Source organism: Triturus cristatus, chromosome 6 (genome assembly GCF_964204655.1).
Source record: "Triturus cristatus chromosome 6, aTriCri1.1, whole genome shotgun sequence".
Classification (NCBI taxonomy): domain Eukaryota; kingdom Metazoa; phylum Chordata; class Amphibia; order Caudata; family Salamandridae; genus Triturus; species Triturus cristatus.
The window spans coordinates 1800402103-1800474191 of record NC_140589.1 but is presented as its reverse complement, the minus strand read 5'-3'; the positions used below and the strand labels follow the sequence as shown (position 1 = coordinate 1800474191).

At 46.0% G+C, this 72089-nt stretch overlaps 1 protein-coding gene across 1 annotated transcript; it reads left to right on the top strand.

Annotated features, from left to right (window-relative positions):
• The first annotated feature begins 16399 nt into the window (after window positions 1-16399).
• Window positions 16400-34257, top strand: LOC146822035 (olfactory receptor 1f45-like). The gene is made up of 2 exons (XM_085609416.1): window positions 16400-16527; window positions 33295-34257. Exon 2 carries the CDS (start codon window positions 33310-33312, stop codon window positions 34255-34257), a length of 948 nt encoding a protein of 315 aa, XP_085465542.1. The 5' UTR covers window positions 16400-16527; window positions 33295-33309.
• Window positions 34258-72089: the final 37832 nt, after the last annotated feature.

Sequence of the window (72089 nt, the reverse complement as noted above, 5' to 3'; positions counted from 1 at the left end):
CTACATGCATACTGCATAGACATTTGAAGCAATCTATTTGGTACTTAGAAACTGACTAAATAATCAGACTACTTCTAGGACAGTGCTTAGGTAAAACTTTTACATTTTCAGTTCTTCCACAGTGAAGAGAATAGTACATGGTACTGCACCTTAGTGTCAAATCCTGACTCATTTTATCAATGCATAAGCAAAGACTAGCTTCTAATGCTGCTTTAACTTGACAACATGACAGGTTTTAAAACAGTTATCTGCTAAAAAATACACGATGTTACCAAATGCTACTCTCACAGTGGTTTCCAAATGCACACAGACTCACAGTGTGATTCTAGACAACACCACTATACCTAGGAGTTTACTAAAAATCATTCACTACTGTGGAAGTGGTAAGGGAACTGCACACAATCTTCATATTTCAGGACTGCACTTTTGTGTCAAAGCCTGACTCATTTAATCAAAGCATAAACAAAGACTGGCTTCTAATGCTAGTAAAACTTGACAACATGACCGGTTTTAAAACAGTTATCTGTCAGCAAATACACAATATTACCAAATGCTTCTCTCACAATCCTTACCCAAATGCACACAGACTCACAGTGTGATTTTAGACAATCAACACTATCCTAGGAGTTTACCAAAACTCATTCACTAGTCTAGAAGAGTTAATGGTACTGCACACAATCTACATATTTAAGTACAGCACATCAATGTCAAAGCATGACTCATTTAATCAACGCATAAGCAAAGACTGGATTCTAATGCTACTAAAACTTCACAACATGACAGGTTTTAAAAAAGTTATCTATCAGCAAATACATGATGTCACCAAATGCTTCTCTCACAGTGATCCCAAATACACACTAACTCACACTGTGATTCTAGACAAGCACCACTATCCCTAGGAGTTTACCAAAACTCATTCACTACAGTGCAAGTGATAAGGGAACCGCACACAATCTACATATTTCAGGACTGCACTTTTCTGTCAAAGCCTGACTCATTTAATCAAATCATAAGCCATAACTGTCTTCTAATGCTACTAAAACTTCACAACATGACAGGTTAAAACAGTTATCTGTCAGCAAATACACGATGTTACCAAATGCTTCTCTCACAGTGGTTCCCAAATGCACACATACTCACTGTGTGATTCTAGACAAACAACACTATCTCTTGCACTGTACCAAAACACATTTCTTCATCTAGAAGAAGTACTACATTTTAGTATAGAAACGTAACATAACTCATTTCACAAATTCATAAACAATGACTGGTTTCTAATTCTACCAAAATATAAAAACAGCACAGTTATCTGTCTGCAAACACATGAAAAACACAAATGCTTATCATAGAATGGTTTCTACATGCACACACACTGTCAATAAGATTGTAGAGAAAAAAAGTACTCCCTACACTTTAGCAGGAGAAATACATTAGTCTGATTAAAATCAAAATAGTCTAAATACATCCCCTCACAATTAAATAACTCATCTTTCAAGTTCTCTTGTAGATTAAGAAGTATATCAGTCACTCATCATATTTTCTTTTACAGAATCTCTGCACTGTGCACCTCTCAGCAAAAACAAAGAATGGAAAAGTTTCCCTTTCATTTTCCACACATATACATGTAAACATCAAATCACAATCCTTCACACATAAACTCAAAAGCAAACACACATTTCTATTGGTTAAACATTTCAACCCTTTCCAACTGAAAGACATTTCAACCCTTCCCCCAATCTGCCTTCTGCTTGTTACCATAGAAACAGGTCATGGAACACTGCACTAAGCACACAGGTCAGAAGTTCAACACACAATGTTCCTACACAAAAGAGGAAGTGTGTTTCACTTTTCAACATATCAGCTAATCATATATAATGTTCCTTACAATCTGTTTTTGTTAACCAATAAGAATCATACCTTTATAAAACAGAAATATACACCCTACCTTTCAGTGTACAAAGTAGTCATACAACCAATGATTTCTTGTCTTTTTAAAAAAAATTCCGTGGATCCGCGTACCCAACGCGATAGGATGCGCGCACTGTGCGCGCATTTCGCCGTTTTTTTTTTAAAAAGGGGGCCCCAGGGGGTCCTTCTGGGACCCTCTAAGCACCTCCAGAGGGTCAGAGTATTTCCGCTCTGCCCCCTTTATATGTTTTACACACTTATTCCCCTTGCTTCTTCAGCCTCGCTTCTACCCAGGCAGAAAATGGCCGCCAACAGTTCCTGGTTTAGAATGTAGAGAGACACACGACAGCCAATTAGCATTCAGCGCGCGATCGGGAGGGTGCGCGCTCGGTTCGGGGAGGGTGCGCGTACGGTGGGTGTACGGTCCGCGGATCCTCCGCGGCCATAGATATTTATGTACTTTTAACTCTAATTTTCTCAGGAACTACTGAATGGATTCACACCATTTATGCAAAAGGCACGAGTCTGAACTGAGGACTACTTCTTTGCAAAATTTGGTGTCATTCCGTTTAGCGGTTCGGGCTGTAGCTGCGACAACAGATCCTATGGGAAATTGCATGTGGAAAATGCGTTTTGGGACCCCCCTTTTATCTCGGCCCCCACTTGACGAATCACCACAAAACTTTCAGGGTCGGAGCGGAGCGGAGCTGGGCAAAAGATTGGAAAATTTCGCGAGGATTCGTCAACCGGCGCCAGACTTATTGGGAATAGAATGTTGCGGATTTCCTATGGTAAATAGGTGCTAACTATAACTACCTACTGGCAACCGCCAGTAGGTAATATATATATATATATTCACTGAAAAAACCATAGGTTTCACACATGTTATAGTTAGCGGAAATTTTACTGATAAAAAACCAGTGAAATTCCCCCGTTATAGTTAGTGCAGGCAACTATAACTCACGCGACCGCAATCCTCTGCTGATGCTAATACTGTATTTAGACACTTATATGCCCATGTCTTCTTCCATACATTTTTAGCTATACATATATTACAAATATTTTTTTTTCATAAAGACACATATGTCATCAGCAGAAGATTGCGGTCGCGTGAGTTATAGTTGCCTGCACTAACTATAACGGGGGAATTTCACTGGTTTTTTATCAGTAAAATTTCCGCTAACTATAACATGTGTGAAACCTATGGTTTTTTCAGTGAATTTGCAAGGTTTTTTAAATGCTAATTCCTAACTATAACGTGTGTGAAACCTATGGTTTTTTCAGTGAATTTGTACGGTTTTTTAAATGCTAAGTTACTTTACGCCATTCGAGGCGTGCGCGCCCACTTAACGCAGTTCGTTCCGTGCACGGTTTTTATCAACTTTAATAAGCCCTGTACATTTGGTGGCCTTCGGCCACCAAAAGCACAGGGGGTGGGGTCAATGTGGATAGTGTTTTTTTATTTCAATTTTATAATTTCATGTTGCCAAAATTTAGTTTTTTTTACCTATTAATAAGCCCTGTACATTTGGTGGCCTTCGGCCACCAAAAGCACAGGGGGTGGGGTAAGTGTGGATAGTGTTTTTTTTATTTTTATTTTTTTACCGTACGCTTACGGTAAGCGTACGGTAAGCGTACCCCGCGAAATTGCCGAAAAAAAAATACAACCGTTTTTGCTCTTGGGGGATGTTTGTGGACTCCCTCAACATGACTATGTGGGAGGGAGTTGTCAAAACAGCCCCGTAACATGTTTTTGGCCATCATGTTTGATAAACAACACTCAGTGCGAGAGACAAAATGGCGGCCGCCGCTTCCTGGTTTCGGCCGATTCGAATGTTTACTAAGATCTAAGAGCCAATCAGAATCGCGCTCGCGCACGCCACCGTACGCTTACCGTAAGCGTACGGTAAGCGTACCGTAAGCGGGCTCAGATATATATATTGATTTAAAGGCTATTTTCTCAGAATCTACTGAACAGATTTACACCAAACCTACAAAAGGCACTTCCTTGACCTAGGGACTACCTCTCTGCCAAATTTTGAGTAATTCTGTTCAGCCGTTCGGGCTGTAGCTCGTTCTAAAGGTCCTATGGAAAAATGCATGGGAAAAACGCGTTTTGGGACCCCCCTTTTATCTCAGCCCCCGCTTGACGGATCCCCCCGAGACTTTCAGGGTAGGAGCGGAGCGTAGCGCCCCACCTATTTTGAGAAATTCGCGAGGATTCGTCGACCGGCGCCAAAGTTATTCAAAATAGAATGTTGAGGTTTTCCTATGGAAACGTGGTCCTAACTATAACTACCTACTGGCGACCGCCAGTAGGTAATATATATATATATATATATATCAATCCGCAAAGTTTCACCCAAACGAAGGATCCCACACACGGGATAAGTACAGCAAAAGCATTTATTCATGTTCAAGGCTGCAGCGTGGGGGGTGGAACTCAGCAAAACATTGTCCATTCAGCCGACGCGTTTCGGGCTCCTGCCCTTTGTCACAGGCTATGTTCGTAATGGGCTTCCAGCGTTGAGTGCATCTGTCTTCAATACTAGTACCCCGCCTCAGTGGGCGTTGCCGTTTGCACAGCCTTATGGTACTTGAAGTGTTACCAGTGTTGCTCCAGTGAGCCGCTTCGAAGTCCATCACTTTTCTACAAATAAAACCACAGTGGGTCGCCTTGCCGGCCCCTGCCCTCACGTCTGCATCTCAGTGCCTCGAACCAGCAGCTCCCGTCCTGAACGGTGTCCGCTTGATGGCGCACCCAGGTCTGCTACGCAGCGAGGATCCTTCACGGCTAGGCAACAGCCGTTAAACATCAATCCGCAAAGTTTCACCCAAACGAAGGATCCCACACACGGGGTAAGTACAGCAAAAGCATTTATTCATGTTCAAGGCTGCAGCGTGGGGGGGAACTCAGCAAAACATTGTCCATTCAGCCGACGCGTTTCGGGCTCCTGCCCTTTGTCACAGGCTATGTTCGTAATGGGCTTCCAGCGTTGAGTGCATCTGTCTTCAATACTAGTACCCCGCCTCAGTGGGCGTTGCCGTTTGCACAGCCTTATGGTACTTGAAGTGTTACCAGTGTTGCTCCAGTGAGCCGCTTCGAAGTCCATCCCTTTTCTACAAATAAAACCACAGGGGGTCACCTTGCCAGCCCCTGCCCTCACGTCTGCATCTCAGTGCCTCGAACCAGCAGCTCCCGTCCTGAACGGTGTCCGCTTGATGGCGCACCCAGGTCTGCTACGCAGCAAGGATCCTTCACGGCTAGGCAACAGCCGTTAAACATCAATCCGCAAAGTTTCACCCATACGAAGGATCCCACACACAGGGTAAGTACAGCAAAAGCACTTATTCATGTTCAAGGCTGCAGCGTGGGAACTCAGCAAAACATTGTCCATTCAGCCGACGCGTTTCGGGCTCCTGCCCTTTGTCACAGGCTATGTTCGTAATGGGCTTCCAGCGTTGAGTGCATCTGTCTTCAATACTAGTACCCCGCCTCAGTGGGCGTTGCCGTTTGCACAGCCTTATGGTACTTGAAGTGTTACCAGTGTTGCTCCAGTGAGCCGCTTCGAAGTCCATCACTTTTCTACAAATAAAACCACAGTGGGTCGCCTTTCCGGCCCCTGCCCTCACGTCTGCATCTCAGTGCCTCGAACCTGCAGCTCCCGTCCTGAACGGTGTCCACTTGATGGCGCACCCAGGTCTGCTACGCAGCGAGGATCCTTCACGGCTAGGCAACAGCCGTTAAACATCAATCCGCAAAGTTTCACCCAAACGAAGGATCCCACACACAGGGTAAGTACAGCAAAAGCATTTATTCATGTTCAAGGCTGCAGTGTGGGGGGGGGAACTCAGCAAAACATTGTCCATTCAGCCGACGCGTTTCGGGCTCCTGCCCTTTGTCACAGGCTATGTTCGTAATGGGCTTCCAGCGTTGAGTGCATCAACGGCTGTTGCCTAGCCGTGAAGGATCCTCGCTGCGTAGCAGACCTGGGTGCGCCATCAAGCGGACACCGTTCAGGACGGGAGCTGCTGGTTCGAGTCACTGAGGTGCAGACGTGAGGGCAGGGGCCGGCAAGGCGACCCACTGTGATTTTATTTGTAGAAAAGTGATGGACTTCGAAGCAGCTCACTGGAGCAACACTGGTAACACTTCAAGTACCATAAGGCTGTGCAAACGGCAACGCCTACTGAGGCGGGGTACTAGTATTGAAGACAGATGCACTCAACGCTGGAAGCCCATTACGAACATAGCCTGTGACAAAGGGCAGGAGCCCGAAACGCGTCGGCTGAATGGATAATGTTTTGCTCAGTTCCCCCCCCACGCTGCAGCCTTGAACATGAATAAATGCTTTTGTTGTACTTACCCCGTGTGTGGGATCCTTCGTTTGGGTGAAACTTTGCGGATTGATATATATATATATATAGATATATATATATATATACATGGCAGATGTGATTATTCTGTACTGGAGTCCGTCTTTGATATCCATGTATGCCACATGACAACTTTTACTTTTATTAAAAAAAAAAACACTTTTTTCTGGCATGTGCATTATACATCGTGAAAGGCACAAGCCGAAACGCGTCTGTTTGCTTCAATAAATTGACTTCAACTGCCCCCTTGAGTGCTCTTTTCTTAAGGAGAGGAGAAGGAAAAGGAGCGTTTATATTTCGTGGGTACACCCCCGCGACCACAGCAACAGTCCGGGAGTGCTCCGCAAAAGGTGATCGGAGCGAGAATATATATATATATATATATATATATATTCACTGAAAAAAACATAGGTTTCAGGCACGTTATAGTTAGGAATTAGCATTTAAAAAACCTTAGAAATTCACTGAAAAAACCATAGGTTTCAGGGGCGTTATAGATAGCTGGACTTTTCACTCGTATAAAACCATTGAAATTCCCCTGTTATAGTTAGTTCAGCTAACTATAACTCGCGCGCCCGCAATGCACCGCTGATGACGTCACATATTACATCACTCATGACATGGTCAGTGACATCACTCATGACATCACTGATGACATCTCAAATGACATCACTGATGACATCACTGATGACATCATCCAGTGAATGTGTGTTTTTCTGAAAATTACATATGTTTTATATATGTATATCTCAAGATCGATGGAAGAATAAATGGGTATCTAAGTGTCTAAATGGATGATTTGTTTTTGAAAAATTGATTGTATAACTGGCTGATTAAGTGTATCTTAGTGAATACATGGCTTAGTGAGTAATGTTTAAATATGTAAATATCTGTATCAGTCTCTCACTTTGTGTATATTTGGCTGCATGGGTTGGTGAGTAGCTACATGACTGTCTATATATATTATTAGTTGGTTTTTTGAGTATCAGTATGAGTGTCTGAGTGTCTGTATGGTTCGGTGGGGGTATTACGTAGTGCATAGATACATGAATGAGTGACTCACTGTTTGTATGTGTTGAAGACAGGATGTGTGCAGGACTGTATGGGTGGATGAGTGTGTGCATGGGTGTGTTAGTGAGTGAATGACTGTCTCAATAGTGTCTTTATGAGTAACTACATATGTTTTAAACTAGTATATGTGACTATTGGTGTATATAAGTGAGTATATGTGAGAGTGAGAGATTGAAACAGTTCCTGTATGAATAAGTATGTGTTTCTATAAGTGATTGTTTAAAAGACTAAGTATGTGTAAGTTTCTGTAGAAGTAAGTGTGGTGGTGTGTGTATAACTGTATATGCAAGTAAATGGATGTTTGATTCTTTATTAGCATGAGTGACTATGTGTGTGAGTAACTCTATGGATGAGTGGCGTTGTGTAACAGGATGTATAGGTGTATGAGTACATATGATGAGTGAGTACATGTATGTGTGACTGTATAGGACTGTTGGTGAATGAGTGGATGTGTATGTAGATCTTAGAATTACTGAATAGGTTGTTGTCACTGATATTGGTATGTCCATTGTTTTGAAAATGTTAGTTTCTATTTTTGAATGTGTGTATCAAAGGTAATTTTAGGGGGAGAGGAGGTCTGCCACTCTATCACAAGGATGATGTCATCAGTGATGTCATTTGAGATGTCATCAGTGATGTCATGAGTAATGTCACTGACCATGTCATGAGTGATGTAATATGTGACGTCATCAGCAGTGCATTGCGGGCGCGCGATTTATAGTTAGCTGAACTAACTATAACGGGGGAATTTCAATGGTTTTGTACAAGTGAAAAGTTCAGCTAACTATAACGCCCCTATGGTTTTTTCAGTGAATTTCTAAGGTTTTTTAAATGCTAATTCCTACCTATAACGTGCCAGAAACCTATGGTATTTTCAGTGAATTTCAAAGGTTTTTTAAATGCTAATTTCTAACAATGCCTACAGAGATAGGACATGTGAAGAAAGAAGAAAAAACGCACAGAAAGAAAAAAAAGAAATGCAGAAAGAAGCAACAGAAGTCCTCAAAGACGAAGAAAAGTGCAGGAAGAAGGATAACGTGCAGAAAGAACAAACAGAAGAGCAGAAAGAAGCCTTGTTGCAAAATCATCCTGTACCCTCAACTTTTTCAGACAGATACTGGTGGTAACTGAGTCTGACTAACCAGTCCTAGAGCCAGTGCTATGTTAAAAGACACTCAGAATACAGTGAAAACACCTACATACACTAGGGAACACTATTTGTTGGGGTCCCCCTGTGATAAGCATGACCTCCTCTGTAAATCCCTAGTATATAATAGGGCAGGGGATTAAAACTACCTCTTAAAACGCGCCACAGGGCGTGTTTGCACACGTCACCTCAGGCCCCGTCCCCTCACTTCCCCACTGTGTAAACACGCCCTGTGGCCGTTTTAAGTTGGGAGATTAAGTCCCCTTGAATCCTGAGGGTCCCTAGGGTCCAACTAGACCACTAGGTACCTCCAGTAAGCGCCACAGAGCTGAGTTGCAGAGAGATGTAAAAAGGGGCACAGCCTAGACCACCTCTCTGCAACGCACCGCAGCGGCGCTTACTGGAAGCACCTGGTGGGCTAGTTGGCCCCCAGGGTCCCTCAGGATTGAAGGGGAATTATTTCCCCAACTTAAAACGCGCCACAGGGCTTGTTTGCACACGATAACTCAGGCCCCGTCCCCTCCCTTCACCACTGTGTAAACACGCCCTGTGGCCGTTTTTAGTTGAGAGATTAAGTCCCCTTGAATCCTAAGGGTCCCTAGGGTCAAACTAGCCCACTAGGTACCTCCAGTAAGCGCCACAGAGCTGCGTTGCATAGAGGTGTTAAAAGGGGCGTGGCCTCAGAACACCTGTCTGCAACGCAGCTCCCTGGCGCATACTGGAGATACCTGTTGGGCTAGTTGGCCCTCAGGGACCCTCAGCATTGAAGGGGAATTAATTCCCCAACTTACAACTGACCAGGGGGCGCGTTTGCAGAGTGCTGCGAGGAGGGGGCGTGGCCTCCAGCACGATACTGGTCTTTTATTTATTTTATTTTTTTAAGAAGGAGGGCTGTGTGGCCCCCCTTCTTTTTCTAATTTACTGGCCCTGGGGACCCCATCCCCCAGGGCCTGCACCCTAATTTTTTTTGTTGAAAAAAATAATTTGGCCCTCCCAAGGCCTTAATCGGTCCCGGGGACCCCAACCCCCAGGTCATGGCCTTTTTTTTTGTTTTATTCTTTAGGAGGGGGCTGCGTTGCCCCCCTCCTCAGGCCTCTTATGGCCCCGGGGACCCCATCCCCCGGGGCCGGCCTTTGTTTTTTATTATTTTTAAAAAATATATATTTATAGAAACACCTAGGACATGCTGGACAAACCGTATGTACCTATCACCATGACGATTTGCGTGATATTCATTAAAAGGCGACTATGCATAGAATGAATCCACATGGAATGTATTTACACCGCTAGTTAAGCTCTGACGTGTCTGATGCCCTACTGTGCCTAATCCGGGCGCCCCTGCCGGTGGGTACTCTCCAAGTAGACACCCTTGTCGTTTATTTATACAAACATGGGTAGCTATTTACGGGCACATTTAATATACACGCACACCAAGCCATTCAAAGGGGATTCGACAAAAATTTGACTAAACTATGCAAGAAACCCCCCTCACGGTTAATAAAACACACATCCACCGCCGGATGTGTAATACTTTTTATTTTACTCTCTGGAAAGGAGATGAACCTCACTTGAGAGTCACAGCGTGCTCCTGGCTGAGCCCAATGCTGTGTTACACCCACCAGTGCCCGCCGAGTGCCTCACACCTCTGTGTTGTATTCCACCAGCTAGTGCGTATGCTCTGACACTCTCTAGCCCATGTGCACTGTAACACCACCCCGTGAATATGTCATGCCACACTTGCCTTCGCACGGGTTATATTGCCCCATCTAACGTGCCTTCCTCGATGCCTATGTTATAACGCACAGCGCTATGCCATACATATTACAATCTGGGATCCATATCTTTGTCACAGTGCATATGCAACGTTACACTCCCCAGCACATATTTTATATTACAACTTTAGGGACTAGTTAGGTTACACAACACTGCCCTGTGCATATTACACTCCAAGGCGCATATCCCATAGCACGCGCTAGTGCCTGTGCTATCTCGCGCTCTCCAATGAATCTGTCATTGCGCACAATGTATAGCATATTAGATTTCACGCCCCGGTTCATCTTATATCACACTTTTTGGTGCATAGTTTATACCATATACTATATCTAGTTTTAATTTTCAATCGTGCTCTCAGGACTATGTTCTATATAACACTGCGTCCACCTACCCTTTTCACAGGCATTACATTTTGCGATGGGGGGTGGAGGCTCAGGGGGTGTTTCTGCCAAGTGAGCCCGGAGTCACAGTCACAAACGTCCTCTTCTTCCTGAATAAAAGTGATATTATGCTGCATACTTGTTCATATTTTAAGTAGAAACACATTTTAAAAACAATAAAGTTCCTAATACCCACCTTCTCTGAACAGTTAGCTAGCTGCCCCATCCACCTCCTCCCTATCCTCTGTTGTCTGAATCCATGGACTAGCCTCCTCCCTCCTGCCATGCATGGTCTGATGTGCTGCCACTGCCCTCCATTTAGCATGATGTACCAGTCCACTCCTCCTGCCCTCCATTGCCCAATTCTATGGCCCATCATTGACCTCCTGCTTAGCCTCTGTGCTTAGCTTGCTGCCCCTATTCTCCTTCCCCCTGCCCTCCGATGTCTTTGTGCATGCCCCTGCTCCATCCTTTTTGCCCACCATGTTCCATGGACCTGCCACTCCTATCTACTCTGAGTGTTCTGTTGAGCTGCCACTCCCCTCCCACCTACCTAGCATTGTCAGATGACTGTAACCTGTCCCTGCCACCTCCACCCTGCCTGTCCACATGCCATGCCCCTATCCCCTTCCTCCTGTCCTCCATGGTCCATTTTACTGCCACACCCTTCTGCCCTCCCTGGTCTGTTGTGCTGCAACTGCTCCTCCTGCCTGCCCCGCGCGGTCTGTTGTGAGGCCCCTTCCCCTGAACTCTCTTGTCTGTGCCCAGGTCCTGACCCTCCCTTCTATCCTCCATGGTCCTTTGTGCATGCCCCTGCACCCTCCTTCTTGCCCATCATAGCCATTGTGCTGCCACTAACCCTCCCGCTTGCCATGCATGGTCTTCTGTGCTGCCATGGCCCCTCCCACCTTCCCTGTGTGGTCAGCTAGCTGCCCCTGACCCCCTCCCACCTTCCCTCCATGGTCTGTGTGTATGCCACCATAGTCTCATTGTTGCTCTCCATGGTGTGTCTTGTTTCTAGTGCCCATCCTGCCTGACCTCCATGGTCATCTTGCTGCTCCTGCCCTGCCCCCTTGCCCCCAGCCCTCTGTTTCCATGTGCAGACCCCTATTTCCTCCCTTCTGGCTTGTCTGTTCCATTGTAATGCCCCTGATCCGTCCCTCCTGCCCTTTATGGTCTGTTATGCTGCAGCTTTCTCTCCTGTCTGTCCATTATGGTCAGCTAGCTACCATTGCCTCTTTCCCCTCTGTTCTCTGTTGTTCATGTGCATGGTCCTGTCCCCTCCCTATTGCTTTCTATGGATTGTTGTGCTGCACTCCCGTCCCACATGCGCTGTGTGGTGTATTGTGCTGCTGCAAACCCTGATGCCTGCCCTGTAGGGTCAGTTTGGTGCACCTCTCTATGTCCCTCCTGTCCTCTGTTATCCGAGTCCATGTCCCTACCCCAATTCCTCTTGCCTACCATGATCCACTGTACCATACTTGCGAACATTTTGAACTTGGTAAGAGGGAGATTTTGAAAAAAAACTGGGGTATTGATTTTCCCCTTTGAGTTACATTGAAAAAGAGGAGATTGTAGACAGGAGACAGATCAAATAAAGCCCATTTGAGCTTAAAAACATTGGACGTTTCCTGGCTGAAACGGGTCTGTTGGCATGTATGGTTGTACTACCACTGCCTCTTCCTTCTGCCCACAATGGTCTATTATATTGCCACAGCCTCTCTTGCCAGTCCTGTATTGTTGGTTTGTTGCCCCTGCCCACCTTTCCACTGCCCTCCATAGTCTGTTGTGCTGCCACTGCCCTTACTGCCTGCCCAGTGTGGTCAAATTGTTGCCTCTGCACTCTCCTACCTGCCTTCAATTTTCAGAGTCTGTGCCCCTGGCCTCTGCCTCTCAACAGTATCCCAATGAACAACTAGATTGCTAACATTCTATATTTATTACAAAAGTGTGGAACGCCTGACGTCATCTTGATGTAATCAAAACTGTAATACCTAGAGTATTTCCTTTAGAAATTACATATATGAGAGGGTCTTATTTGCATCAAAATTATGGTTAGTGCTCTAAAAAACTAAAATGAGGACATATTTTCTGAGTTTTCAAATAACGACAAAGAACTTTTAAATTGTTTGTAATCTTTATGTTTTTTTATCCACTTGACCACTTGATTAAATGTTGCACCTAGGGGAGAGGATGTGGTGTTACTTCCAGAGCTGCAGACTTTGCAACTGGGGAACCAGGTTGGAGTTTCTGCTTCAGCTCAACATTCTGTGATTCTGGTCAAATCACTTAATCTCCCCATGTCTACAACCAAAATGAATTTGATCTTGTGTGATGTAACCAATGCTCATGTAAAGCACTCCAATACCTGACAAGTCTGCACTATATAAAACTGCAAATACACAAAAAAAAAGTTTTTTGCACACTTCTGTCATTGGGCTACATGTGGGCTACATCTGGGTGATATTTGTGCTGCATTTGGGCTCTTTTGTCTCTGGTGACCATCTTGGGAGATTTATTTGTTATGAAGTTTCCTAATTTCCTCATTTACCGCAGTCTCCTCAGTAGGAAATGCTTTCAGTTTTTAACTTTGATTCCATCAAGAAGGTATTCAGATATGTCACACATTTGCCATAAATTCTGAATGTTAGCACTCTAGTTGCTCATTAGATCACTGTAGTAAAGCTACTGCTCACCACGGAAGTCTGCTGCTGGTATTAAAAGTGCATGTTTCAGTCTGCATATCAGAATTCTTTTATGAAATAGAAGAGGATTTGAGAAGTCACTCAAAATGTGCTCTAATTTTTCTTTCTTCAGCACTAATCATAATTTCTATGGCAAAATGAACCCCCTCATTGTGTTCCTTTTTAAATTAAATGTTTTAAGTGTTACCAGTTTATTCCAATCAAGATGGCTTCAGGTGTGCCATACTTTTGTCATAAGTAAGACCGTAAGCGCTCTAGTTGTTCTTAAGAACACTCTGGGACATTCTGTCATTGGGCTATACTTGGGCTACATCTGGGTGATATTTAGGCTACATTTGGGCTCTTTTGTCTCTGGTGGCCATCTTGGGAGATGTATTTGTTATGAAGTTTCCTAATTTCCTCATTTACTGCAGTCTCCTCAGTGGGAATACTTTCAGTTTTTTATTTTGGTTCCATCAAGAAGGCATTCAGATGTGTCACACATTTGCCATACATTCTGAATGCTAGCACTCTAGTTGCTCATTAGATCACTGTAGTAAAACTACTGCTCACCAGGGAAGTCTGCTGCTGGTATTCAAAGTGCATGTTTCAGTCTGCATGTCAGAATTCTTTTATGAAATAGAAGAGGATTTGAGAAGTCAAAATGTGCCCTAATTTTTCTTTCTGCAGCACTAATCATAATTTCTATGGCAAAATGAACCCCCTCATTTTGTTCCTTTGTAAATTAAATGTTTTAAGTGTTACCACTTTATTCCATTCAAGATGGCTTCAGGTGTGCCATACTTTTGTCATAAGTAAGACTGTTAGCGCTCTAGTTGTTCGTTAGAACACTCTGGGACATTCTGTCATTGGGCTATACTTGGGCTACATCTGGGTGATATTTGGGTTACATTTGGGCTCTTTTGTCTCTGGTGGCCATTTTGGGAGACTTATTTGTTATGATGTTTCCTAATTTCCTCATTTACTACAGTCTCCTCAGTAGGAAATACTTTCAGTTTTTTACTTTGATTCCATCAAGAAGGCATTCAGATGTGTCACAAATTTGCCATAAATTCAGAATGTTAGCACTCTAGTTGCTTATTAGATCACTGTAGTAAAGCTACTGCTCACCAGGGAAGTCTGCTGCTGGTATTGAAGGTGCATGTTTCAGTCTGCATGTCAGAATTTTTTTAATGAAATAGAAGAGGATTTGAGAAGTCACTCAAAATGTTCCCTAATTTTTCTTTCTGCAGCACTAATCATACTTTCTATGGCAAAATGAACCCCCTCATTTAGTTCCTTTTAAAATTAAATGTTTTAAGAGTTACCACTTTATTCCAACCAAGATGGCTTCAGGTGCCATACGTTTGTCATAAGTAGGACTGTTAGCACTCTAGTTGTTCTTTAGAACACTCTGGGAAGCTGAAGTAGAACACAAAGGAATCAACTGACAGTCTCTGCCCTTGTTGGATGTACATGTTTTACTGAGAATATCAGACTTCATTCTCACATGACTGAGAAAGATAATGTGAATTTACAGAAAATATGCTCTCAGTTTAGCTTATAGATCACCTTCCAAACCTCTGCGGGAAAAGCATGAGAAAATAGTTTTCTCCCAAACATGATTCATGATATCACAGCAGAAGGCTTTTTCACATGGTAAAATCACCTTAGAACACACCACAATTCCTAAAATGAGTATGGTACCATCAACAAATGATTTATAATGTAACTAAAGTCTTAAAACCTTCTATTAACTGCAATGCTTTTTAAGGAGGTGCTATCATGAATAATGGTCCCAAGATGGCTGCCAACACTTTTTGGATGAAGTACTGACAGCCAATCAGATCTCACGATGAGATGTGTGGTTAGGCTCCGCCCAGATATATATGTGATTTTACTTTTGATTTTCTCAGGAACTACTGAACGGATTTACACCATTTAAGCAAAAGGCACGAGTCTGAAATGAGGACTACCTCTTTGCTAAATTTGGTGTAATTCCATTCAGCACTTCAGGCTGTAGCTGCGTCAACAGGTCCTATGAGAAAATGCATGGGGAAAACGCGTTTTGGGACCCCCCTTTTTTCTCGGCCCCCGCTTGACGAATCACCGTGAAATTTTCAGGATAGGAACGGACCAGAGCTGGCCAAAAGTTTGGAAAATTTCGCAAAGATTCATCAATCGACGCCAACGTAATTCCAAATAGAATGTTGCGGATTTCCTATGGAAAATAGGTCCTAACTATAACTACTACTGGCGACTGCCAGTAGGTAATATATATATATATATTTTTTCCCTGAAAAACACAGGTTTCAGGGACGTTATAGTTAGTTGGACAAAACCAGAGAAATTTGTCCGTTATAGTTAGCAGAGATAACTATAACCCGCGCCCCCGCAATGCACTGCTGATGACGTCACATATTACATCACTTATGACATGGTCAGTGACATCACTGATGACATCACTGATGACATCTCAAATGACATCACTGTGCAGGATGGCTTATAGCCAAGTAAGTGCAACTGACAAAGAGCACAGAATTCACCCCTATATGGTTTAATTTTCAATTTAAAAGTGCATATGGATTTGTTGCCTTACTTATTTAATTTTCCCTTCAGGCTTAACCCCTTGTCCTATATTTCTCCACACTATGATGCAAATGGAATGCATATTTAAGGTAACAGTACATTTGTTTTTGTTTTCTTTTAATAATATAATACCCCCTACACCATTCTGGTTTCCTCACACAGCCCAGTATCATCATTTCACGTGTTTAAATTACTAAGAGACACTTTTGTCCCCTAGTTCTGCCAGCATATTTGCCAATATTGAATGCAGAGATGATTTATCTATACACTATCATTATTATTTAACAGAGAGAGCACTAGGCTTTACCTCACTGTTCTTTATGCACATTTGCCAAGGGTGAGAGCAGGGCAGTGACCCTGTTCCCCCTGGTTATATCTTACTTTCATAATGCATATCTATAGGAAGGTAACCATGCCGTCACCAGCGACATCGCTGCCCATGGTTTTTTCAGTGTCACACTGGGTGAATTGGGAAATTGGCAACGTTAGTTTTATCATGCATTTAATTTTCCTTTGTTTCCCTCACAGTTGTTGGCCTAAAGACCGTACCTATAACCACTTTCCGTCTGGAGCAAAAGGTGCTTACTGACGAAGACGGGTGAGTGCTTCTACTCACTAATTACACACAATCCCAGGAGCCTTGAAGTATAAGGCCTCCATTTATATTTTGTTGGTCCTTTAGAATGCATAGACCCAGAGGGGCTGTTCCAGGCTGAAACATGTGTGCCCGACCACTAGGTGCTGTTGACCAGTGACTCATCCACTAAACACCGCTTTGTTTTTAGACTTATCCCTATCTTACTCTTTTCCCCCAATTAAAGATTCACCTAAAGGATAGGAGATCATTTTAATCCACTAACCACTGTCAACATCCAGTCAGTCTCCCTCCTGGTGGAGGTTTTTTAATGTCACTTGTAGAACAGGACACTCAAGTGACAAGACCCGATGATGACCCTATCCACCGAACCACACTAAGCGGAGATTACATACACCGCAGTCTGTGAACGTGTGGTTGAGGTCTCTGACACAAAAAGTTCTGCGACTCTGGTATTGAGACTAATGTGGCCCATGAGAGGAGTCAGAAGACAAGATGGATGTGAGGTCCCATAGGGCCTCCTAGTCCAGTGATGATGGTTCAATTGAAAATGAAGTGGCTAGTAGAGGCGAAACAGTCCACATCCCAAAATACCTAGCACCTAGTTCTATGATGAGAAATTACACAGGTAAGTGGTTTGCAGCATATGAGGTGGTGCCAGAAGGAGACTGGGGGCCAGTGTGTGAAAGCACATGCCCATTGCTGGGAGGAATACCATATTGGCTCTAGAAATAGCTGACCAGATGAAGTATGCCTCATGAAGGAAGCCTTTATCTGTAAGTTTAGTTTGACCCCTGAGAAGTATTGCTTTAAATGCAGGGATATCCAGGAGTTGTCACACAAGTCCAGGGTGGAACGTGTGATTTTTTTTAAAAAGGCAGTGGATGGTTTGGTGAAGGGCAGCAACGTAGAAGATGATGATGGGATATATAATTTTCTTATAAAGGAGCACAGTTTAAGGAATTGTTTTAGACTTGTGCAGCACCTAATAGGCGCCAGAGAGCCTGGGTAGGAAGTTGACCTCTTATCAGGAACAGAGTGCTAAAGAAGGTAACAGTGAGTGACCACAGGAAGGGTAGTTCACATTCCTCCCACAGAGGAAAGGGAAAGATCAGGATAATATAGAGACAATGCACTAAGGGCCCCAAAAGAGTTATCAAGAGAGGTATTCCCAGACCTCTTCAGAGCACTCTATGGAAGGTTTTGATGGGGGGAAGACAAGGACACCTTTTCCCCCATCACAATAATATGACCGTCTCCAATCAGGGCGCAAGAAGAGAGACTCGGCATGTCCCAGGAAACCCCTTCACAGATGGTCACTTCACAGGGGTAGCTCAGGCAGTCCCAGGGGAGAGTTATTCACAGAAGGAGAGGGTAGAGAATGCACTAGTATCCCTTAGTTGGAAGGTCAGCCCAGGCAGTAAGCTGGTGATCACTTGCAGGAAGTCACAGTAAAAGGGGTGTTTATCACTGCTCTGTGTAATAACTGTGCCAGCCAGACCATGGTGGTAGCAAGTCTATTTTCCCCTAAACAGCATTTGCCAGGACAGGTCTTTAGGGTAACACAAGCCCATGGGCAGTAGTATGTCCACCCAATGGCCATGGTATTCTTAGAAAGGGAGGGGTACATTTCCAAAGGAAGGTCATTGTCAGTCCCCATGTGCCCATTCATTGCATCTTTGGCAATGAACTGCCACAGGTGAGAAGACAGCCTGGAGAATGGCCCTCATGGGAACCCCAAAAGCACAGATTCCTAGGGAGATTATCCCTATGTGGAGGGTACAGAAGTCCATGCGAAGAGTAATTGATAGGAGGTGGATGCCATCCACAGTAGGAGGATAAGAGGGTCAGGGGTTACTTGGTTTGAGAGGAGAGCACCCCAAAACTGACCATGATGAGGCCACTTCTGACCTGGAGATAGAACATGTGCTGTCTCAGAGACAGCAGGCAGGAAACATTCTCCAGGCCAACCTGTACATAACACCACCAGAAGTGTGCCACCACTTAGGGGGACTAGGTGTTCACCCAGGAAGTCCAGTGCTGCCAGGCACATTTTCACTCTTAGAGTACGGACCTTGAGCAAAGCTGACAGTTTCAGGGTGTCAAACTTGAGATGGTGAAATTAACAGTGGTAGAAGTCCTCACTCTGTAGGTCCCACTCTGAGATACCAAAAAGGCTGAATCGACCTCAGGAGCAAGTCGGGCACTCCTTGCCAGCTCCGTGGCTGGAAGGGAGCCTACCCTGTGCTCCAAATTGGAGCCTCCACTTGGCAGAAGATGTTCAAGGGCTTGGTTCCTGCGACAGACATGTACCAGTGGCCTCTGTTAGTTCATAGCCTTTTGGTTAGAGCTTGCCTGGGCTGGGGACAGATGTCTGACCAAGATGGCACAATCGGCCACATCACCTTGTTGGCCATGGTCGTAATGTCTGCCTACTGGGATGCACCTGTGAGCTACCCACTATTGGCTAGGGAACATATTGACAGAGAGGTACAGGTAGTATCCGAAGGGCATGGAACAGACAAGTGCCACTTCAGAGGTGGCGAATTGTTCATTTTCTATCACCTGAGCAAGAGTTTAATCTAGGGGTTGATTAGTCTAACCTAGCTGTTGGCTGGTAGTGGCCAGTGTAGGAAATCTGAATTTTCTGTGTGGTCAACCTTGAGGCTTTGCCTTTTGTTGGACCCTATATTTTTCCTGGCTTTAGAACTCTGTACACTTTACCCCTGCTAATCAGCAGTAAAGTGCCTGAGCTTCTCCTTTATATCTATATATACATATTTGTGTGGGTAAAAGGTGAACCTAACTATAATGTCCCTGTAACCTTTCGTTTTTTCAGTGTTTTTCAAATTATTAGCAAAACAAAAACGCTTTGTCAATGGGAAACGTTGGTCCAAACTATAAGTACCTACTGGCTATCGCCAGTACGTAATCTATAGCAAGTATTACCTACTGGCTAAACTTTTGGGCTCCTCAAGATGACAAGCACGTCTGTTCGCGCCAACATCTTGCAGCCCAAGACAATGCAAACATTTGGTGAACCCGGTTCTTTGCGCTACAGAGGACATCAGTGACGTCCGGCAATGCGATATCTGGACTTTGTGCTACAGCATCAACAGTCCATAGTGACTATCAACGCGAAGCCGCTGCAATGATCATCATGACACCCGACAGAATCTTTGCGCAACACCTATGACCGTCTCCGACACGTGGCCTGCTCTTTGTGCTACAGTGACGGCCATCTGCAATGCTCTCCCTGCTTCTTGTGGCCTCCTCCACCATGAACTGGACTCTTTATGCCGAACTTTGAGAATGTAATGTTTTCAGCCAAACTAACCTGGTTCCTGTATCTTGCCTGTGCTCGCTTCATCGTGGTCAGCCTGAACTCGTGACTTTCACCTGGTCTCACTTAACCAGATAACTGTGAGTGGCACTTTGTGCTTTTAGGTGCTGTACTTACCTTAAATCTTTGAAATTGCATTTTTCCAGTTCTACTGAGTGGATTTTTGGTGGCAAATAATTTATAACATTTTACTTAATTTTTCTTACTTGGTGTGGGATCCCCCTTGTGTTGTGTTTTCACTTTATTAGTTTTTGAGTTCCTCATAAATACTTTATATATTGCCTCTAAGTTAAGCCTGCCTGCTTTTGCGCCAAGCTACCAGAGGGTTAAGCAAAGGGTAATTTGGTGGCTCTTGTGGTTCACACTGACAAGAATTGTGGTATTTGCAGGAGAAGGCTTACATCCCCTCAACCAACAACCCAATTTCTCACAACAGCCATCTTACCCAAGGCCAAGCTCTGCCCCTGCAAAACCAGTTCTCACTAATGCAGGCCTAGCTGTAATATGATCTGTCAGAACGAACCCTTTTTTTTACACGCTCCATGGCGAGGTGGGAACAACACTTCACCATGGAACAATGCATGTTGGCCCGCCCCCTACCCCACAGACCATGCCCGCAACGTCGGCATCATCCTGGACAGCAAGCTATCAATGAAGAAACAAGTCAACATGCCTCCTGAAGAGACTCCAGATAACACAAAACACAGCGAAAAGACTCATCCTCGACCTCCCCAGAAGGACCCACATCACACCCCACCTCAAGAAATTACACTGGCTCCCGATCCAGAAGAGACACCAGTTCAAGATGCTGACCCATGCCTACAAAGCATTACACAACGAAGGACCAGCAGAGATCAACAAATGCCTGACCTTCCACCAACTGACCAGACACGTTCGGAATGTATGCTCCCATAGTATAGGATTGTGATCGAACAGGGTTCAGTCGCATCCTAATAGCTGGGCTGGAACCGACGACAGGAGGTCGTTCGGTTCCATTTCCAGAGCTATGTCAGACAGACTCCAGTCCGTCCGACATCGAAATCGGGCCCTAGAATTTGTCCTAATGTCAGTGACAAGGACCGTAATTCTTTTAAGATCACTATCGGTGAACTAAAAATATTTGAAGCTGACGAGGAATTCAACAATAAAAAGAGTTTTGAAGTCTACGCGCTACAGATTGAAATGTTTGCCATCAACTTACCTGCTCATTGCCGTGAGGGGAACGGCCAGCAAGGGGCCCAGCAGTCTTCTTCCCCGCCACTAGCGGGTCTGCCGTGAGGGGAATGGCCAGCGAGAACTACACTTCCCAGCAGCCCTATGCTCACCCCAGGCGCCTGCCTTTGATGTCAGTAGGCAGCGCCGGGGGAGCATTAAAGAGCCGCTGGTGCCCCGCAGCGCGGGACGCGCTACAGATTGAAAGTTTGCCATCAACTTACCTGCTCGTTGCTGTGAGGGGAACGGCCAGCGAGAACTACACTTCCCAGCAGCCCTACGCTCACCCCAGGCGCCTGCCTTTGATGTCAGTAGGCAGCGCCGGGGGAGCATTAAAGAGCCGCTGGTGCCCCGCAGCGCAGGACGTGCGCGGGCCACGCCCGGCCCAAGCCCGGGCCAAGAGGGGGCCCGTCCTTGCCCGTCAGAGGCCGGAGGAGGCCGGGCTGGGCAAACTCTCTGTTATCTGAAGTAGGAGCACACGCCTGTAAGTACTGCTGCTTATCCAGGTTTAGATTACAGCCCAAATTATCCTGCGGATTACTGTGACTTTGTGACTGTGCATTTATCTCCGGTTTTTGTGGCCCAATCATAATGGGGAAGAGGAAGTTAACTGAGGGTGGGGGCCCACTGACAAGTAAAAGAGGGAGGAAAGCCAAAAATTTGCCCACACTGCTAGTAACTGTGTCCTAACAAGGATCGAGGGCATTGTGAATGACTGTGAGGAGATCTTGGGTACCAGTATTGATACCACTTTAGTCATCGATGGAAATCGGCCTGTGGATGTGTCAGCACTGGCTCATCCACACGAGAGAGTTATCCCAGCAATGTTTACCAAGAAACCATCAAATAAATCTTCTACTCATGAGGGACATAGTCCAGTGGAGAGCATTCTTGGGCTTTTATCTCCACAAAAACATGCAGATTCAAGCGTCTCTGCAAATGCTATTAGTGAATGTATGTCTGCTCAACTACCCTGTTCTAATAGGTATGCCGTTTTAGATCTCAGTGCAGAGATTAGTATAACTTCCACCCCTAGTAAAGCAGGGATGGCTAAGCCCCCTGCCAGTTCACTGACATGCTGTATATGTGGCCCCCAGAATGACGCCCTGCGACAGAGTGGAATCCCTTGAAAGGGAATTGGCTTTGTTGAGGGAGAAGGTGGATCTGCTTGGGAATAGACTTCCTGGCCCAGCCCCCCCCCCCCCAAATCGACTAGTACTAGCCTATGTCAGGATTCGGTGAGAAAGAGTTCCAAAGAGGCTGGGCGAGGATTAGTGAAAGCTCAGGGGTCCCAAGCTTGGTTTCCGAATGCTAACTCCATCCCCCACAGCCAATCTAAACTACACCCTGATTTGGGTTCTAGCAAGGGCAGTAGAGGTGGTATATTAGACCGACCCCTCCCGGGAGCCAAATGTGACCGTACTGCTATGATTAGGGAAGAGCAGTCCGTTCGGCCTTATTCTGGGCCCAATAAGGGCAACATACTTACAAGGGGCTCCATTTCCACAATCTTTATGACCAAGGTCCCAAAACCTATGAGCCCCCACAGTAATGAAAGCCAATAATCTCTCCATAATAAAGTAATCCACTGGATAAGATATGTGAGGGGCTGTAGGTCAGTAATACGGGAGGATCTGGCAAAGGTAACGAGGATCAAAAAAGAAGGCTCGTGGATAGACTGCATCGAGATTAAGTTATTCAATGCTGAAATAGCCGAAAATCTGGTGGCACTTGAATTTCGCTCTTCTCCGCCAGGAATTTCGGCTATTCAATTTCGCAACTCTCCATTATGGTCACCAGATGGGGAAGAAATAGAGTCAGGCTTAAGCACAGTAGATTGACTGGATAAAACTTCACTATCAGCTCCCGATATTAAAAATAAGAGGGGGAAAAAGGACGATATAGCCCCCTGTTTAAATCCCAGGGGGGCAGGGCAAGAGGAGCGGGGGAGTTCACCGGTTGTCCATAACAGCGATATAACTGCAGGAGGTACTGGAATTGCGGATAACACTCAAGGGTCACTACGTTTCCTCTCCTGGAACATTGCTGGGCTACAAAAAAACTGTTGCTCCCTGAGTGGAACACATTTAAAGACGGCCAAGATATCTGTTTGTTCCAGGAGACTTGGAGCACGGTGCCCCTCCACAAGCCTGGGTTTGCCACCCACTTTATTCCAGCTATAAGAACAGGGAAAGGCCGACCAGCGGGGGGACTACATATCTGGCTAAATGTTTGTTTAAACTGGGTAGTATGGGGGCGTGGCCAAGATGGCGGGGTGAGCGGTCGCACTCTCTGCGAGCTCCCGCACCCTTTGGCCCCTGAACCGCCCGTTTCTGCAGGATCTCCCCCCGTTCTGCTAGAAACAGGCATGGTAGCAGTGGCAGGCGGACGACGACACCTTCACGGCTCGTGGGCCGCATAAGTCCAGCCAGGACCCAGAGACACGGCGGAGGCCGGGAGCGGCGCTGGGACGGAGCCGGGACCTGCGGCCTAGCGGAACGACCCGTGTAGCGCAGCCGGGGCGCGGACCGGAACCGCACCACGCAAAGCCCCTCCGCATGGTGGTATAGTCTGCACTTGCGTCGCGGGGAGAGCCGCGCCGTGAAGAGGCTCGAGGAGGCGGCTGGAGGCGGGACGAGACGCATCCCTGAGCTGGGCCGGAGGTGAGGCCTGTAGCGGAGCACCCTTACGTCCGTGCACGAGCCAGTGCGGAGTGGGGCACAGCAGCGACCGGGGTGCAAGTGGAGGCCGACGGCCCGGAGGCTCTAGGCTTCGACCCCTTTCACAGCGTTTCGCAGCGCGAACGGCGAGACGGCCGATCTGGGGACAGGAGGCCCCGAGGGCACCTGGGCCAGCGTGGGATGAAGGCGCTGCCGCTGGGGTGGACCGCCGCGGCCGACATCTCTGCTGCGGAGACGCGACGGAGGGACTAGTCGAGGACGGAGGAAGGCCCCAGTGCCCCGTGGGGTGAAGGCGGTGCGGCGGAACCTGGTGGCTCGACTCGGACGAGGGGACTGGTGGAGACCATTTGCCCAGCAGCGGAGGGGACGAGTCCCCCAGAGGACGAGCGGCGGAGAAGCCCCGCAGCGCACGGACGCAATCGCGCCTGGTAAGGGCTGCGGCGCTGCCGAGGTGGCCCGGCTGGGGGAGAGGGAACCCAAGACCCTGGCGGAGCCCCTGGAATAAGGAGAGTGGTCACTCCTTCCATCAGCGGCTTGCAGAGCGGAACCCCCAAGCTAGAGGGGGCCTCGCGGCCAGGCTTCGCCCCCAGAGGAGTGAGGGAGTTACGACCGGACGGGTGGACATCCCTGAAACCGCGGAGACTAGCGGGCCTGGTGCGGCGGAGGCGAGCACGGGCCGAAGACAAGTGGCATAGACTGGCGGGACCCCAGAACATGTGACCGCACGGCGCCCAACTGACCCGCACAGACTGGCGACGTGCATCCGGTGGGAAGCGGGGGTACGGTGCCAGGGATTGGAGCGAGGCACTGCGACGGCTGGCGGACCTGTGTTCTCCCCGCAATGGCAAGTGGCAGAAGCGGTAAAAAGGGGGATCGCACCCTCCCCGAGATGCTCGGCAAGAACCACCAGAGGTCGGAGAAGGGGCAGCCATCGCCGAGCTCTTCCGGGGGCTCACGGACCGCACCTGACGTGGAACCGCCGGTCACTAGATCCTTTCTGGAGTCCCTCTTCAGCTCCCTCAGAGATGACTTTCAAACATTGAAATAGGAAGTGGCCGGTGAGGTGCGGGAGGTGCGGAGAGAGGTGGATGGCCTGGGGGAACGGGTGGCCACCGTGGAGGGCGCCAGCCAACGGAGAGACGAAGAAATCGAACAGCTACAGCAGGAGGTGCTGCGCCTCCGGGACCAACAGCTAGATCTCCAGGCACACAACGAGGACCTCGAAAACAGGTCCCAGAGGAACAACATTCGGGTCCGGGGAGTGCCGTCTTCGGAGGAGGGAGCCGGTATTGCAGGCTACCTACAGACCCTGTTCAGAGAGATCCTGGGGGAGTCAGAGGACTTCTGTGTTCGGATAGACAGAGCACACAGGGTGGGACCGCCGAGACAGGCGTCGGCCCCGCCGCCGGACATTCTGGCCTTCCTCCCGGATTTCCCGCTTAAAGAACGCATATTGGCTGAGGCACGGAAGCGACGGTCTCTGACCTTTCGCGGCCACCCTGTCGCTTTATTCCAGGACTTATCGGCAATTACCCTACAGAAACGCAAGGCCTTCAAGATTGCCACGGATTTCCTGAGGGAACACGAGACGCCCTATGCCTGGGGTCACCCTTTCCGTCTTATCTTCCGGTGGAACGGCGCCATGCATCAACTGCGCTCATTGCAAGAGACATGTGTGGTCCTAGGCATTACCGCAACGGAGGAAGAAGGGTCCACGCCACGCCGGGGGCGCTCGACTAGAGATGGCTGGCAGAGAGTGTCAAGGCGGCGCTCCCGCGGGCGGGCCGGAAGGCCGGACTCTTCTACAGTCAGAGCCGGCATGGAAGACGCGGTGCTCGAGGTCGCCAGGGACACTGCCAACAGTGACACTGCAGTGACGGCATAAGAACACACTGGGGGGAGATCATCACAGCCTACTTCATCTTGCAGGTTTGGGGGATCGGGGGGGAGTGGGGGGGGTCGCAGGGAGGGGACATTGGCTGGACGTCCACTCAGGTACTTTACCACGGACTTGTCCCTCTGGGACTCGACTGGGACTATGGTTTGTGAGCGTTTGGGGTTGGGTGTGGGGAGGAGGGTGCAAGGGGTTCAAGGGTTGTTGGTATTTCGTTGGGGGGGTGAGTTTGTGGGGGTTCGGGGGCCTGTTAGTGGGTGCGGGATGGGGGGTGGTCTGGGAGCGAGATCCGGGGGTTGGGGGGAACCGGGAGGGGAGGGAGGGACGTCCAGTGCATCGCAGGGGTACGGGCCGCTGCGGCGGCCTCTTTGAGACGGCATCCGAGTACGCGGAGGCTCAGCACTTCCTTCTTTGTCACCCACTATGCCACCCACCACTCTTAAGATCGTGACCCTGAATGTTAGGGGTCTCAATAACCCAGTTAAACGGCGAGCGGTGTTGTCTTTACTGGAGAGCACCCAAGCAGATATTTGCCTCCTCCAGGAGACCCACCTGGTGCCTCGGGACTGCCACCGACTGCGCTCCCACAAATTCCCGATACAATTCTTTTCATCATGCAACACTAAGACGGCGGGGGTGGCGATTCTGGTGGCTGGGCGTTTTCGGGGGGAGATCCTCCATAAGCACGCAGAACAGAGGGGCCGGTTGCTGGTGTACAGATTTCGAGTCGGGGGGCTTCCTTTCACGGTAGGGTCCCTGTACAGCCCCAACGAACAACAGGAGCGCTGTCTCCACTCGGCGTTGGTGGATGTCGCGGCAACGCAGGACAGGCATATTGTCCTCGGAGGTGAAATTAACATGGTCTTTGATTCCGCACTCGACAGGTCAGCGACTCGCTTTCCGCAGACGGGGGAATTCTCGGCCGGGTGTCGGGCGCGCCTGGTGGAGCTGGGCCTCCGCGATCTATGGCGTTATATGCATCCCACGGATAGGGACTATTCATATTACTCCCACGCACATAAAACCTATGCGAGGTTAGACCATCTCCTGGTCACAGACCCGGTGCGTGCGCTTACCGCCGCGACAGAGATAGGGGTGATTTCCCTATCTGATCACGCCTCGGTCTCCGCTGAGCTTTGTCTGCCACCGATTACCTGTCCGCCGAGGGTCTGGCGTTTGCGGGACACCTTACTGCATAGGAGGGAGGTGGTCAAGCGGGTTGCGGACGCGATTCGGGACTACTTAGCCCATAATGACAACTCCGAGACCTCCCGGGCGACCCAATGGGCTGCCTTGAAGGCTGTACTGCGGGGGGAAATTATAGCGATCTCCGCGGCCGACAACCGAGACCGACGGCAAAAGAGGGACGAACTCACCCAACGGGTTAGCGAACTTGAACACATACATAGTAGAACAGGGGCCCCCCGTATCTGGCGGCAACTCAAGGAGGCGAGGAAGCTCCTGGCGGCGCTGGACATGGATCGGGCGGAGTACGCTGCGTTGCGCTTGCGCCACGCCTATTACACGGGGGAGACAGGTGCGGCCAGTTGCTGGCGAATAGACTCAGAGTGGCGCGACGGTGGCAGCTAGTGTAGGCGATTTCTGACCCCGCGGGGGTAGAGGTCTCGGAAGATGCTGATATAGCGGAGACCTTTCGCACGTTCTATGCGAACCTCTATGCGGGGGAGCCCCCGGATAAACCAGCGATGGCGGCGTACCTGGATTCGGTTTCGCTCCCCTGCTTGACACCTTCGCAGGCGGAGCACCTAGACAGGGACATTCGTGTCGAGGAGGTGATCTCCGCTATAGCTAATCTTAAGCATGGCAAAGCCCCGGGGCCGGACGGCTACACATCCCTTTTTTACAAAACATTCTGTGCAACCTTAGCCCCGCTCCTCACGCGCCTCTTCAACTCGTTCTCCGCGCCCGGTGCCATCCCCCCGGACCTGCTGCGAGCCTCTCTCTCGGTTATCCCCAAGCCGGGGAAGGACAGGGTGCAATGCGGCTCGTACAGGCCAATATCACTGCTGAATATAGACCTCAAGCTATACACCAGGATCCTAGCGGCCCGATTGGCCCCACACCTACCGAACCTTATTGACCCGGACCAGGCGGGCTTCGTCCCGGGACGGCAGACAGTGGACAATACCAAAAGAATAGTTCACCTGCTGGAAAAGGCGTCGCGGATTCCCGGGGAGAGGATGTTGCTCCTGGTAGACGCTGAGAAGGCGTTCGACCGTGTCCACTGGCCTTATCTGGAGCGGGTGTTGCTGAAGGTGGGTATAGGGGATACATTCCGCACTATGATTCCCAATTGCTACAAATCCGCGACGGTGCGAGTGAATGGATATAGCTCTGGGAGTTTTGACATCGAGAGGGGAACGAGGCAGGGATGCCCGCTGTCACCTCTGCTCTTCGCCCTCTACATGGAGCCTTTTGCCCAGAGGATACGCGACAACCCAGCAGTACAGGGGGTGAAGTTTGGGGGCTTTACCCATGCCGTCAGCCTTTATGCTGATGACGTCATATTGTCACTGGAGGATCCGCTCTCAGCCCTACCGGCGTGTATCGAGGAGTTGAACTCCTTTGCCACGGTCACGGGCTTCAAGATGAACATGGGGAAGTCGGTGGCCTTGGATGTGTCTCTCGCGCCCGCTACCAAGACCTACCTGCAGGGTCGTTTCCCAATGCTTTGGTCAAATGATTTGGTTCCCTATTTAGGGATCCAACTAGCTCCCACCCTCCCGGCTATGGTGACTGCTAATTATACTATAAGAAGGTCCGGGAGGAGATAGGCCGGTGGGACCGTAGCACCCTTTCATGGCTGGGCAGGATAGCGGCAGTTAAAATGACAGTTCTACTCCAGATTTTGTACCTTTTTAGGGCGCTACCGTTGCAACCGCCTGCCGGTTGGATCCGACAGATGCAGTCCGACTTGATGCGCTTCATATGGCAGGGTAGGACACCCAGGATGAAGAGGGTGCTCTCTACGCTCGCCCCGGAGGCCGGGGGACTGGGGATTCCAGATCTCCGCAAATACTTTCAGGCAGCGCAGCTCCATTACCTTGTGGAGTGGAGCAAGTGGGAATCTGACAAGCATTGGGTTTTTCAGGATCAGGCGGTGGCGGGCAGGCCATTACAGGAAGTCCCCTTCCTGCGCCGGGCTCACCGGCCGGCGAACCTATACGCTTCATTCGTCACGAGAGTCCCCCTACGGGTCTGGGACGCTACCAATGCCGCTCACGGGTTGACAACATTCCCCTCGCCGCTTGCGCCCCTGATCGACAACCCTGACTTTTCCCCGGGACTGGAGAAAGGGGCCTTCACTCACTGGCGGGTGGCGGGGTGCCGGGCCCTGTGCCACATGTACGACCCGGAGGGGGTCATCCCCTTCCCGCAGTTCCGCCAAGCCTACGCGCTCCCGGAGAGCGACAGACTGCGTTATTTGCAGGTCCGCCACTGGGCGTTGCACCCACAGGTGCGTGAGATGGCCGATAGGACGCTCCTCCCGTATGAGCGTTGGCTTCTCTCTCGCACGTCCGACACAAAGCTTATCACCGACCTTTACCGGTTTCTTCAGCCGCCTTCCTCACACTTCTATAACCTGGGGAGGGAGCGCTGGGAGAGAGAGCTGGGCAGATCCTTGAGTCACAAGGAATGGGAACAGGTCGCATATAGGGCTAGACACTCGGCTTATCATATGGGGTTGACTGAAACGTTCACCAAAGTGTCAATATATTGGTACTACACACCGGAGCGGATACACGACATGGACCGCAGCAAAGATAGCAAGAAGGGGAACAGGGAGGAGCCTGCCAATTATAGGCTGATAAGCCTAATTGATGTAATCCAGAAGGTGGCTGGTAGGGTCCTCCTTATGAGGGTCAGGACTTGGTTGGATGAAGCTAATGTGCTTTCACACTTCCAGGCGGGCTTTAGACATGGGGTGGGCACGATGGACCAGGTCTTTCGGTTTTTTTACGATCTATTGGAAAGCGGTTGTCATTGGGAAAGGTAGTCTATACCTGGCCTTTATTGACCTTAAGACCGCGTTTGACCTGGTCCCTCGTTCCAAACTCTGGTCGGTGCTGTTCGATTTGGGCTTTCCACCTTTGATCCTTGATATCATCAAGCGCTTCCATGAGGGGAATTATGCAAAAATTAGGTGGGGCAATCAGGGCCAGCTGACAGGTAGGGTGGCGGTAGACAGGGGAGTTCGCCAGGGCTGTGTGCTGGCCCCAACCCTGTTTTCTCTCTACATAAACAGGGTGGTTGACTATTTGAGAGAGGTTCCATCAGATGCCCCAGCCCTGGCAGGGAAGAAAACTCCCACCCTCCTTTTCCCCGATGACACCCTTTTGATGTCAAAAAGCCCAAGTGGTCTCCAAAAGCTACTCGATAGGTTTAGCCAGTTTTGTGATGCACGGGGCTTAGTAATCAACACCTCCAAAACAAAATTAATGACACTATCCCCCTCCAAACATTTTAAGAAAGATATTCTACTTAATGGCACGCCATTAGATATCGTAGACTCCTTTGATTATCTGGGCATTAGGGTCACCAAGACGATGAAATGGAATGACCATTTAGCTAAAATGATTCTCAACCACAAGAGGGTGGCGGGCGTTATATTAAGAAAACAGCGTCTCTCCTTCAGCAGACCAATAGTCGCGGCCCTTGAGATTTATGATGGGAAGGCCCTACCTACAGCATTATATGGGGCGGAGCTATGGGGGTTTGAGAATACATACGACTTGGAGAAATCAGAGAACCACTTTTTGAGAGGGTTGGTCTCTCTCCCTCCCTACACCCCCTTGTTACCACTTCGTATGGATTTGGGTAAACACTCTATTAGGGACATTGCAAGACTTCGCCCACTGCCTTTTTGGGTCCGCCTGAGACGCACCCCTGAACTGGCTAGCTATGCTGATGCCTTGGACGAGATTATTAAGCTAAACACAGGCAACAAGATCAAATGGATCTGTAATTTAAAGCGGTTGGTGACAGACATTGGCTATGGAGAGGCTTGGCTCAATCAGACCCCACCGGCAAAGCAAATCATCAAAAAAGCATACTGGGTCTGGATGAAGGGAGAGGAAGCTAGAAATCCCAACCGAGGTACTCTTACTAACCAGTTTCTTGAACATAAGTTGGTGGCCAAATGCGAGCAATATCTGGACTATATACAATGCCCCCGCGATAGATCGCTCTATATGAAGCTTAGGTTTGGGACTCTCCCACTCAACACTCTGGTAGCAGGTTGGAATTGCCGGACTCCAATATCTGCTGACTGCCCCGGGTGTTCTGCCCCTAGTGAATCTATTCCCCACTTCCTCTTTGCATGCCCTATTTATAGGGCTGCAAGGAGGAAGTGGCTTAGCCCTATTTGCAGGAATTTGGGCTTTGGGAATTATAGGGTGGCACTTTGCTTCCTTTTAACCAATGTCTCTTCCCTGGTGGCGGTGTGCGGGGTAGCCAAATTTCTGGGGTGTGCCTGGTCGATACGCACTAAACTGTTAAGATCTCATAAGAGTGTGGCTATTGGAGATATATGAGCATTTGTCCCTGCTATAATATGAAGTGTTTTTATGGTCTTTTAATTGTATATATTTTATCCATCACTACTTTTTAATGTTTATGCTGTATCATAATGATTTTTCAGGATGACCTTATAATGTACATACTTTTATGATATTTTATATCGAATAAAGTCATTCAACAAATCTTATAAAATATATCCATATACCAATTAACTGATGCTGCTTAAGTTTTATGTATAGAGGGCGCAATTAAGAAAGGTACTTTACAGGCAGAAATATCTACACACATATATTTATGCCTACATGTAGGCATATATATCTGACTAAATCCAATTCAGCAACTGACTTATCCTTTTGTATGTGTGTTTCTGTATTTGCATGTCTCACCTTAATTTGTCCTTTCTGCCTTCCATTTTGTAATAAATGTTCTCCATTTTCCTGTAACTTCCCTTTGCCGCTCACATATTTACTCAAAAGAAGTAGACCCACATGTGTGGATTATTCCACACTGGTGGCGGAGAAGTCCACACATAAAAAAAGGGCAGGCGTAGGTGGACATCTCCATCCATGCTTCAATAAATTGTATTTATGAGTATGTGAAGTACTGCTGCAAGAGTACCACTTCATGTTATCATAAAAGGATTTTCTGAATGAGGTCCATAATGTTTCGATGAAAATATGAACTGTGAATGCACTGCATGTGGAGCAAGATTGTAATTACAGGGCTTGCATTGCTTTACACCAAAGGTTAAGTTGATAGGAACTACGTCAAAATTATACAAGTATGTATTGTATCTTTAAATAGTAAGATTATTTAAAATGTGTTACAAAAAATCTAGCATTACAAACATTGTCACTTCCTTTCAAAGTGTTCTCTCTTTTAATTTAGATTGTACATTACAAAAAGTAAAAATGTTACTTTCCGTATTCATGACCCTATTTTTTGACTTTCTCTTGCTTCACTTTGTTTTCAGTTTAGATGTTAAGGGTCTTCTTGAGTTTTCACCTGTTGTTGTGTTGATGGCATTTCAGTTCAAGCCACACTTAGTTCTCCCACTTTTTCTAAATTATTACTTGATATACTTGTTAATTTATTTGTTCTGGTGTTCTTTAGCTCACATTCTTTGTGGCTTTCCCAACCTTTTACTTTCCTAGCATCCCTGTGGAACATGTCTGTTTCTCATCTTAGCCTCCATCCTTCTCATTCCTTCTTGTCCTACTGTCTTGTTTTCGTTCAACTGACTTCTTTTCTCATTCCTCAAAACAACCTGTCCCTCAATACTTTCTTTCTAAATAACAGTTGTATTTTCCCTCCCTCCTTGCATTGCCAAATTCATCCACACATGAATTGCTTCTTTTCCACCCTTTCTTGCCCTTGGATGAAATTAATTAATGTTAATGTCCATCTTCAGTAACCTCTCACTGTATATTTCCACCCTTTATTTTCTCTCTTGTCTCTTTTTGCTGTCTGATAGTCAATCCCACAATTCTCCAATATTTGTTTATCTTTTCTCCTTTCGTTGCATTCCTCTTCACCTGTGTGTCATCAATAGTTGTCTTCCTAATGCTGGCTTATTCTGTCTTTTACAATATCTCTCCAAACTTCACTTGCTTCATTATGGTCTTTTGTGACCTCACTGACTGATTTCATTTGTTTCCTTACTCAATGGTCTCTCGTTACACCTCTTCATATTTCACAATTGGTTGTTTCTCCTTTTAAGACGCTTTGTGTTGATTTGTTCTTGACATCAACTATAATTGGTGGCTTTTTTTTGTTACTCTTGCCATATCCTTCTCTTGGATATGCTGCCTTTTAATTCTCTTAAATGTCTCTACTTAAACCTGGAGTCATATGATTTAACTGAGAAGCGTTTAATTTGTTGACTCGTCATCTCCTTGTCAATCCAACTTCAGGGATTATTTCTACTTCTCTATTCATGGCCGTAAAAGTAGTTCAAAGATCTAAAAAATGTTTTTTTACGTTGGCGGGCTTCCTAAATCCTTTTAGTTACATGGGCAGTTCATTTTTTTTTTAATATCATAATGTGTATGGGGCTCATTGATGGTATCTCAATAAACAAAGCATTGTTCTTCTTGAAGGTCCAAGCTCTGAAGATGATGGAGAAAAGGAATCAAAGTACGGTGTCTGAATTTATCCTTCTAGGGTTTTCTGAGCCTCCGGAGCACAGAATAATCCTGTTTGTGGTTTTCCTACTGATGTATTTGGTGACTCTGATGGGAAACAGCACCATTATTTTTATTATCCGGGTGGATACTCAACTCCACACGCCCATGTACTTTTTTCTAAGTATCTTATCTTTTGTAGACATTTGCCTGACGACTTCCACAGTCCCAAAACTTCTGGCCAACATCTTCTTGGAAAACAAAACCATATCTTTCTATGGGTGTTTTGTGCAACTGTACTTTTTTTTATCCTTAGGTAACATGACAGGTTTCCTGTTGGCAATCATGGCAGTGGATCGATACTTGGCAATCAGTAAACCACTGCACTATTTCATGATAATGAGCAAGAGAGTCCAAGTGAAACTGGTGGCCGGGTCTTGGGTCATCGTCAATCTGCATTCAGCAGCACACAGCATTGTGGCAGCACGATTGTCATATTCTGCATCCAATGAGATCCGCCACTACTTCTGTGACTTACCACCACTCTTGAAACTGTCCACCTCAGACACATCCCCAAATGAGCTCCTTAAGCTGATCGAGACAGCCTTAATCCTGCTGAGTCCATGTCTCTGCATTACCATATCCTACATCCTCATCATTGCCAAATTATGCAGGATTCCTTCAAGAGAAGGGAGATTCAAAGCATTTTCCACTTGTTCTGCCCACCTGACAGCAGTGACTCTGAACTATGGCCCAGTGCTATACACATACATCCGCCCAGCATCTGCCTTTTCCTTGGAGAAGGGCCTCGTCATCAGCGTGTTCTACAGCGTGGTGAACTCCATGTTGAACCCGTTTGTCTACAGTATTCGAAACAAGGAAGTCAAGAGCGCTTTGGCTAGAAACCTGAGAAAACGAAATATTTTCTTGAGGAAATAAAATTTGAAATTATCCATCTGTCTTTCTGCTGCAGGGTCCATCTTATGTGTTGTTTTACTTTACTTTGTTCTGAGATTTTCTAGAACCTTTATCATCAGATGGCCAATAAACGTTTTTAAATAAATAAATGCAGAGTGATGGAGGTGGGAGAGGTGGAACGAAAGTTCTGAACGTCGACTCCTATGCACTACACAGAGAGGTGCAATTCCCTTAGAGATCAATTCAGGAGCTGGGATACATATGTGGAGTGAGTCAAGTGAGCCTCAAATCCCTTGCTTAAGGTCAAAAGGCCTGATTGACATGGACGCTTGATTATAAGGTGTTCCAGAGTGAGGACCCCTAGTAATTTAGCATCTACCCTCCAAAAACAGTGATTAAGCAATCTCTTTATATTGGAGAGGCAGTTACCATAGAAAAATCAAAATATCTGGAAACCTAATAATGAAGAAGCAAATACAAGAAATAGAAGAATTATTATTACATAAAGTTATGTCTTATTGAAAAATGTCAAAGATTGTTATCATCTACTAAAACTGTGGCTGGGAATATCCAAACCTGAATATCAACTCAACAGAATATTATAACAATATCAAGGGATAAATTATCAATAGGCAAGTGCACAGAGGCAGGTAAGGATTTACCATTCTTAACTCCACATCTATGTACCTTGAAGATATATAGATCCCCAAGGTACGAGTATGTGGAGTTAGGTAAAGAAAATGTACAGAAACGTATCTTTGGATATTTTATCCCTGAATATTATTGTAACGATAATCTGTCATGTCGATATTCAGGATTCGATTTTCCCAGACTACAGCCCAACTAATTTTGGTTTCATGTTCCTTTTGTTTATTTTTAGTTTTAAATACAAGACCAGCCACGAGTTGCAAAAGACAACCGTAAAATGAGATGTTTACAAAACCATACATTGATTGCATTGGCATTTTGCATATATTTACATGAATATCCATTGAGCAGAAATGCATTTTAAAATCATAACAATCTTAGCAATGTGTCTATTTACTGTCATCTTGGTACATCTGCAGTTATGGACAAAGCTGCCCATGAAATAGGTCAGAGTTAGGGAGATTCCTCAGTGGTGACTCAAGAAGGTGTAAGAGCCCTCACCCACACGGATGGGTGTCATGCTTCATCATCGGGCAGCTCCTTGTTGGGCCGACACTTTAAAGTGATTTCCCGTAATGAGCCTGAAAGTTCGGTAAGGGATTGGGGGTTCTGATATGCACAGGTTTCTTTTGTTGTTTTTTTTTTCATCTTGGCTTTGTTGTAGCTTTGCTTCGAGATGCTGTTTGTCTGGGAAAGTGTAGGCTACAAAGGCCAATATGGTCAGTGACATGAAGTGCTTCTGATAAACCAAATAAAACCTCGGTGCCTGCATATCTGTTCATTCAGCAGTGCTGGAATGGTGCGTGTGCCTCTACCCAGAAGTAAGAACCTCGGTAAAGATCTCATGAGCTTGATGACTCTTGCCTTTGTGGAGACTGGTAACGGTTAGCTGGGATAATAATTGGACCTCCCTCTCATTACATAACATAACATGTGTATTTTGTAAAGGGCACGTTCACCCCTAAAGGGGTATCTTGGCGCTGAATAACAGATGTTTATTGTTACCCAACTCAATGTTACTCACCTTATCCACCTCAGATGGATGAAAGGCTGAGTGGACCTCCCGGGATTGGAACCTGTAACCATGAGGTCGAACACAGGCCCCTGCAGTGGATGCGTTAGTCCACTGTGCCACCAGACCCAGCTCGAAAAGGTGCACAGGGATGGTCCTCAGAGGTAGTATCTGCCTGTTGTGCCAAAGAGGTCTTCAACATATCCTCCCTGCTGCTTTGTAATCAGTGTTCATTAGACAATGTCAGCGTCATTTGGGTTGTCACTGTAGGAGCTCATTAAACTCTTCTGCTTCTATCCCCAGCAGACACACCACTGCTGAGAGAAATATGTGAACAGCTGAGGATAGGGCTTAGATCTTTATCACTCCTGACACACAGGCAGTACTGACTACATGCAAACGTCTGAGGTTGGAGCTGCCTAATAGCTCCCCCAGTCTGCTACGTTTAATTAGTAAAGAATTTTCCTGAGACAAGCATGTTAGGTTAGTCAAGAAACTGTCCCCTTGAATACATACAGAAGTAGCCAACTAAGACCACAGAAGGGAAATCCTGACAGGGATTGTGGTATGATTGCAAAACCCGCGGAGAGGCGGTGGCAGGGCAGGGGCTGTGAGGAAGAGACCCTCCTGGCCCCCATCCTCCCCTGCAGCAACAGACCAGAACCCAGAACTGACAGGTGGCTTCACCCCTCCACTAAGGAGCAGAATATGGCTGGGTTCAAGCACAGATGCCTGATCACACAGGGTCTCCATGCAAATACAGTAAAAGGAAAGGGGTGCAACGAAGGCTTCCCTCAGATGAACCCTGGCCTCCCCTGCTTCTCCCGCCCGCCTCCCGGTCCCAAGAGGTTCTGTACAACCCCCCAAACCCATTTACCAACTGCTCAAAGCAGGTGGTAATTGGTTGCAAATTTGGGCCCAGCATTCTACTCGAAACTAGGAAAAAGATATGAATCCATAATTTCGGAGCCTGCATGATATTCTCCATTCAGGGTGGGATAATGCTGACTAGACATATTTAGGTGCGGTGATGCCAGCGGTAAACGATAATTCCGGACACATAGCACCAGATTTACCACTTACTCACGCAGCGCAGTGCAGCAGTCGCGAATGCTGCACTGCGTGAGAAGGAGAGAGCAGGAGAGTGCCAGATTTTCTGAAATATGGAGATCTCCTCCCATTTCCCGAGCCCTAGCGCTGAAATCAGCTGCAGTGCGTCACGGAGACACCTTTGCGCCATCTGTGAGTCTAGCATAGGTTTTGTACTGGAAGGATACCCTTCCAGGACAAAATACTCTGCATAGACTGACTTTAAACCTTTTCCCTCTTTGTATGTGTGCTGTACAGTGCTGCACACGTTCAAAGTCAGAAGAGGAAGGGGAAATGAAAGCATTTCTTTTGCATTGGACCAACTTCAAAAGGGCCCAGTTTTCTGACACTGAACCTTGTCTACTTTATTTGGTAAAGAGGTTTAGCATCAGAAACCATGGGTGATTGCATGGGACTGCCCATGCTCGACCCATTGAACGCCCACTTAGAGCTAAATAATGCAAAGCAGTGCTATGCGCTGACAAGCAATACTTTCACGTTATTTCTAGCACTAAACAAGTTTAGTGCTGTAAAGTAAATCATAAAAAAAGATTTTGCGTTGATTTACGTCACTTTTGTGATGCAAGCACGGCATAAAATCTTAGTAAATCTCCCCCATGTTATCCCTGCGTGTATACCAAGCTCACTCATAAACCTCCCCAAATCAGGGCTAAATTGTTTCCCCCAATCTGTACACATGGCCCATCACAGCCTTAACTCCAAAAGGAAGGAGCCACCCTTTTTACATTACGGAGATAACATCATATTGGGTTGCAGAATGACTCTCTCTACTGAACCTTGGGGAGGGGACCTGCCAACAGATAGACCTCCCTGGATGGTGGATTCCCAACAATTTCCTTAAATCCAACCTCACAAAAACAGACATTCTACTTACTTCTACAGTCAAATCCAGCAGAGACCACAGGGCCTAACCCATAGGAACTGGGGTAATTTGTCTGTTATGTGCCAAGGTCTACTCTATTATGGCTCTGCAACTCAGCCAAGTACAACCCCTTCATCACTTGACTCTTAGAGACAGCCATAGCAAGCAGTCACAGACTTCTCAGGGAGGTTAGTGTGGGCGTAGAACCAGGTCAGTAAGATGGGGGGATGAGCTTCAGATTTTCCAACATTCATGCTGGAATCTCCTATCAAAATACATTATCCAACAAGCAGGACATGAGCGGGTTTAAGCAGCAGTGGAAAGGGAGAGGAGTGAAGATTGTTAATGGTGCTAAGAGAGGAAACACATTGTTTTGTATAATTCCCAACATTGTTGAAGCTCTTCAAAAGCGAGAGTGAGAACAAAAGAGGGTGTGTTTGTGTGTTTGTTTATGTCAAATCTGAGGTGAAATCCAACAGAGACATCACCATAACCCACTGCAAGCGCCTGGACCCAACCACTTGCTAGAGAATACATTTATTAGGTGGATGTAACACCCAAAACACCCTATTTGAAGCTACGGTCCTCGATACAACAAACTCAAAACTCAACAAACACCCAATAGTGTAATAACTGATTGTCCAGCCCAGTGTTTATCTTTATAATTGAAAAGTACTTTAACACATTAAAACACACATAATACTATATACTACAAAAAGGGTCATTTACTCAGACTCTGGTGCATTGGGCAAGGATGGTCCCTCTGTGTCTCCCCTTACTCTCTCTCCTAGTGTTAGGGTCCCTGGTGTGGGGCAAAGGCTCAGGTGCAGTGTTCTCACCATTCTCTTAGGCCATACCGTGTACTGTTTTTCAGGTTCTGTTAGCTCACCGATTGCAAATCCAGGGCATGACTTGTCTAGGCCTCCATGTGATTTAATCTGCACTTCCCTCTGCAGGCTAGAAGCCATACCGGCCGCAGGTGTGCAAGCCTTCTGCTAGCAGAGTTCAGGTCAGGACAACAGCAGCATTCAGGTTGGCTGCCTTCTTTCAAGTACATAAGTCAGCTGGAGTTTGGGTCCCTTGGATCTCTGCAGGGCCTCCTCCACTTGGGCTGATTGGTGAGATGACAACTCAGCTGGACAGATACTATGGGCTGATGCGGTGATGTAGTCCACTTTTGCTCGTGTCCAGGTGCTGACAGTTGGGTCACTTTTAGGCCCTTCAAATTTCAGAAGCAGTGGTGCAGTCTGATCGGATGCACTTTCAGTCAATGCCTCGGGCAGCGGCTCAGTCACTCGGGCGCACAGTTTTCAAGTTTCTTGAGGCAGCAGCTTCACTTACAGCAGAATGGCCTGGTCAAGCACACATGGGGCATGTGAGGCACAACTAGCCACTTACGAAGTTTGTTAGGGAACTCTTGGATGTGGCACTTGGGCATCACACTCTCTCGTTCAGTGGCACTGATTGCTCAGGCATTCATGTCCAAGTACCATGGCTGCAACAGCAGACTCCAATGGGGTGATCTGCTTGGGAACACTTCAGTAGTGCTGTAAATTCTCTGCTTCAGCAAGGATGATCAGCTTTGATGAAAAAGCTCACTAGTGACTTTCTCAGGAGTCTCTGTTAAACGAGTCCACGGAACCGGGGAAATTGCTCTTGCCCATGCTGCTTGTTGGCACATCCTGCAAGATTTGCTCACTCCTTCCTTCTTCAGGCAGGGAACATCCAGGCATACCAGGGTAAGGAGTAAATTCTTCTTCAAGATCTGACTTCATGTGATGTCTCCTTACCTCTAGGAAGCTGGTGGTCAGGCAGCTCTGGTAATATAATCCTTAAGGTACTCTGTGGTCACTCCTTGGTTGGAGAGAGCCTGAACTGAAACAAAAAGTGGGTCAGTGGCTCCCACCCCTATACAGGTACAGTGGACAGGGGATGTGCATTCTCTGCCTACACATTCAAAACAGGTTTGAGTTTGTCCCTCTTTCATGAGTCCTTCTCAGGCTGTCTTACAGACTGAGGCTTTGCCTTGAACGACAATCCTCACAGCAGGGTCACCTCCAGGTTAGCGCACTGAGAATAGAGGCACTAAGAGGTGTGAGCATCATGTTGCTTGCCACTCTGACAGCGATCAGAAAGAGAGACAAAAGTGTGACCTCTCCCAAAGGACCCTTTTCACTCTGAACAAAAGGGACTGAAGAAGATCTGCCCTTCGCCCCACCATCTACCAAATGGCAGTGCTCAGGAAGGCTCCGCAGCAGCTTCTGCCGTAAAATAGCCTAATCGAATTTCTACAGACAAGCCTGTTTCCTATTTTGTCTGTCTCCAATTTAGCCACTTCAGTGTCTAGCTCTGTTTACTAGATTTCTTACACTGGTTCACTCAGACACCCAATATGTGTGCAGCATGCAGATCAAACACATATACACAACCTTATATGTGTTAGGATGTTAGCGCAATGATCCGGAATAGCTCTTAGCAGCAGAGCTTTACACAAGTGGGCCGGTGGGCTATGACTCCTGTGACCTAGGTAAAAGTACTAGTCACCCACTAGGCTGACTAAAGTAATAAGTGATCTTGTGCACCCAGATCAATCGGGGATCGTGCCCAAACGAAACACTGCCCTCAACCTTCGAAGACTTCACGGGGTGTTGGGCAGAGTACCGACAATTCGGGAGGACGCTATTGTAGTTTCCCTAGATGCCACTATGGCATTTGACACTCTGGAATGGCCCTATCTCTACGCGGTCCTTGCAAAACTAGGATTTGGACCGAAATTTTGCCGCTGGGTGCGACTACTATACAGAGCGCCGATGGCTCAGATAGAGGTAAACAACAGGAAGTCGAAACCATTTATTCTCAGCAGAGGGACCCGTCAGGGGTGCCCCCTTTCCCCCTGTTGTTTGCCCTGGCCCTTGAACCGCTCGCAGAATGGATCCGTAAAGATGTTATGATTTGCGGCATTCGCTGGTCAGCCGAATGGGAAGACCGAATATCCTTATATGCGGACGATATTCTCCTTTATCTTACGTCCCCTAAAAGATCCTTAATAGCAGCCTTTGATATTTTAGAAGTATTTGGAAGGTATTCTGGGTTTCACATCAACTGGCAGAAATCGCTCATCTATGTCCTGTGGGGGGCTACTCCCCCTATACCCAGCAAATGCCCGATTCCCGTAGTCTCTGAGGGCTTCAAATACTTTGGCATATTTATTTCTCTTGACCCAATGGCCCGATACTCACGCAATCTGCTCCCCCCACTGCAACAGCTCAGAAGTGACATAACGCACTGGAAGTCCCTCCCGCTTTCACTTTTGGGCAAGGCGGCATTGTTCAAGATGATGTCACTGCCCCGGTTTTTATATGCGCTACAGAACTCAGCGGACCTAGTCCCGAACTCCTATTTTAAAGATATTGAAGGGCTTCTCAGAGATCTCTTATGGGGAGGGAGACCGCGTATCGCTCTTAAAAAACTGACGCTGGGCTGGTATGATGGTGGAATAGGATTGCCAGACATTAAAAGGTATTACTGGGCCGCACACCTCATAGCTATTAACCACTGCACATACGGCCGCTTTGAAAACCCAGGGTACCTAATGGATCGCTGGCTTCTACCCACCGGGTCCTTCCTGAGGACATTGTATTCAACGCCCACCAAATACCCGCTGACGGGCCCCACAGGTCACGCGGTCAAAATCTGGCATGCTGCCACTAAATCACTAGGCTGGCAAAATAAACTCACCCTGGCCACACCACTGTGGGACTCACAAAAACTAGGCTATATGGGGAACACGAAAGGATTCGATAAATGGGACTTAATAGGTATTTCTCAAGTCAAAGACCTTTACGGTGAAGGAGGTGTTAAAACCTTTGACACTCTCCGCACACAGTATGCCCTGACAGACACTGAATACTATCAATATCTTCAAATCAGACACTCACTGCTAGCATCAATCCCGGAAGGTACGGCCCCACCAGACACCTCCCCGCTAGAAGACAGACTGCTTGATGGACATCTGCCCGACAGAGCCATATCTCTGACGTATCGTAAACTTATCAATAATGTGGAAGACCCACTGTTGAAACTAGGAGACACATGGACGGAGGATGGAATAGAGCTAGATGATGAAACCTGGCAAGAAGCGACCTCCTCTCCGAGAACGGTTGCTATCTCGGCAAGACTCCGATTGGTGCAGCTGAAGATCCTCCATAGAATTTATGTAACGGGTCCACAGCTGGTCCGAATGGGGGTCCCAACAGACGGTTCATGTAGGAGGGAATGCGCGCACATAGGCACATTCATGCACATACTGTGGCACTGTGAGCACATACAGGAGTACTGGCGCAATATCCACAAAATCATGAGTGAAGTGCTGGGAGCGGAGATTAGACCTGAGGCGCCCAGATGCCTCCTAAATATTTGGGAGCCCACCAACCTCACTGCCTATACAAGGAACTGGGTAACGCTTGGATGCATGATTGCCAAGAGAAATATTGCTCAGGTTTGGGGTGCCCCACATCCTCCCACGGTTAGGGCTTGGGAAAAGGATTTAGACTGGTGTATGTTAAGAGGAAAGATAGTATATATCGCCCGTGGTTGCCCTCGTAAATGGTCTAAGACTTGGTCCCCCTGGAATACATACCGAGGCGGGATATGTACCCCTCCCCGCGTAGCCGATGATGATGGCTCCCCATCCCCATGACTTCCAATATAAATGAATCGCTGTACTCTATGTAACTTATTTTACTGTAACTCTTAAGTCTATTCTGTAATTTTGTACTTGTATGTCGAGACTGTTTAATAAAATAAGAAAGATTTATTAAAAAAAAAAAGTACTAGTCACATTATAGTATTATTAAAATACAGTATGCTGCACCATCTCTCTATATATGCTAGAACATGAGGCAGGGGCTGTAGCCCACAGCCTCTACAGAGACTGTGCTTGGTGTGCCCCTAAAGGCCCAGGACCATGCTCCTATCTAGGGAAAAGCCTAGGCATTGCACACACATGCATAGCATGTGGCTGTGGCCAACAAGAAAAAAGAAAATGCTACCATGTACTCGCAGTTGGGCACTCAGGAGACATGACTGTACACTATGCAGGGGACATTCCCAGCAGACACCCCTCCCATGTCAGACTATCAGGAAACCTACTCTGCCATTGGAGAAGTCTGGTCATTGGATTGGCAAAACTGATGGCAAAGTTCATCTGCATTCCCCTAGTTCACTCCACCCTTATTTTCTACTGTGAAATCTAACCCTTGCAGTGAGATAGAACATCTCAGAAATTTGGAATTTTCACCCTTCCATGCCATTAGTCACTTGAATGGCTTGTGATCTGTTTGGACTGCAAGCTTAGCACCAAATGTGCTCTGTCCCTTGTGAAAGCAAGTACTATAGCAAGGCATGTTTTCTTAATGGCTACCCAGTGCTGTTTCCTAGATAGTGGCCTATCACTAATATTGGCCACCAAATGATCTCTCCCCTTAACATCAAGTTCAGCCAGTGGCGCTCCACCTCCTTTTGTCTGAGGCAATTGTCTGTAAAATAAAGAGTTGACTGGAGCCAGGAGCCTTCAGTACAGGTGCATTACCTAGTGCTCCCTTTAATTCTTCAAACACTTTCAGATAAACCTCAGTCCAAATCACCTTCTTGCGCTACTTTTTTGATGTCGAAGACATCCAGGTACCAGCTAAATGCCTATAGTTTGCTAAAAAAGTTCCTGTAGTAACCAGAGACTCCTAAAAAGGCACTTAATTCTGTTTGAGTAGTAGGCCCTGCCCATTCTAGGACAGACTTAATCTTGGCTTCCAACGGGGGAATCTTCCCATTACCCAACTGATGGCCAAAGTAGGCTACTGTGGACTACTCCATTTGGCTGCCTTAAAGGTGAGTTTCACCCCATATACCCTGACCAACACCTGTTCTAGGTGGCTCCCATGACTGCAATATCATCTAGGTAGAACACTCAAAACTCTGTGGGCCTCTATAGAATGTGTTTCACTAGGTGCTGGAAAATGTCAGGGTACTTTTTCAATCCAAGAACATTAATGTAAACTGGAATTATCCCCTATGGAATAGAAAAAAGGGTTATATATACAGAATTTAGGGAATGTGGTTTACTAATTGCGATTCTTACCGAATCACAATGAGGAAATCGCAATTTCTAATGAAAAAAACGAACAAGTTTTAAATAGCAACTCCTAGTGTGTAGCAAACCGACCTACCTCATGAATACTAATGAGAAATGTTGCAGCTTGCAACCAATTAGGAATTGCAGCCATCACAGGGATAGTGCCATGCAGTGGCGTAACGAAACTTGAGGGGGCCCCCCTGCAAAGCACATGGAGGGCCCTCCCCCCACGGTGGCCCGACTCACCACCTACCACTTTTCCCTACCACCCAGAAATGATTGGAACCTCCAACATTTAAATGGAATGCCTCTATATTGTCTCTCTAAGTTCAAGTGAGAAAGTGGGAACATGCATTGTGGAGAAGTGTGGCTCAATGGTTAGAGCGGCAGACCCTGATGCAGAGGTCTGGCCCGGGCGCGGGACCAGGGTTCAATTCCCCGCCTCGGCGGGTCTTGGGCTCAAAATTCCACGGACCTGACAATTCTTGCCTTGGTGCCTATTCCAATCATGGAGTCCCACTCTGCAACTCTGGGCAATAGCTTCCTTAATCTCCACAACGCTGAGGATGCCTGGCTTCCACCTTGGGGGTGCCCAGGAGTGGACACCTCACAGGGAAAGCCAGGATGGGTTCCACAGCGGTATTCGTACAAGCGCCTTGAGACCCTTGGGGGTGAGTAGTGCGCTATACAAGTATCAATTTACATATATATACAAGCTATGCCATTTGTAACAATACTGTCAAAAGCGCTCTCTCTATCCCTCTCCTCTCTGTCTTTATCCCTCGCACACTCTCTCTCTCCCTCTCCTCTCTATCCTTTTATTCCTCTCCTCTGTTTCTTTTCATCCCTCTCCTCTCTCTCACGCGCTCGCTCTCTATCCCTCTCCTCTCTGTCTTTATCCCTCTCCCCCTCTCGCACGCTCTCTCTCTCTCTATCCCTCTCCTCTCTCTCTGTGACTATTTTTATCCCTCTCCCCCTCTCACGCGCTCTCTCTCTATCCCTCTCCTGTCTTTATCCCTCACCCCCTTTTGCTCTCTCCCTCTTTTTATCCATCTCTTTATTCCGCTCCTCTGACTCTCTCTCTATTCCTCTCCTCTGTCTCTTTTTTTTATTCCTCTCCTCTCTCTCTCTCTTTTTATCCCTCTCCTCTCTCTTTCTCTTTTTATCCCTCCTCTCTCTCACGCGCTCGCTCTCAATCCCTCTCCTCTCTGTCTTTATCTCTCTCCCCCCTCTTGCATGCTCTCTCTCTCTATCCCTCTCCTCTGTCTCTTTTTATCCCTCTCCTCTCTCTCTGTGACTCTTTTTATCCCGCTCCCCCTCACACGCTCTCTCTCTATTCCTCTCTTCTGTCTTTATTTCTCACCCCCTTTATCCGTCTCTCTTTATTCCACTTCTCTCAGACTCTCTCTCCATCCCTCTCCTCTCTATCTTTATCCCTCTCCCCCTTTTTATCCCTCTCTCTTTATTCCTCTCCTCTTTCTCTTTATCTCTCTGCTCTCTCTCTGTCTCTTTTTATGCCTCTCCCCCGCGCTCTCTATCCCTCTCCTTTCTCTCTTCATCCACCGCCCACTTGTGCTCTCTATATAGCCTTTGAGTCCTTCCTCGCTGCAGCCTCCTCTCTCTTTCGCACCCCCTATCCCGAGCATAGGCCCGTTGATAAAAGTGATGTGACGTCTTACCGCACCAGTGAGGTGTTTGAGGCAACACTCGCCCGAACTGCTGTGTCGGGATATTACTCGCTTTATTTTAAGACCCGTGGAACATTATATCCCTAACAAAAGGACATTCATAAGAACGTTTGCAGCAGGTTGTTATTTTCAAAACAATGCTTTACTTTTCATTAAAATATTTTTTCTAATATGCAACAATTGATTGAATTCGCCAATGACCTGAGGGCGTGAGAGGGGCTATCATGGACGGGCGGTGGCTGCGGTGCTCAGTGGCGACCTACTCCTGCAGAATTTTACAGTGAATTGCTACGCTATAGCTTGAAATTGTTCACGGATACACTTATAGCCCGACTGGCCTATTCCCATGATGTCATGTTAGCATATAAAATAAAGAGCCTTCCGAGTAATTCGCTGGTGCGTTTAATTGTCAGTGAAACCAACGTTCGTAATAAGCTGTCACGTTCATTGCAATATTGCACCAGGTTGCACTGTTTGTTTTGATCTGAAAACATTAAATTTGAGTCATGTGTTCTCCATAGAGGCCGCCTTGCTAGTACAGACGAAGCGCCATTTTCACACAGTTGTAAAGAATGTCACCTTGCCTTTAAACATCCCTCATGAAAGATAAAAACATTTTTGGCAAACAGCTACGCACCTGCACTCACTCAGCCTCGGCTTGCGCAGTCTAACTTGCTGCTCCAAAAATCCCAGCAACGCTCTGCACTACCCGCTTCTCTTGGGCCTACCTTCCTTGCTCAGAGGCACCTGCTCGCGTCTTTTTAGGTCTAGCCTGAGACAGCGCTTTAGCGCTGCTCTGGCGAGACTTATAGTAAGCGAGTTTTGGAAGTGCAAACAGTGGCTTTTCAGGCCTCCAAATACAGTGCATGTGCGCCGGGCGCGCGCACCATTTGGCAGCCTGAAAAGCACTTCCTGATCACTGAGCCGCGCGGCCACTGAGGACATCAAAGTGCACACCATTTGCCACCCCCTTCTTGTTTCCTTTGATCCCTATCTTTCCCTTTCTCAATCTCACCCTCTCCCTGCCTTTTACAACTGCGGCCCGCACCACTGTGCCTGCCCCCACTCCCCCCTCCCACTCCCTCATCGTTTAGTTTAGTGGGCACGGCCGTCTTTTACACGTTAAGCTGGGGAGCCGTTTTATCGTTAAACAAAGGAGCAGTATCCTAAGGGGATTACTTTAAATGCAACTTTAAAAAACTTGAAACTAAAGACATATTGTGGGCTTAGCAAGAATATAAAGGGCCTGCAGCCCACACGTTTCTTACAATTGGTTGGCGTTATTATTTCTCTCTTTTGCCTGTTCCTTATTCCATAGTTTTTTTTTTTTAAAAGCTTGTTTGTCTCTCGCCTGTAGCATAGCCCCTTACCATCACTCTGATTGATTGGCTGCCTTCTCTTCTCTCACTGCTCATTTTTATGGTGCTTTTTTTTTTGCTTTAGACCTCTGTGCATGTGCTTTACAGGCCGGTCTCTCTCCGCCCCCCCCCCACCCCCCCCCCCAACAAATACTTGCTACCGGGACCCTCCACGTTCTTTCCGTGCTTCATTCCCTTCACATCTGTTTCTTCACCCACCCGTCATTTTCTTTTTTTTATTTTTGTTTTTTCGGTATTTGTTATTCACTTCCCTCCAGCGAACGGCTCTTGCTCATCTGTAGATTTTCTGGCCACAGTTTGGGCCCTCAAATCATAAGCTAGGTGTAGTTGTGTTCAGTTATCGCCTACCTTTAGGCTACAGTACTTAGATTTGAATCTGGAGAACAGCACTGCGTTGATTTTGCATTAATGCAATGCTACCAGAGCAGGATCTGTGATCTTTCAGGGGTGTATCATCTTTTTTACTTTTTGGTGAACATTCCATTTTTAGCTGAAGAAAAAACAAACCAGGTTAGATGCTGTCCTTTAGGTTTCACTGAAAAGTGTCTCACATTAAACAAACACAACACCAAGGCTAACCACCAATCTGTTTACCAGCTCAGTTTATGAGAATTAATTGAACGGACTTTTTTAAAGTCGTGGATTTAGCATGCATGTAAAACTCGCATTATCCGGTTACATTTACCTTTTGTTGTGGCTGGGATCCCTTTGATCTGGTGGCCCTGCGCGAGTGGATGCCGAGGGAGGTGCTCGGACCGTGGCCTGGCCCCCAATGTCCTTTTAAGCGTCATACCTCATTATAATTGCTGCTGTTTTACCAGGAGATGTGTCCTGAGGGCAGAGCAGCCTTTGTATGTCTGCAGGGGGTGGGAGCGTGCTCTGATAGTGTCACGCGTAGGTCGGGGCTTTCAACCTTTTAACAAAGCAGTCAAACATATGAAGGCATTCTTTCTCGCACAGAGAGTCGAATTGGTTGTCGATTATTGCACCCAAAAATGTTGCATTTATTCAAAAAGACATTGTTGCTCCTGTTTAAATTATCCTTTACATATTTTGGCACATATAAAATGCAATATTTTTTTGCTCAGAGCCAGGTCGAGCCCAAACCTCCAACAAACACACACATTGTATAATTTGTAGATATGGTTTGCAAGATAGTATCTTTTTTTCGGTGGCCCTTTTTTAATCAGAAACAATACTGTTTTCCAAGCTCACTTTAACCAAAAGACCAAAACGGAATCCTTCAGATAATGCCCTTCTGCATACAAACTTGCCAGCATTTTATTCTACTATTTTCCAACATTCTGCTTTCGGGTTTAAAAAAAAATCTGTATTACTTGCACAGATGCACAACTGCAAAAGGTGCCCTTAAGTTCCTCAACTAATTATTGTCCTCCAGACTGATGACATCTTGGTTGTGGAGAATGCAACAACAATTATGGAGTTGTTCACATACTTGTAATTTTCAGACATAAAAAGAAAAACACTATTCATGTACAACATAACACAATATTGTTTCACATTAAAGTGCTGCGTTCACTTTACCTACATGGGCAGCAACTAACCCCACTGTTAGCTATCTCTGCTCCTGCGTTGAGAGACCTGCTGCTGCTTGTGCTGTGATAAGACTTTCAAAGTATTTTGATGATTATGCCTTACTGCCCGTTTTGAGGTCTCGCCTGGCTATCGCGTAAGCGATCGTCCAGCGAGACTTATGTAGGGGCTTCAAAAAATGCTCCCAAAGGCTTCCCTGGCGGATCGGGTGGCGGTTACGCTCACAACCACGCGCATTCCATTTGCCACCAGCTACCAACACACTGCTGCACGCCGCACACTGCTGCACGCCGCACACTGCTGCACGCCGCTGCACGCGACACAGCGCTGCATGCCTCACACTGCTACACGAAACACTGCTGCACGCCGCGCACTGCTGCACGCCTCACACTGCTGCACGCCGCACACTGCTGCACGCCGCACACTGCTTTTATGCGAGTTTATTCTACTGACATTGTATATGACAATGCCTTTTATTTGTTTTAAAACCAAAACATAAATAAAAGGCATTGTAATTTTACAATGCCAATAGCTCAAACTCTTATAAATGCGAGACCTATTGCATTGCAAATGCTTGTTTTTACTGGTCACGACTTACTGCGCACTTTTAATAGTTGCGCTGCAAATGCGCATGACTGACAACAGTAGTCACCAGCCCCACTCTATGCCCCACCCGACGGCACAGACGCGGAGACATCAATTAATGAAGAGGCAGAAGAGCGCTCAGTGGCCGGGCGTGCGCACACAATTTAAATTATTTAAGAGTAAGAGCCAACAACTAACACCATTTAATTAATTAGGAGCTAGATTAAGAGCCAGAAGAGGTCGTGGCATGCACGCACCATGAAGACAAGAGGCTTGCTGGCTCCGCTGAGTGAGGGGGCCCCTGGAGCCCCCCTGCAACGCGGTGGCTGCGGGAGCATGTCTTACGCCCCTGGTGTCATGCTGGGGTTAGCTGACCACCATGTCTGTGACTGCTTTTTTGATAAAGCAGATTTTTTTTTAAAGCGTGGCGAAAACAGGATGCAATTTAAAAAATATAATGAAAATTGTAAGTTTTCTTTTTTAGGCAGTAGTCCGTAGAATCACTGCCTGCTCTTAAAAAAATATTTGTTTCAATATTCACAAAGGGGAAGGTGTGCCTTGGGCATTCCTTCCCATTTGTGAATGGTTATTGCCACCTTTGAGGTGTCAGTAAAAAATGAATGTTTCGCTGCCGTAATTTGGTCGCAAAGCATTCATTCATAGCGCTGCAATACGGTATTTGGAAGGGACACTCTGAATACGCTCCTTCCAAATACAGAATTGCTAAACACAAATTGTGATTCGTAACATATCATAAGTACCAACCATTTTTGCAGTCGGAAAAGGCCCATCCGACCGCAAAAATGCTTTGTACATATGACCCATGGTCCTCTCCTTGGCTCTAGATGCTAAGGCAATCAGCCAATACCCACTGGTCAGATCAAAGATACTCAAGAAAGTTGCAGCACACAGCCAGTCCACAAACTCATGAACTCTGGGGATCGGACATGCATCTGTATTGGTTGCTTCACTAAGCCTCTGTAGTGCACACAAAAGTGTAAGTCTGTGCTGTTGACTTTGGAATTTGGGAACCAGATTCGAGTCCCAGCATTAGCTTAATATGCTGTGATTCTGGGCAAATCACTTTACCCCCCCTTACCTAAGGAAAAGAATATAAAACTGAGCTTCTGTAATGCAGTCTTGTGCTCAAGTAAAGCGCTCTAATCGTTTCGTTAACAAATTCCCGTCAGGTCATAACTATATCTTATGGGATCATTGATGTGATGTTGCTATCTATTAACTTTATTCCACTCAATATGATCATTTAGGCCTGTTAGATCCGCCTTCTCAGTAAATCATTGCTTGCCACCACCCTCTCCAAGACAACCCATTTCAGGGCCTGCAGATCATGTTTGGATTCGCAAAAGTGTTGTACCAAGCGTGTGGTGAGTTTGCCGGCTCTTGAATCCGTACCTTTATTTTTCTGGTAGTTAGACCTATGTACTGTAGCCCACACTGACAGATGAGTCTATAAATAACATTTGTTGTATTACAATTTGAAAATGTATTCAAATACCATTTTCTACCACTGTTAAGGTTAACACAGTTTGTCCTCTCCGTCAGCTTACAGACTGAACACCCACCACAAGGATAATGTCCAGCCGGCATTGATGAAGTTCTTTGTTTAACTTGAGGCCGCGTGTGCACTAGCTTGTCCTTTAAATTCATTGCACGCCTAAATGCAAATCTAGGTTCTGGCATTTTGAACTCTGCAGTGGACAACAATGGCCAGTGTCTCTTCATCAGTTGCCTAATCTTAGAGGCCAAGGGGGGTCATAAGTCATAACCACCGTCAGGCAATCACTTGTCTCTCTTTTATTCCTTTCTAAGAGCGCCTCCCGTGGTGTATTAATTACCATCCCCTCCCTAGAGATCCTGTGCATAAGCTCTTTTAGAAGCTATGCAGGAACTCTTGAAAGTTGGAAATGGAATCACTTTTCCCAGATGTAGCTATCTCTGCTGCTAATCTAAGTTTCTCCTTTTCTAAAGTGATCCTCTTTCTCTCCAGTTCTCTGTCCTTTTCCTGTCTTTCCTTTTCCATTTCATGCACTTCACGCTCCCTCCTTCTTTTCTCATGGGTCCATCGTTTCTGTTCCCCCATTCCTTTCCGTTCATTCCTAGTTGAGTTAATATTAGCTTTCCCCCTCAAACTCCATGGCATTCTCCTCTTTCTCGGTCTTGGCTTTCTGGAGAGCAACCTGCAAATTCATGGTCTCAGCTATAATTAACCCTACCAAAGAAATAACTAATGGAGTTGGTTACAAAGGTGCACTCGGAACTGATGACTGTCTCAGGTAAATGTTGAAAAGTACTTTTGTGGACACAGTTGGGGTGTGTCTGGGGAAAACCTGTACTAAGGGACTTAGGGCCTGATTTGGATCTTAGCGCATCTGGTGTCGCCATCACTTTTCTGCTAGTTTCTCCGTTCGCTTACTAGGCGGTCTGCCCGCTCAATTAAGATGCTGGCGGGTTCAACCGACTCCGCCAGAATTTTCCTCATGCTTGGACGGCGTCATAGGTAAAAGCAGCTTTGAGAGGGAGTTCAGCCCATATTTCTGCCGGGCAAATTACGATGTGCCGTCCTGTTGACGTAACTGTGGCGAGTAAACCTCCATAGCTGAGTTGGCAGTTTGATGGGAACGAACCCGATCCGCCAAATTCTACTTTCTTGCTGGTACTTTACCATGAGGCAAATCAACTCCATTGTTGCTGGAATCAGAGGTAGCATCTTTTTCACTTGTTTTTTTTTTTATTGTCTGTTTACATTTGCTCTGGACTCTGGATTTGTAATTTTCTCTTACAAGCAATTTTTATATGTGTAATGCTGCAGTTTAAGACATTTTAAGAAACACACCTATAATAATTCTTTTATTTGTTTTGTCAAATTTTGTGCACGCTTCTTTCATGATAATGGATACTTGCACAAAATGTGACATTAATCAAAATGCATAATGTGTTCATACAGGTGTGGTGAATTATTTTTCGTAAACTATCAAATTATGCATTACACATATTTTTAAATAATTAAAATTTAATAAAGTTTAGTGATTGCACTAGACAAGGTAAAACTTTTTTTAAATAAATGTAACAAATGTAAAATTAATGTTAGTTCTAAACTTAAATAGTTTTATTTATCTATGTATGTAATATTTCCCCTTGTCTAGTGCATTTTCTGTATTTTATAAACACACCTGTATTAACACTTAAAAATACAAATGTCAATTTTTTGGGGGAGTAAGTGTCCGTTATCATGATGAATGCTTGCATGAAAATGTTAATGTCCATTACATGTTTTTATTTCTAATGTTTGGACTTTACAAATATGTCATTCAATATTTTTTTTTTCTCTCATAAATGTAAGTAAGAATATGTATTTCATATTTTCATCATTAACATATTTAATAATCAATGAAATGCAACTGAATAATACTGTTAGTACAAAGTTAGCAAAATTAATTCATTTTATTTATATATGAGATACTTCTCTCATTAACTTTTGCTCAAACAAAAAGAAATAAGAAGAACAAAAGGGTTTCCCACAATAACAGCCTGTGGCTTTGTTGCCCATAACTTGCTTCTAAACATAATCCACAAGGTAACCTCCTCAGGAAGGGGCATCTATTGGGAACATAGCAGCCACCTCAAGGAATTTTGGGCGGGTTTAGGTTTGGTAGCAGTTAATAAAGGATATAGATGAATTCAGGAGGAGGGGAAAAGGTAGGAGGGGTGATAGAGGAGTGTGTTTTGGAGGTAGATAGAGTTGTAGTTGGTGATATGCTTGTGTCTGTAGATTTGGTAGATACATGTGGGTCTGGTGTATGTTGTGTACGTTTGCATGTGTTTTTTGACTGGTGTTTGATGTTCTGATGAGTGTATGTTTTTGCTTTTGGTTGGTGTTGTTTTGTGTGTAGGTGTGCTTTTGTGTGAGTGTGTTGCTTTTGATGAGTGTGTTGTTTTGGTAGTTGGTCTGGTTGTGGTGCTTCTGTTTGTATGTCTGGCAGTTTCATGTGGCTCTGGTGTTTGATGTGTATGCTTGGGTGTGTGTTTTTTGGCTGGTATTTAATATTCTGTGGAGTGTGTGCGATTGCTTATGGTTCGTGATGTTTTGTGTGTGGGTGTGCTTTTGTGTTAGTGCTTCCCTGCCTTCTTGGCCAATGTATCCTTTGCCTACTCTTGCAGATGCTGCAAAGAACATATACAATAGTGTTATTGTATCTGTGTAAATATAACTGATCATGAAGTATTTTCTCAAATTGTTTTCTAAATCTTTATATTTCACTGGCCTCAAGGCTTTTAAACTTTGGTTTATTTTTACCTTTATCTCCTGCATGTAGGGAACATCTTCAGAAACCATTTGGTCGCAGTTTTTTAATTTTCTATTACTGCTCCTATCTTATTTTTTATCATTTTCTTAACCATTTTCAATTCTCTCCAGGTACTGTTTTATACTCAAAATGGTTCTGATTTGTTGTTTTGAAAATTGAACTTATGTTACAGAAATGTAACATAAAACAAATATCCCTTTGTACACTCTGTGTACAAGGCAAAAAAAGCTCAAATAATTTTGATTTTTAAAAATAAAAATATGAATCAATATTTGTTAATATTTACTGTAATGTTGTACCAATATTTGTATGCTATGAAAGCCTTTTTTTGCTTTGGGCATTTCACAATGGTAAAACTTACTTCAATTAAATTAAGTAGGTTTTAAATAAAAACTCAATTTTATTGATTCAGTTGCTTATTAATGTATTATGCCCCAAGTATTTACTTATACTGTCGAAGGAATCCAAAAATAATTATTTTATTTGTTTCAAATTACTTATAGAGCATAAGTTAATACATAGGGCTTGATACATATTTAATCCACTTTAGTACAGATATAAAAAATCATTTGACTCTAAAATATCGCAAGATATTTTTAGTTTGTTTCACCATGGTGAAAACAAATTTTAAAAATATTCTGGCTTCAGTTTAGTCAAAAATTGGTACAACATTACAGTAAATTCTAAAATACATTGATTCAAATATAAGTTTAAAAATAAAAATGCAATTTACAATAAAAAATGTTTTTAACTTTGATGCATGTCAAGTTTTCCTAAATGTATCATTTTTGTGCCTGATTTTGAGTTTTGCAGATGGCATACTCCAACATATATGCGAAGGAATTCCCATCTGTCAAATTGCAAGGACATTATAAAATATTGCCCTGGGAATTGGTTGGAAAAAATATCTTTTTTGTTGGTGACAGAACATTACATCTGCTAAAGTCCCTTTAAGTATTCTCTTTTAGTTCATTATTAATTTATCATCTGGACATAACAAAGCACATAAAAGTAATATTATTTTGGTATGTGTTACTCTGTCACTAATGTGTTCACATTCCTGTCTGTTTTAAAAAAAAGTATGCCTATAGAATTCATTTTTCAATAAACATACTGGATTACTTGAGTAATACATCATGCAAAATTGCCATTTTTAACATAAATTAAACTTTTTTTTAATTAAAAACCTAATTTTGAATATGTTTTTATTCAAACTTGTAGCCACTTAATCCTATGTTTTAAGTCGCTTAAGCTCACATGTTTTATATTGTTTGTTGATAATACTAACTCAGAAATCTGAAGTGTGGAACATCCACTGTATCATGAGTGGTTTTTATGCTATGTCACTTGTAATAGGGGTACCGTAACAGCCTTCACAGTTCTGACGGAGTAGCACACCTGACACAAATACAACTTTTTGCCAAATTTGGCACAACTGTCCCTTATAAAATCTAACTAAACCATGTTCTATTTATTTTAGGCGGACATATGTCTGCTCAAAACAGTCCTTTGTAAGTGATCAAAAATATAATGGAATAATTTGTAACAATTTTATTGAAAAAACACTTCATGATACACCTTTTGCAAAACTTACACCTTCAAGAACTCTTCTTGTGCATTGGTCATGTGTAAACCTTTATGTTGAAGCCAAATGTTGTTGCTGTAACACAAATTAGTTATTTAAAATGAAAAATACAAAAGAGAACATACGCCCTTCATGCTGCTGTCTGTCTTTCTACAGCCCATCAAGCTGGGGATAGGCCACCACAAGTATGGGGGCCATTAGGGTATCAGGGTGTGCCACAAACACTTGGAATGTTGGGAGGACTGGCTGAGCTGGACTTCTGCTGACTTCTTGGTCCAGCGTTGTAGGTCTCCCATCTCTTTCAAGAGTGGATGCTGCGCCACTTGTAGACCTCCACGGTCAGCACCTTTTTGGCGATGGCCTTCCAAATCTCCTTCTTCTGATGGGATTTCACCTGGATGGATACAAAAAAGGAAAAGAAAATGTGTAGTGACCTGTTGAGCAACCTTATCTATTGTTATGTCTTTATTTAACTAATCCAGGCCAGTGACATCATCCTGGCTGAGTTCTTTGTTGGACTTTCTAAATTCCAAAGATATCATTTTTTTGGTATGTAAATATATACAGATATATATATATATATATATATATCTCCTACTGGCGGTCGCAAGTAGGTAGTTATAGTCAGGACCAAGTTTCCATGGGAAGAGCATTTTTTGTTTTGCTTATAACTTTGGCGTTGTTTGATGAATCTTCATGAAATTTTCCAAACTAATTATTTGTTCATATCAGCTCCTATGTGGGAAGTTTGGGGTGATTCGTCAAGGGGAGGCCGAGAAAAAAGGGGGGTCCCAAAATGTGTTTTCTCCATGTTAATTTCCATTGGAAACTTTAGACAAGGCTACAGGGTGAACATAATTACCCCAAATTTGGCAGGGAGAAAGGTGTTGGTCTAGAAAGCACGCTTTTGTTTATTTGGTGTAAATCTGTTCAGTAGTTGCTGCTTATTGGTTCCGAACACTGCGAGCGGTTGCAACTAGGAAGTGGTGCCCGCAATTTTGTGATTCCGTCGAAGCGAGTAAGGGGAAAAAAGTGGGAAAGAGGAAGGTAGGAGCACTGTAACCTCTGTGTGGTGTTTAGGGTGTGCTATAGACGGGGTGTGAAGCGAAGTATTCACCCCTAGCAGTGTGTAAGTGCTGGGCTACGGAAATTAAGTGAGGTATTGCCTAGAGTCTGATGCTGCTAAGGTGAGCTGGTGCGGGAGTCGGGGATGAAAGCGTGAGCCCAAATTGTGTGTCTTATGCTGTGAAGTCATGTGCTGTGGTCGCTGCACTACACCTGTGGAAGTAGTGTCAGCATGTGTTTATATCTACTAGGACGAACTACTGACCCATAGTGGTCTAAAAGTGCTGGGGTACGGAAAATATGTGAAGTATTGTGTACAGTCTCATGGTGCTAGGCTGAGCTGCTGCCAGGCTCGGGGATGAAAGCGTGAGTCCAAACAGTGTGTCATATGCTGTGAAGTCATGTGCTCTGGCCGCTGTGCCACATCTGTCCAAGTAGTGTCAGTATGTAGTTATACCTATTCGGAGGAACTTTTGTTTCGAACATTGTAACTCGTGTATGGTGCTTAGGGGGTGTTATACAGGGAGTGCGAAGGTAAATTTGCGCGTATCAAATCAATTTGGTATTTGTAAAGTGCAAACTACTCACTCCTACGGGTCTGATGGCGCTGGGGGCATAAGCTGAGCTGCTGACGGACTCGGGGTAAAGCCGGTGAACTACTGACCCCTACTGGTCTGAAAGTGCTGGGCACGGAAATTAAGTGAGGTATTGCCTAGAGTGTCATGCTGCTAAATTGAGCTGCTGCTGGACTCGGGTATGAAACCGTGAGCCTGTGTTTGCTATGCTGTGAAGTCATGTGCGCTGTGCCACACTTGTCCAACTTGTATATGGTGCTTAGGTGGTGTTGTACAGGGAGTGCGAAGGTAAATCAATACAGTATTTGTAAAGCGCAAACTACTCACCCCTATGGGGGAGTAGATGTGGTGATCAAAGCGAGAGCTCTGTGCTGCAAAGTCAGATGGTCTGGCTGCTGCGTCACCGGTGTGTGGAGAATACATTTTGGCGAGGGTCCAGGAGTTGCCGTTACCTGGCCCTAAAATAGTGGGCCTTAGTTGTCAGTTATAGGGTGGCTCTAAAAAGAGCCCTTGTGTTGATTAGTTGGAGCTACATATAAGTGCGTATGCACAGCTTCCAGTTATTCATGAAAACTCGATTTCCTTGATCTGTGAAGTGCACTCCATCAATTCTGTAGATATCAGCCATATCGAAAGGTATGTTGTTGTTGTAGATGGACCCCATTTTGTGGTCTCTGAGGTATGCAGACACAGCTTTGTTGAGTTTCTTCCTAGATTTTTCAATCTGAGGACAAAATTGTTTTGACCATTTCCACTTCTGTCTTTGGCATATATTGGAATATACAAAGACAGTTTGAGGGAAAAGTGACATCAATTGTCCAAAGGTGTCCTTCATAAGCATTTCCAACCCTACCCCAGTCAATGTGCCTAGGTTGTTTCCGCCACAGTGCACTGATCATGAGGTCAGGGTGTTGGAGATGCAAACAGGTTTTAACCAAAGGCAACAATTGGTGCCACTTCAATCCTCTCTGTGCAAACCATTTAATGTCCACATTTTGAAAATCTAGGTCTAAGTCAATACGTCTCTGTTCTGCATACCTCTTGCACCAGAAAATATAGCTATGTCCTACGATCCACACTAGCATTTTGAAGGTATGGCTGGAAGGTATGGAAAGATGTCTGTAGCTCATGCAGTTCCTTGGTAGAATAAGAGATATGTTTAAAGATGGGGAACTACACTTTATTGCCATACAAAACGATATGTGATTGGGAGACGAAAAGCATTTTTTTTAAAAGTAGGGTGCACATTCGTTTTGTGGAAAAGCATCTTTGTGATTGGTTAAGATAAAGCAGTTTCAACGTGGAGTACATATCATAGGATAAAAGTTGTCAACTCAACCACACCTGCTACTTGCATTTGGAAGGCACTGTTCGAACTTAAAACAATCGTGAACTTTTAACCTGCACATGCCGTTAAATGTTCGAGAAAATGTTGCAAAAAAATATGGTTAAGTTTAAAAAGATTGATGAACTTTTAACCTGCACGTGTTATAGAATGTTCTCGAAAGTGTGTTGCACTTCTGACTTGTATGTGTTGTTGAATATAAAAAAAACTGTTTATATGGAAAATTTTAAAAAAACAAGAGAGAGAAGTTTTGAAACCTAAAAGAATCAAGGAACTATTCTAATTTGTTCTTTACATGTATTTATGTGTGGAGCAAAAAAATTATAGACAGAACAGCACCAGGAAGAGGAAGAAGCAGGGAGTGGGGGGACGGGGGGAGATGGGCAGAATGGCAGACATGCACAATTAAGTATACAAACAACTATAGACAAACAATGGCCAAAATGAAACACACCAACAAGGAGCACAAGTCACACAACTCGCCAACATCACACCAGTGAACGAGCATAGACGTGAAAACCACGCTGCATTTATAGAGGATGTGTACAAAGGCGGGTCGTTGGTGTTGTGAGATGTCTGCGACCGTGGTCATCATGGATGAGATGCCCAGCACGTGGCACATGGGCGAATTCACTGTCTGTTACGTTGCAAACAGCTGCTCCTCCCTCCCATGAGCTCCCACACTTTTGTACGGTGTGCTGTTGTATCTCGTGCACTCGTACGGCACACCATTGTAATGCCTATTTGAGCATGTGCTGCTGCATTCCAACTACACCATCACAGTGCCGTTTGGAGGTGGTGCATGCCACTTTACAACATCGACTGCTGCGGCCCTTGTGGCAGGCCACACCAGAACACAGAGACACACTTACCGCACTTCCTGTACACGGAGATGTCCGAGACACCCCGTTCCCGGATAGGCACACCCCTGGGCTGACCTGTGTATTCTGGACCAGCACACGCCGGTTTTGCATGCAGGAGGATGCGTACGTAGCTACATGTCCAGTCTCACTGCCAACGCTGAGGTGATAGCACACTGTGATGTTGCAGGGCTGGTGCCTATCATGCTAACACAATGACCAGAGGGACACACACACTTGCTCAGATGCGGGTTTGGGGGGCGTTGGCGGTCCCGGAGTTGTTCCGAAGAGTCTTGTGGCCCTCATGGGTATCCCTGTATCATGCGCATTTATTCTATGGCACCTGTGGGTGTTCTGGTGTGGCTCTTGGCTGTGTTCTCTTTCATGGTGCAGGTAGTCGTCCTGCTTAACACCATCAGAAAGCAGGTGTAAAATCCCTGGTGCTAACGTGGCTTATCGACGGAATTTGTTTCGCATTGCGGTTGGTGTGAAAATTGTGATATGATTTTTTGCATGTGTAGGACAATATACGAACTGGGTAGTGTATCTCGCCAAGATCCAGCACCTGACGCCTGATTCCCAATCCATATAAAAACAATGAGGTTTCGTAAATGATTTTGTGTGTACACTGAAAGTGCAGCCACTACGTCAGTGCAATTCAATACAGGATTTTAGTATTTAGAAGAAATCGCAAAGGTGCACCTCGTGTCTTTTTGCACGGGAATGGCTTGTCTGCATTTCATTATCAGCACTTTAATGGAAGTAAAGTTGAGATAAATCTAACACACTATTCAGAAGTTGGTGGAAACTGCAGACATCACCAGTATTCCCGCGATAAGTCCTCCAAAATTTAAGACCATGGTGGACTTCATCAAATAACAGCAATAAGAACAAGAAAGAGTTACACAGCAGTTAAAAAAACAACCAGAAACGTTATTATTATTTTTTTTCAAACTTTATTTTTTTATGAACATATATTAACGATAAAGTAAGAAACAAAATTTATCAAACAAAATATAAAATAACAAGGTGGAACACTGCTGTGGGGACCATGGATGTGGACGACCGAGCCTGAAAAATAAAGCACAAAATAAGGACGTGTGTAATGCGCTTATCAAAGGAGAGCGACATAGAGAAAAAGTGAAGGAAAATAAGCTAGAGAGAAAAAGAGAGGGAAGGAAAGAAAGGGAGTGAGAAAGGGAGAAGGAAGAGAGAGAGTTAGAGAGATAGAAGGAAAATAAGGAAGAGAGAGAGACACTGCCGCCCCTGCGCATCCATGAGCAAATAATTACCTGGTGCCACCGGAGTGTGCAGCAGTGGGCACTCCACGTGCCCGTCAAAACTCCGCGCATCCCAGATATGTCGCTGAGTCCTGAGTCATGAATGACTGAGACCACATCAGCTTCTCCGTGGATCTCACAGATGTCACTGAGTCCTCAGTCATGAATGGCGGAGACCACATCATCTTCTCCACGGCCCGGCAGATCTCACACATGTTGCTGAGTCCTGAGTCATCAATGGCGGAGACCACATCAGCTTCTCCACGGCCCGGCAGATCTCACACATGTCGCTGAGTCCTGAGTCATCAATGGCGGAGACCACATCAGCTTTTGGGGCCACTAAGCCTGTGGAAGTTAAGTTCGTGCCACGTGGTGGTAGGCCCCTGATGGCCATATGAGCTTCGGGTGGCACTAACCCTGTGCGTCTGATGTCCGCGCCAAGGGGGTGTTAGGCCCCTGAGGGCTATACAGATTAGGGTGCGAGTAACCTTCTGCGCAAGTTTTGAAAGACTCTTTATGGTTGAGACACGTGGAGTGTTCGGCATCTACTCAGCACCGACAATAAAGGATGTGACGTTGTCGATCTATTATATTTGCGTGGTCACATGGCCTGTGACGCATGTGCCGGACGGGTGTGGTGTGTGTGCAAACCTGCTCTCAGGGAGTGGGCGGGAGATGTGGAGAACTAGACCACTGACCTGCACACCAACAGCGAGTACGCCTGCGACAGGTAGCTATGTGAGGCCATCGTCGGAACGTAATCTGAGTGGAGGGGAGTGGTGTGGCGTACGATGGAACAGGGCAGGGATAGCTACAATGGCGCGGACGGCTCGTAGTACTGTGTCTGTGAGTGGACTGGACGGGCCGCAGCTGTCCCTCTGCTTCTCACACTACACAAGTATTGAAAAATCATTTTGTGATTCAGTCCGTCAGCTGGCATTTTTCTGAGGTTTTTGTGAAAACATATCAGAGTTCTTTCAGTGATAGCTACCCCTTTGACGCTGCCTCTCCCCACATCAGCTGGTAACGCACCCTCTTCCCACATTACCATCATACCCCCAACAACCTTCTTGGGCCCGGAAGTGTCCCTGTGCGGTTGGACAAAGAAGAGTCTTAGACATGTATAGATTTACATATAAAAAAATTATTTAACAAAAAGAACAACAAATAAGACTGAAGGGTGTCTGGTGCTGTGGTCGCTGCCACGAAGTTGGGTGACTGCCATTCAGGATTCAGGACACAGTTACACATGTGGGATCGGTTTGTGTTAAAGAGGGTTAGTGGCACGACGTGCTGTTGGCCTTGCATATGGAAATATGTCTCACTGATCAGAGGGAGTCTGGTGCTGTGGTCGCTGCCACAGACTTGGGGTGACTGCCATTCAGGACTCAGGACACAATTACACATGTGGGATCAGCTTTTGTTAAAGACGGTTAGTGGGACTGGGTGTCGCCGGCCTTGCATATCGAAATATGCCTCACAAATCGAAGGGAGTATGTTGTGTGGTTGCTGCCTCGGACTTGGGCTCACTGCCCTTCAGGACTCAGGACACAGTTACACATGTGGGATCGGCTTCTGTTAAAGAGGGTTAGTGGCACAAGAAGTATTGAGAGTGTATGAGCCTGTGATGATGCTTGGTGTGGACGGGCCACACTGGGAGCGATGTGTCTTGGCTATAGGACTGTGTCATGTGGAATCACGACTCTATCTGAATTGTGAGGCCTGTTGATCATAGTGTAGACCAGAGGTAGCGGTGAGCAAGGGCCCACAGCCACGTGCATACGTTGGTGGCATCAGCGGTCTGCGTATTGCAGGTTCAGTGCCACCACTTGTCGCCAGTCTTCAATATGAAAATACTCCTTACTAATCGAAGGGAGTGTGGTGGTGTGGTCGCTCCCATGATGTTTTGGGTCACTGCATATGGAAATATGTCTAACTGATCAAAGAGAGTTTGCTGCTGTGGTGGCTGCCATGGACTTGGGGTCACTGCCATTCAGGACTCATGACACAGTTACACATGTGGGATCGGCTTTTGTTGGACAGTGTTAGTTGGCACCACGTGTCCAAAATTGAAATTGCGAGGTCTGCTGCCCGCAGTGTAGACTGCTGAGTGTTTGTTTGTACTTGAAAATGAATTTGGTGATTGTACTAAAGCTATAACTGATATAAAAAATGTTCAAGAAGAAAGGATACTAAAAGGATATTATGTAGATTTGAGGCCTGTAATAGTTACTTGCCTAGTGGACTCTGTAGTTAATGAATGAAGAAATAATTTCCATTGGGAGCCCTAGTGAGTGCAGTGTAGGCGTATGATGAAAAGATGAAATAAGTATAGAATACACTGACGAAGTGTTGTATTTTCTGAGTACAATCTTGTTGTTAGAAATTAGCATTTAAAAATGGAATTGCGAGGTGTACTGCCTGCAGTGTAGACTGCTATTCCATTTTAGTTTTTATTTGAAGATTAATTTGGTCATTGTAGTAAAGCTATAACTGATATAAAAAAAAGTTCTTGAAGAAAGGATACAAAAAGGATAATATGTAGGGTGTAGGACTGTGATACTTACTTGCCTATTGGAGTCTGTAGTTGCATATGGAAATACCCCTCACTGATCAAAGGGAGTGTGGTGGTACGGAGTTGGGGTCACTGCCATTCAGGACTCAGGACACAGTTACACATGTGGGATCAGCTTGTGTTGAACAGAGTTATTGGCACCACGTGTCACCGCCGTTGCATATGGAAATATGTCTAACTGATCAAAAAGAGTATGCTGCTGTGGTTGCTGCCACGGACTTGGGGTCACTGCCATTCAGGACACAGTTACACATGTGGGATTGGCTTGTGTTGAACAGGGTTAGTGGTAGTACCTCTACATTCCTAGTTTGAATTTTATAATGAGTATGTCAGCAATAAATATAAACATAGTAGGGATTTTCATCAGAAACTACTTTAAACTTTGTTATTTCTTTTTCAAACTTGACAACAGTATTATCTTCCATTTGTTGATCAACACCTAGACATATCCAACTGTTATTTTCTGTACAGTTCTCTTGACTAGCAAAGAAACGTAAGTCTATATCATCACAAATTTGTTTTATAACATTTATATTAAAACTCAATTTCGTGCCGCAGGAAAACCTAGACTTATCCAGATGGTTCCTGTTGACTTAAATATAAACTTGCAGATGTCTATCAATCCGAACATTGGTAGGATCCAATTTCTCGATGTGAAAGTATCTTCAAACTGAAGCTGTACATTTTTTTTCCTAAGTGTCTTCTCCTGTGAAATTTCTTCCCACATTTCTTTCAATTTTCTCTTCTCAGAGTTGGTAATATATGATGTGACATAGTGAGAAACAGCAATTGAGTTATGTGCATCATATTGTATTTTCATATTTGCATTTCACATCTTCACAATCTCCATATTGTAATCATTATTACTAGCTTCCCATCTGCGAAGCAGGCGTTGCCTTAAAACCGAAGCCAATTGTGTTTTAAGCACCAGCAATTTCTCTTTAGTGGCCGAGATAAGGCTAGAATTGTTACTACTACTACTGAGATCGAATTCTGCCTGCGCTAATAAAAGATTGGCTTCGATAGAAGCTACTTCCTGGGTATACTGCTTTCTACGAAATATGACCTTGTTTTTAATCGCACCACGCAGGAAGCATTTGAACGCATCCCATACAGTGTTCGTAGATGCTGTAGTGATGTTAAGTTGCATAAATTCACGTGTCTCCAATTTTAGATAGGCAACATCATCCAATGATGAAAGAAAAATGCGATCGAAAGACCATGATCTGTTAGGGAGCTGCACAATGCCTGCAAGATCTAACTTTACTGCAGAATGGTCCGACAGATGAGAAGGGAGATAACTAACATTCTTTATGGAGCCTTGCAAGTTGCGGCTCGTCAAAAAGAAATCGATCCTAGACTGGTGGTGATACTTAAGGTTCCGAAAAGAAAAACCAGTTTGCTGACCTGCCCTTACCCGCCAAATATCAATGTACCCATATTGCTGCATAAGATTAAGTAGTAGCGCTCTAGATTTAGAGAGGACTTGCTGTTGACTTGATGGCGTTTTATCCAGAGCGTAATCAAGCACGATGTTAAAATCCCCTGCAATGATAATAGGTTCAGGGAAGTGCAAAAGCTGTGAAAATAGAGATTCCAATACTGAAGGATCATCTCTATTGGGCCCATAATATCCTACCAGTGTTATTCAAAGACCCCCTATCTCTACCATTGCAATTGCCCATCTACCAGCTGGCTCTACCAGCTGACTAACCAATCTGGTGGTAATAGTTTTCTTTAAAAAAATGGATACACCTCTCACATTAAGCGACTGGGAGGTGCAAACGGGTATGTCTATCCACCTGTTATTTTTAACCAAAGCAAGTATCTCACTCTCCACCAAATGGGTCTCCTGTAGAATAATGACCTGCGCATCAGAATCGCGCAGATATTGTAAGATTCTATTTGCCCTAGGCTTGGTGCGCAGGCCATTAACATTCCAGGAGAGGATCCTAAGGTCACTCATAGCCATAAAATCTAAAAAGAAAAAGCTTACAATTCTTAGCCAAGTTATCCAACATTATGAAAAAAGAACATGTCTGCAACCAATACAAAGATGAGGATCTGTTTCGTTTTTGTGCCCTCCCCCGCCCATTCACACCCAAACCCTGGCCCAAGCACCCTCCCCCCCACCCATGAGGAACCCTGATTCTACCTAACCGGATCAAGCCCAGTTTGTGGTACTCCCAGGTACACAGGGCGTCGCTAACTAAGTGCTATACTATAGTTATAGAGCAGCAGTCCTCACAAATTCCTTTATAAAAGAAAAGAAACCCCCTATTTTTATTTTCCTCTTCTTCCCCTTTTCTTCCCGTTTTCTTCCCTTTCCATTTCCCCCTATTCCTTCCCTTTTTCTTATATTGCCCCTTTTCTTCTCTTTACTCATTTGCTTCCCTTTCCTCCTTTCATTTTTTTTTTTAAAGCCCTTTCCTTTTTTATTTTTTCTTTTTTTTTATTTTCCTACTTATAGATTATTTTCCACCAAGTCTATCTAAGTTAAACTGAACTTGCCCATAAGCACGTGAACACTTGCTAGCAGAACAAAAGAAAGTAGATGAAATCTGTTTTATGGACAAGAAAAAAATAGAGGAAAATAGAGGAAAGAGGTAAAGGGAAATTGCATTAATGCTTCCAAAGAGATCAAAGACAGAGATAATAAGATAATAAGAAATAAGACAATGAGAACAAGGTCTCAAGAAGGGCGCAAAAAGGACAGGACCGTCCTTAAACCCCCTCCAACTACCTCAGAAGATCGTCTGCAGCCTGTACTGTTCGAATATTGTGCATTTTGTTATTGATCATAATTTTAAGGGCAGCAGGAAACCCCATCTGAACAGATGCACCAAGCTTTCTAAAAGCCTCCATTCTACTACCTAACTCCCACTGTCTCTCGAGGGTGACCCTTGACAGGTCGGATCGAATTTGAAAAGTGAAACCCACCCCTGCCAGGGATTTTTGCTTAAGTGCAAGGTTGAGGACATGTTCTTTCAGTGAGTAGGTATGAAAGTTCAATAGAATCTTCCTTGGTTTTATCCGTTGTGGGTTCCGCCTAAATGGCTCTCTGTGTACTCGCTGTATCTCAGATGATAATTCCTCCTCCGATTGGTCCAATTTAAGGGAGTGTTTCAAGAGGGTGACAATGTAGCGCTTAATATCAGATCCTTCGCTACCCTCAGGCACATGCAAAATTCGAATGTTGCTCCGTCTAGCGTTATTTTCAAGGGTCTCCATTCTATCGGCAATAGCAGTATCAACTCTCTTAAGACTCTCAATTTCCTCCTTAGCTTTGTCAAGCTGTGCCGACATGCTAGCCACTGTCTCTTCTAGAACTCCTGTTCTCATGCAGAGTCCATCGATCTTGGTATCAAGAGAATCGCAGTAGTTTCTTATCTCCCGCTGGTTAGTTGCGGACTCTTCAAAGCCCCTCTTGATGTCCGCTGAGAGAGTAGTGAACATGTGCTGAATGGGGGAATCTGGAAAGTCTGGAGGAGAAAGGCCTGCAATCAAACCACTCTTAAGGTTGATAGTGCTAACTGAGTTAGGATTCAAGTGTAACATTTCAATGGCAGGCGAGAGCTCCTGTTGGACAGCGGGATCAAGAACCTGCCCTTCGTCCTTTCCAGTAGGCATACCTACACCCCCATCCAAGTCCGAAACGCCTGGAACCTCGTTGCTAGAGACTGAAGGATCATGTTGTACTACCCTACTAATTTCACCACCAGAAGATGCCCGAAACTGGATAACTTTAAGTTTAAGGCCAGAAGCAACCGGTGGAGACGATGGAAGATCCAGCTCTAGCGGGGGTAAATCAGCTGGGGGGGTTGTGCCTACATTGGTTTGCTTGCGGAGCTCCCCAGGATCAATAGGCGCCTTAGAGAGATCATTCACAGCCGGGGCTAGAGCCAATGCTAAAGATAAGTCAGCCGCAGGAGTGCAAGCCCTTACAGATGGAACCAGGGGTGCACCAGACACCAGAGCTACCGATTGAGGAGACAGCTCAGAGGAACCAGAAAAACCCCCTACAATTGAAGTGGCCGACATATCAGCCGACATATCAGCTGGTATTAACAAGGAGGCGGAGACAAAGGGAGTCTGAGACAAAAGTTGAGGTTGAGGTTGAGGTTGAGCCAAATCCAATAGTTGAGGAACAACCTTGAAATATGAACGTAGTGAAGGTGTAATTCTTGAGGAGGAATCTAAAAGCGGTTTGGCAGATTTATTCACCTTAGCTGCTTTGCCTGACCTCTTCGTGTGCTTGGCTTTGACTTCAACGTGCAAATATGAAGAAGTTTTGGAGGGGATCTGGAATTCAGGAGGTTTTGTTTTATGGGAAGGTACGGTAAATTCACTACCCCCTTTTAATCCACCCTGGAGATCGCTAGTGCAATCCAGCTTTGTAACTGAGTTATAGCCAGCCTCAACAGCCGGCCCAACAAAGGGCCTCCTGGGCAGCTTACTTAAGCATGTGCGTCTTCTTTCTGCCTTATTTTTAAATTTCTCTCCCAAAGATTTAGTTATAAATAACCCCTTATTAGTAGGAGACAAAGGTGTTTCTATCTTTTGGGAGTAAACCGCACGTGCATTGGCTCTAGCAGTGGCTCTCGTAGTGACCCTCGTGGAGTTACTAATCCCCGCCACCCCGGCTCTAAAGCAGAGATTGCCTGGCACTTGTAAAGGGGGCCTCTCTGAACTCCCGGCTGCGTGGAACAACTCCTCACAAGTAAATAACTCCTTGTCAGGGATCTTACCCTAAACCTGTTTGACCGAGTTGAAGCAAGCAGCTGTACACTCAATATTACTTCCCTCTTGCTGTTTAAAAATAGCACTGCAACGGTGAACGCAGGTTCCAGGTTGAAAGTCACGGCGAGAGCTCCACTGTCTCCTCCCACGGCAGAGTTCCAGAGCAGCCCGGAACCAGGGCCACAAACTATGCTGATCATTAGCTGACGGTGGAGCTACTGAGGCCGAGTCCTCGAGAAATGTTTGCACCACGCCTAACCTCGGAGTCATGGAGGTAGAAAGAGGACCGCCCTGCACGGCTGCTCGGCAAACTCAACTCCCAAAAAAGCACCGAAGTAAGTAATTTGTTTAAAAAGACCAAAGCTGGCTCATTAATCTCAGATAGGGGGATCCCCGATTATTCAGAATGCTAAAAAACGGTCAGAAAGTCCGAGAATAGCGGCGAGGAGACTGCATTTAAACCGACGCCCTGCTGGATTCTCGGAGCAGAGTACCGCGGCAGCTAGCCTGCTGCCGCCATGTTCCTCGATCCCATCAAAATAGCAATCATATTGTAATCATTATTGTACTTCGATGCTTTTGTTCTTTTTAAATTATAAGTATTTTTGGGTGATTTTCGAGTGATGGTATGTCTCATTGCTGACATAAAACTGTTCACTCTTCCTTTGGAAATTACTGGACGTGGAAAGGGAAATCGACAGTTTGTGTAAAATGTATCTTTTGCGTTATCTTTTCATCAGCAATACTTTCCACATTGATGACTTCGATATGCAAATACGCTACACTAATCGAAGAGAGTCTGGTGCTGTGGTCGCTGGCAAGAAGTTGGGGTCACTGCCATTCAGGACTCAGGACACAGTTCCATATGTGGGATCGGCTTGTGTTGAAGATAGTTAGTGGTACCATTTGTCGCCGGTCGCCCACAGTATAGGGCAGAGGTGAGCTAGGGTCCACAGCCACGTGCATACGTTGGTGACCCAAACAAACCTTGCGTAGTACCGGTTCAGTGGCACCACGTGTCGCCGGTCTTCCATTTGGAAATACCCCTCGTGATAGAAGGGAGTCTGGTGCTGTGGTCGCTGCCATTGAGGACACAGTTACACATGTGGGATCGGCTGGTGTTGAACAGGGTTAGTTGGCACCACATGTCGCCGGTCTTCCACAGTGTAGGGCAGAGGCAGCAGTCAGCAAAGGCCCACAGGCAGGTGACGTTGACTTGAGCTGCACAGATTGGGAGCATTTGGTCTTCTTAACCCATTATAGTCTCTTACACAATTTGTGTCGCTACTAATGTTGAATTGTGAACCATGTAACTCCAGTGTAGGGCGGAGGCAGCGGTCAGGATGGGCGCACAGCCACGTGGCGTTGAGTTGAGCTGCACAGTTAGTGGCACCTGGAGTACTCAGCGTGTGCGCACCCTGCGATGAGACGTGGGGATGACTTATAGTGCAGGGAGTTAGTAGCACCTGAAGCACACAGTGTGTGCGCAGGCTGCGATCATGCGTGGTCTGTGCGGGCTGCACTGGGAGCAACGCGTCTTGCGAACTGGACTGCGACATCTGCAATCGCCACTGCATCTGAATTGTGAGCCGTGCTGTCCATAGTGTAGATCAAAGGCAGTAGTCGGTACAGACATAAGTCTGCGGTGCTGTGCCGCTGGGTTCGCAGGGGCCCTGTGTCGGGGAGGCCCGCGGTTATGTCAGCTGCCACGTGCCAGGGTGAGGGCTGCCGTTCTGACAGACTCGTTTGTCTTCCCACAAGAGAACCATGCCTAGGGCCTGGTCTATTTATTCATACTCCTATGCTAGAGTGGCTTATGTTGGAGCAGCCCACTCTGCTTCCAGGGGGGACAACACAGCTACATGACCGAGATCTTCCCCACTGCCTAAGGTAGCATGGTTGCATCCACTGTGCTCTACACTACAAGTATCAATAGTATATCTCCACATGGAGAGGTTTGTGCTTTGCATAGTGAGGTCTGTGCAGCACATGAGCGTTACACTTGGCATTGTGTGCTTTATCAGTGATGGGTGACTTGCCTCCTTCATATATAGTTGGTTGCTCATCTCCCAATATTCAGCTATTGTGTGGCTGAGGGGCATGGTGTTTCCGGAAGGTCCGTTGTTCTGTTCTGTGCTGCCTCGGTGGTAGTTGGGGGGTGGTCCAGGGGTAAGGTTCTGGTGGTGGTGGGGCTGGGTGTTGTGGCGTTGTTCGGTGTCAGAGCTGCATGATCAGTAGCTGTATCAGCTGTATCACGTTTTGGTCTTTAAGATGTGGCTGTGAGTTGGGTCGAAATAACGGAGTAGATAGTCGACCTCCTTACACCAGTTAAAGGTTGATGTTAATTTGTTACTGCTAATTCGGCTTAACGCCTGCTTTTTGGATAGCATTGCAGATTCGGCTGGTCGTTGAAAATATGGGGAAGTGGTGTTTTCGTGTTTTTTTTTGCATGAGTACTTTTGCCTATGATTAAGGGGAAACTCGAAACTCGTCAGGCATACTCTGTGGTCGTGGTGCTGGCAGCGCCCTTGGATGATTGTGACCTCCCGAGTGCGTCCTTGCAGGCTGAGCCTCTTGTTTCTTGATGTTTAACGCGCCGGCTCCGGGCGCGGAGGATGCACCACCCCAGGACATGTAGGGGGCCACGGGCGCAATAGATGTTGTTGCGCTAATGTGGGGAGGCCGCCCATGGATTTTGGACACTGCCACTGCCTCGCGGCCTATCCAAGGCTGATGTGAAATATGATTGCATACCACACCCATTTGGGTCAGGATTCAGGCTGCAACACTACAAGTCCCATAAGTCTCCGGGACTTTCTATCTAGAAGCCTATTGGCGGGCCACCATTTTTGAATAAATTGCTTGCAGCCGAGTAAAATGAGTACTTTTGCCTATGATTAAGGGGAAACTCGAAACGCGTCAGGCGTACTCTGTGGTCATGCTGCTGGCAGCGCCCTTGGATCATTGTGACCTCCCGAGTGCGTCCTTGCAGGCTGAGCCTCTTGTTTCTTGATGTTTAACGCGCCGGCTCCGGGCGCGGAGGATGCACCACCCCAGGACATGTAGGGGGCCACGGGCGCAATAGATGTTGTTGCGCTAATGTGGGGAGGCCGCCCATGGATTTTGGCCACTGCCTCGCGGCCTATCCAAGGCTGATGTGAAATATGATTGCATACCACACCCATTTGGGTCAGGATTCAGGCTGCAACACTACAAGTCCCATAAGTCTCCGGGACTTTCTATCTAGAAGCCCATTGGAGGGCCACCATTTTTGAATAAATTGCTTGCAGCCGAGTAAAATGAGTACTTTTGCCTATGATTAAGGGGAAACTCGAAACGTGTCAGGCGTACTCTGTGGTCATGCTGCTGGCAGCGCCCTTGGATCATTGTGACCTCCCGAGTGCGTCCTTGCAGGCTGAGCCTCTTGTTTCTTGATGTTTAACGCGCCGGGTCCGGGCGCGGAGGATGCACCACCCCAGGACATGTAGGGGGCCACGGGCGCAATATATGTTGTTGCGCTAATGTGGGGAGGCCGCCCATGGATTTTGGACACTGCCACTGCCTCGCGGCCTATCCAAGGCTGATGTGAAATATGATTGCATACCACACCCATTTGGGTCAGGATTCAGGCTGCAACACTACAAGTCCCATAAGTCTCCGGGACTTTCTATCTAGAAGCCCATTGGCGGGCCACCATTTTTTAATAAATTGCTTGCAGCCGAGTAAAATGAGTACTTTTGCCTATGATTAAGGGGAAACTCGAAACGCGTCAGGCGTACTCTGTGGTCGTGGTGCTGGCAGCGCCCTTGGATGATTGTGACCTCCCGAGTGCGTCCTTGCAGGCTGAGCCTCTTGTTTCTTGATGTTTAACGCGCCGGCTCCGGGCGCGGAGGATGCACCACCCCAGGACATGTAGGGGGCCACGGGCGCAATAGATGTTGTTGCGCTAATGTGGGGAGGCCGCCCATGGATTTTGGACACTGCCACTGCCTCGCGGCCTATCCAAGGCTGATGTGAAATATGATTGCATACCACACCCATTTGGGTCAGGATTCAGGCTGCAACACTACAAGTACCATAAGTCTCCGGGACTTTCTATCTAGAAGCCCATTGGCGGGCCACCATTTTTGAATAAATTGCTTGCAGCCGAGTAAAATGAGTACTTTTGCCTATGATTAAGGGGAAACTCGAAACGTGTCAGGCGTACTCTGTGGTCATGCTGCTGGCAGCGCCCTTGGATCATTGTGACCTCCCGAGTGCGTCCTTGCAGGCTGAGCCTCTTGTTTCTTGATGTTTAACGCGCCGGGTCCGGGCGCGGAGGATGCACCACCCCAGGACATGTAGGGGGCCACGGGCGCAATAGATGTTGTTGCGCTAATGTGGGGAGGCCGCCCATGGATTTTGGACACTGCCACTGCCTCGCGGCCTATCCAAGGCTGATGTGAAATATGATTGCATACCACACCCATTTGGGTCAGGATTCAGGCTGCAACACTACAAGTCCCATAAGTCTCCGGGACTTTCTATCTAGAAGC

What these genes read in the sequence shown, in the direction of transcription:
- LOC146822035 (XM_085609416.1), top strand. Translation starts at nt 33,310, where the DNA reads ATGATGGAGAAAAGGAATCAAAGTACGGTGTCTGAATTTATCCTTCTA.